Source organism: Bidens hawaiensis, unplaced genomic scaffold, assembly GCF_021521415.1.
Source record: "Bidens hawaiensis isolate Kalapana, Puna unplaced genomic scaffold, B.hawaiensis_p1.1 tig00006968_1, whole genome shotgun sequence".
NCBI classification, from domain to species: domain Eukaryota; kingdom Viridiplantae; phylum Streptophyta; class Magnoliopsida; order Asterales; family Asteraceae; genus Bidens; species Bidens hawaiensis.
In genome coordinates, this window is record NW_027491478.1 from 1,278,151 (window position 1) to 1,350,239 (window position 72,089).

Genomic DNA, 72,089 nt, shown 5'->3' on the forward strand with positions numbered 1-72,089 from the left:
GATTATCCCTTTCTCATCTCTCTTACATTTAATAACCCACTTTGTACCAATAGCATTTACATTCTTTGGTTTTTCAACTAATTTCCATACTTCCATCTTCTCGAACTGTGCTAACTCTTCTTGCATGGCTTCGAACCACGAACTATCCTTTAGAGCCTTTTGATAATTCTTCGGTTTAATCTGGCTGATGAAGCAGGTGTAAAAGCATTCATTTATGATACCCGTGTATTTAATGCTTGCGTAAACACATGTGTGTTCATCCAAACTTCTTCTTGTTTGAACACCGTCAGACAAATTACCTATCACGTTCTCCAAAGGGTGATTTTTGTGAATTGCAGTAGTCTGAACCGGACCGACTTCCAGATTGTTTTCTAAATTCGAAGAGAGTTCATCAGTGGGTGATTGATGTTGAGAGTGAAATGGGTTGTAGAATTCTTCTTCAGTAGAGGCAGCAGGAGTATCAACGGCACTTGACGAGGAAGGTTGACTTTCATCGTATCGCAGACGTTGCACAAAATTTTCTTCCTCGTCATACAGAATCTGTGAAGCAATTTTCTCATCAACTTTTGCAAAATCCAAGTAAGGCATATCAAAAGATTTGAACAGCTTATCATAGTCTAAAGCTTCAGCGGGTCCTATGCTAGGCTTTGGTGATTTGTAACTCGTAATGTCAGTGTTACATACCACCTCAACCTTGCTGTTCGATAATTTAAAGACTCTTCTGTTGGGTGTCCCAACAACATATCCGACTAAAATACCTTCGTCGGCTTTCTCACCAAATTTTGAGTTTGTCTTTTATATCGTACATGGGAACCCGAAAGGTTCGAGACCATTCAAGTTTGGCTTTCTACCATGCATGAGTTTATAACAAGTTTTATTTAATCTTTCAACAGTTAAAACACGATTAAGGATATAACAGGCTGTGGCAACAGCTTCAGCCCAAAACACCACGGGAAGTTTAGCATCAGCTAGCATGGTTCTGGCTCCTTCAATTAGCGTTCTATTCTTCCTCTCAGCCACCCCATTTTGTTGCGGAGTATACGGGGCGCTGTACTGATGGTCTATCCCTTTTTGTAAGCAGAACATCTCCATCTGGTAGTTCTTGAACTCTGTACCATTATCACTCCTGATGTACTTAACCTTTCTCCCAACAATATTTTCAACCTTGGTAATCAAGTTAATTACCAACTGAACTGTCTCATCTTTTGCTTTCAGAAAGTATACCCAAGAGTATCGAGAGTAATCATCGGTTACTACCAAGAAGTATGATGTTCCACCTAGACTCTTTACATTCACGGGACCAAAGATATCCATGTGAAGTAGGTCTAGGGTACTGAAAATTGAGTTAACCTTCTTGGAGTGATGAGGTTTTTTGTGTTGCTTTCCCTTCTTGCATGACAAGCATTGATCTTCAAAGTTAAAATTCTTCAAGGGAACACCAAGCACCAGCCCATTCTTGACAATGTAATTCATTTTGCGAAGATGTATATGTCCCATTCTTCGATGCCATAACTCGGACTCAGACTCAGTTGCCTTTGACAGAAGACATGACTCTTCTGTTGTCATTTCAGTTGACCTCATATCCATTACATACGTGTTCTTTTCTCTTGGAGATTTCATCACCACCCATGCCTCTGGTATCTTGAAACCAGGATAAAGGACGATTGCCTCGTTTTTAGTAAAATGCACCGTGTATTCTTTGTCACAAATCTGAGATACACTCAACAAGTTATGCTTCAATTCTTCCACAAAATTCACTTTCTCTAACTTCATTCTTCCATTTGTCACAGTTCCAATACAAGTGATTCTACCTCCACTCTCTCCAGCGAAACTAACCCTTCCTCCTTGAACAGATTTCCAGTCACGTAACAAATTCTTGTTACCAGTCATGTGCCAGGAACAGCCACTGTTAACTACCCACAGATTGTTTACAGCTCTGTTCGACTGTTCCTGCACAATTAACGAAAAAGATTAAAATGTTAAATCTGTTGACGGGCATCCAGTACTTTGGTTGCCCAAAGTCAGTTTGAGGATGGTTTCTGTAAGTTCTAAAAGGAAACCTTCTCGAGGATTGATTATGAGGCCATCCAAACCTTAGTGAATTAACTGAATTATAATTGTTGGTTTGGTAGTTAACTGGGGAAAAATGAGACCGATTTCTTTGAAATCTTGGATTAGTCCAGTGTCTGAAATTTGGTGAGTTAGCATTCTTACCAGCATCATAATTAATATTCCTTTTATTCTCAGTTTTCGGAGGCCTCATACCTCTAAATTTTCTGTGGTTTAGAGGACAATCAGCGATAAGGTGTCCTACTCGATTGCATTTGAAACAACTTCTGTTTTCAACTTTCGTTTCAACAGTTGTTGCAGATGTCGAGGTTGCATTACTACCCGTTCGTCTAACATATGGTGGGACGAACGGGTTTAGGGAAGAATTCTTTTCATTGGGCTTATATTCCTCCCCACGTTTTGGTAATACTACCTCTTCTTTTATCTCACCCGATTCAGATGACTTGTCCGAATTTGATGAGATAGAGCTAGGAACAGGAATCTCAACATTAGAAATTGGCTTACTCGTTTTGCTCTTACTAACTTCAGGTTCTTTAGTCGAAATTTTGACTGGAACTGTCTGACTAATCTCAACATCAGCAGATTTCTGATTACTAGGATTATAGGTATAATTATGGTTTTACGGTGGTGGAACTTCAGAAAATCCAATTCCCCCTTTTTTAACTGGGGAACGTTGAACACTTATTATGTGATCTACCATTGCTGAAGAATTTCTAAATTGTTCAATTTTTCTGTTTAGTTTCACCACTTTTACCTGGTAATCAGCTATCTGTTTATCTCTTTCAGCAATTAGTTTGGTTTTTTCTTCTAACACTTCATAACTAAGATCAATTACTTGTATTTTTTCAGCTATACTGGCTTTAAGACTTCTGATATCCTTTTCACTAGCTTTTATTTTTACCGAGTAACTGTTTTCTCTAGTTTTAGTGTAGTGATGATCTTCTTTTAACGTTTGAAATTGTGCGTCCAAACTAACAAACTGATCAGTTATTGTTTTCAATTGTTCAGATAGATTTTCACATTGTATACAATGAAGTTTAGAACTTACCTCTGAGAGCTGATCGTTCACTTCTGCCATATATGCTTGATTTTCTCCCGTCTCCCTCTCACTTCCTCCAGTCTCGATGTTTACCAAATTTGTCTGTTCGAACACTTCCTCAACTTGTATATTCCAGTTGTATCCACCATTCTGTCTAGATACCATAGCCCTATTCTCACTACCAACCCCATTCTGTTGTGCAAGCCTGTTCTGACTTCGTTCGACTCTCTCATTAGTACATTCCTTAGCAAAATGACCATTTTGTTGGCAGTTGTAACATCGAACCTTTGATTTATCAAACCCTGGTCTTTCCCCAACGAACTTTCTACCCGTTTTCTTCATGAATCTTTTTACCCTTCTTACTATCATAGCCATCTGCCACTGAAGGTCCATCTATTCCAAATCATCAGCATCGATCTGATCATAGTCTTCATCCAATGTTGCAGGGTCGACTATTTTACCTTTGATGTAGTTCTCATAAGATGCAATGAAGGATGCATAGAGAGCAAAATGCTGTTCAGCTGATTTAACACTCATGGGCATCTGTGAGTAGTTGTAGCTCGGAACATTTGACGAGGAATTACCAGTTGTGGCTTGAGGTTTTGAAGGATTATTACCTCCAGCTACGAAACATACGTCGCCATCCATATTGAGAGTCACATGACCATCACGAGTTGAGTTTGATTCTCCCTTTGAGTAGTAGGCATTGGATTCTAATCTTGAACTTGAACTTGGAGTGACTTTCGCACCATACATTCCCGGATCCTGAACCTGATTAGTTGGTGTCTCCTTCCGAACCATGTTAAGTTCAAAATTTCGTAACTTATTGACTGCAGTTTTCAAATAAATATTGGCAAAATCTTTATCTTCTCTCATCAAAACAGTGTACATTTCCCATTTCGGTGGAAGAGCATCAAGAAGTTTCTCTACTATCTCTTCTTCTTTGTAGTCAATGGAGTAATTGCTAAGTTCGGTCATCAGGTGATAATATCTTGTGATGATATCGTCAAGTGATTCATTTTTCAAATACTTGAATACAGAGAATTGGGTTTTTAGTAGCTTTGTCTTGGAAGCACGTATCCCCACATTACCTTCATATCGATTTTCTAGTACTTCCCATAGCTCTCTAGCAGTTTTGTACTTCTTGAAGGTATGAAGAATCTCTTGTGAAAGAGCCATTGTTATTGTTGCATGAGCTTTACTTTTTGCCTCATACATTTTCTTTTCTTCCTCTTCCATCTTATTGTACTTTTTAATTTGTTCACGACCTTCAAACAAGGATGTTGGTGGAATGTATCCATCTTGAATGCAAACCCACATCTTAGCGTCTTGATACTTCACATACTGTTCAAACCGATCTTTCCATGGAACGAAATCGGTACCCTTAAGCATTTTTGGAGCCTTAGTTGCTGAACCGGCTTCAACCTCCATTTTTACCAGTTCTGTAATGTTTATTGAAGTCATAGTTGAAAGAAACACGACTCGAAATAACAAGAAAGTATTTAATATTTAAACAGTGACCAGACAGCGAAGTTATGACAACTTCGCTTGTTAACTTCGCTGTGATGATAACTTCGCCTGACCCTAACTACGCTTGTACTCAACTTCGCTTATATTCAACTTCGCTTAAATTCCTAACTTCGCTGCTGACAACTTCGCCTTCTCTATAACTTCGCTTTAACCTTATAAGTTCGCTTAAACCTTACAAACAGTGACGACAACTTCGCCTGATGAACACAAGGTTTTTGCAGGTTTTAATTGGACGTATTGCGAGGTATGCGAGGGTGTAATGGGTTATATTTGATGGTGGGAGATGGGTAAGACACAAAAACTAGGTATTTCAACGTAAACTCGTTCTCGAATAGTCAAACGGAACGATCTTAACACCCGTGTGATAATCCCGAACCACACAATCACGAGCAAAAGCTCTGATACCAATTGTAGGTTCCCAGCCGGAGCTACACAGGAGTATCTCGTAACACGAGGGTGCAGAATTCCCACTTAATACGATACGAGCGTAAGATATATAATACGTTGAGACGATACACAAACACACGTTACAATACTAATAAACACGTTGTATTGCAACTCTTCAACACGTGATCTCAAATATCACTTACACGTTCTACCAAAAAACTCTAACAAACAAAGCCAAAGTTGAGAAATAATCCTCGACAACTTCGCCTAACACACTAGGCGAAGTTGTCACAACTTCGCTTGTCTACAAGTTCGCCTACATCCCAGGCGAACTTGTGTGACACAATATCTAAAACCAAAACAAACAATCTAACACGATTACAGACACATACAAAACACTAGATACTGAACTACTGGCATTATGCACCAACATTATTTGATGAACAAGACCGGCTCGTTTAAGGGTTGAATGAAAGGCTAGACTTGGTAAAGTGTAAAATATTTTGCTGGTGCGTCAGTTGTGGATTGTGAATATGTTTTTGAGTGGAATAATCTTAGGGTCCTACTAGAGACACCCAAGAAAAAATTAAAAACACTCATCCAATCCGCCACTGATAGGGCAATTCGCCACAGATCACTTTTTCTTGTCTTATTATGTATGTACCCTATCCGCCACTGATCTCGTACACATCAACCTCAGACTATCAAATCAGTCTAACATCGTACCCAATCCGCCATGGATTGGGCGATCCGCCCCGGATTAATTCAATAATTGAATTTTAAGGCTCCCGTCTATATATTATGCATGTCTTCAAGGCATATTTCTTAAAATTAAGAAACAAATGTGTTACAAAATATTTGTTAAAATACACAAAGAAAATGTCGTTGTATGATATTTTGTTTGGTGACGGGAACGAAGAGCAGTCAGGCTACGCATATAACGATCAGCTGGAGCACTCGGGCTTGCTATATTTGAATGAACTTCCAGACTCGAACCATGAGCCGAGCTATGCATATATCGAGCAGTACGACTTACCAAATCATGACCAGGTTATTTAGTATATTTATATAGTAAAGTAGTGAGCTGGTAATTTTTAAATAGTATACGTTGCCATTATATTTTATTTAGTATATTTATATTTTTTGAGATGCTTGCTTACGAGGAGACACTGCAACCTATTTCGTGCGTTCAGCAACTACTTCGCCATTTACTGGCATAAACAGGGCCGTGGGTCTTTGGTCGGTGGAACACACGTTACGCGGGTTGCGATGAATTTGGGCTACATGGGCCGAATTCCTACCATACCCATTCAGGCGCCGATTCTCTCGCGAGAGCTGGGCCGTGCACGAGTACAGTACATGCGCATCATCGGGAAGATTAACGGTCGGTTTCACCTGGTCACTGATCCACATGCTCCCCCATATGTCGTGGTCCCACTTGACGAGCCTCCGCCAATCGAGGAGCTGGAGGTGCATATTCAGGACGTCGAGGTTGACAATTCGGACGGTGAGGGCGAGGACGGTGATCACGGTGATTAGGTACGTTCTATTTTATCGTTTAAATTCTTTTTGTTTCTTTGTGTTATTAACGTTAATTTATCGTGTTCATAACAGCCACCGCATCAGGTGCCGTAGCACGTTCCGCGTACATATCGAGTCGTGCGTTTGAATGCGGCCACTGACTCCCGGCTATGGAGACTAGAGCATGGAGTGTCACAGCTCCGAAGTCAGATGACCTGGGTGGTTGGATTTATGTCTGCCCAGTAGCATGGTGACCGGTACACAACACCATCGCCACGTTTCGACGAGGAGGGCAGCACGTCAGGCGATGACGACGCGAGTGGTGCTGCATTTTAGATTTGTTTTTGTATGTTGTTTCTTTTTTCCGAACTCGTGTCCCACTTTTCGAACTCGTCATGTATTAATTATTAATTATTATATAAATCTTGTTCTGTTTATTTTGTTCGTTTTCAATTTTAAAATTGTTGTTTCGCTGTAACTTTAAAACTGATAAGAAAATGGTTATACTTGACTAACAAAAAACAAAACAAACAGAAATCGTTATGTAATTATTATTATTATTATATAAATCTCGTTATGTTTATTTTGTTCGTTTTCAATTTTAAAATTGTTGTTTCATTATAACTTTAAAACCGATCAGAAAATGGTTCACTCGACTAACAAATAAACAAAACAAACAAAATGAAGAAATAAAAATAAAAAACAAAAGAAAAGACAACAAAAGACAAAAAAAAAAACAAAAACAAAAAACACATTTTTCAAAAACACCCCACCAATCTGCCACTGATTGCCCAATATGTGACGGATTGGGTGGGTGTTTTAGAAACACCATATGGTGTATGTAATAAACCCGAAATATTATGCCTAAGAAGGTGGGTATATTAGTGTGGCGAGCGGATATAAGGCGCATTCCCTCTTTATTATGTTGGCTAAAAGGAATATTCTGGTTCCATCAGCCGTGCGTCTAAATTGCGAAGACGAGCTAGAAACAGCAGACCATATATTTCTATCATGTCAATTTGTCCAATAGGTGTGAAGTATCATTGCTTATTGTTGTAAGGTCCCGCTAATTTATGCCTTTTCGACTCCTGATTTGTTGGAACTTTATAAGTATTCATCTTTGCTATCCCAAGAAGCCAAGGCATTTCACACGGTTTGTCTCACGGCAATTTGGTGCCTTTTGAAGTGAGAAATTCTCTGGTGTTCGAAAGAAAGCCCATACAGTTGAGTCATATAATAAGTGAGATTAAAACATTAAACTTCTTATGGGTTAAGAGTAGATCCAAGAACACGACCCTAACGTGAGAGAATTGGTGTAGGATTAATCATAATGAATCTTTAAAACTCAAAATCAAAATCATAGGACTATCTCTGAAAATCCTCAAAAATTCAAGAACTCGGGTAAAGAATGAGCCTCTAAATTATAAATTCATTAACTCATATATAAAAAATAAATAATACGACAATAAATAAAACAAAAGCATAGTAGCAAAATAATTTAAATTTAAATATTTAAAGGAATCGTGAAGCTATCCTATCCTTTTTGATTTCAAAAAGTCTTTTTCTTTAAATATATAAAAGAAAATGAGATAACTATTTACACGAGTTCTAATAAAAATTAAACTCATGCGGTATATTCTATAAATAAAAATTATGAAAATGAAAAAAGTAATGGGCATTTATCAATTTTAGTTTATATTTAATATTGAACCTAAAATTTATTGTGGTCTAGACTTACCTTACACAAATAGAAACCAAAAGAATTAAAGAAAATAAAATATGGATGACATATTTGAACATGTGCTAGATTTTTTTCAGCGTTAAACTTTTGGACCCGGATGAGTCAAGTCAAGTAAGTTAGATTGATAAAATTTAATATTATTATCATAAAAAAAAGCAAATCATCAACATTTAATAAATAAACAAAGTTATATTGAATAAAAAAGATATTATATATTACAATTGCTCTCTACGTGCTTTCATGTTTTTGAAAACGATTCATAACGTCTTCAATCACAACTTGAAAAAACTCCTTTTCAATCGCGACTTTTATTTAATTTTTATTTAGAAATCATGTTTAAAAATGTTAACGGGTTATTATTGGTCCATTTATGAATAATTTTGGGTTTTTTTTAATATATATATATATGAGTTATTGTTGGTTCATTTATAATGTTTATTAGTAATTTTATAGTTAGAGTGAACAGTGGTTTTCGTCGTTGTGGTTTTGTCCAAATCTACGGTTTTAGTTAAATAGTTTTAAATTTGTGATTTTCGTCCATGTGGTTTCATTTCGCTTGCAATTAAATCCGAATTCACTAATCTCCTTAAGTCTGGTCATTAAACTCATTAGCGTGTCCTTCACGTGAGGGACAATTTTGTCCTCCCCACCCCCCACCAAGTTACACCCCAACCCTTCACATGAAGGGCTTGTGAATTAGGACTGTGGTTTATTTGGGAAGAAAAGGGACAAAGTTGTCTCTCACGTGAAGGGCACACTGATGAGTTTAACGACCAAACTTAACGGAGTTAGTGAATTCGGATTTATTGCAGGGGAAATGAAACCACATGGACGAAAAACACAAATTTGAAACTATTGAACTAAAACCACAGATTTGGACAAACCACATGGACAAAACCGCAGTTTACTCTTATAGTTATTTTAAAACTTTATATTTTATAAAAAAAATAGAGATTACTTATTGTTTTTCCATAATTAATGGGTTTGAATATCCTTTTAAGATGATACTACGTTCACTCGTTAATTCGATATAATAGGTTATATATATAATTAAAAAGACGGGGTTTGGCCGAACCCGGTGGGCACTATGTGGCTCACCCAAGGCCGGCCAAAGGGTGTGGCAGGGTAGTCGACGACCGACACCCCGCTAGGCCCGAATTTTTTTTTAAATTAAATGTATTTTTATGAAAAAAATATGTATAATCAATGTTTCAACACAATTATATAACCACAAGCTTAGTCTAGTGGCAAAGAGGTATGTCATCTAACCAAGAGGTTGTGAGTTCTAGTTTTATTTGAGACATTTTTAAGTTTATTTTTATATAAAAAATTTTTACACAACTTAAGTTCATAACCAAGTAAGCCCACTTAAAATTAAATTATTTAAACCCAACAAAATGCTCCTTTTACTTAAGGTTAAAAAATGACCTAAAAAATATTTTTAGCCTTTGCTCAAAAAAAAATTTCTCCTACTCGAAGCCAGCCCCGACTCCACTAGTGACTACACTAACAATTAAGCAAACTACCTACAATATAAAGGGGTCCCTTAAACCACGTGAAAAAAAATTCTTTATACAAATCAATCAATATCCGCTTTCCTAATAATCTTGACTTTCCTGAATCTACATGGCCAACTTGCAACACTTGATACATCACTTTAAAGCTTTTTAGCATAGCAAACTAAGAACAACCAGAACCAGCCAGATTATGTCGGTCTATGAACAACAGTATATTAGGAATACAATTATACAAAGCAAATGACAGCCAAAGATTCACTTTTTGATTATGATTTCAGAAGAACGTACATAACTAGAGAGCAATCACGCCTCTTAAATAGAAATACCAAATGGAAAGAGTAAAGGTGCAAACGGCTAATTCCTTTATACAACAATAACAAATATGCCAACGGCATTTATTCAAAATCATACTACTAAAAAATAGGAACTGAATCTGATGCATGGCAAGCGAATCACGTGAGCGACATGGAGTTTGAATCATGTTTCGACGGATTATTCATTGGTGTGGTCAGGTAACATAATTTCCTCATTATGACTTTCTAAATTTCCAGATTCGCAAATCTGGATATTTAGAGAGTCATAATCAGAAAGACTACTGTAGTCCACCATATCATCAGAATTAGCCTCTGAATTCAACTGGAACAATAAGACAGAAATTAAAAAGGGGATTAGAGAATGTCATAAGCTAACGTTTCGTTTATATTAATGCATTTAAATTAGGAATTAAACTGTGATAAAGAAAAACTTGAAGCTTACAATACTTTAAAACATGGACTTACTTGAACAGATAACGCTTTCTCAAGTTCAGCAACAATATAGCCTATATCTGGGCGGCGTTCTGGCTCCTCCTTTACGCAAGAATATGCTACATTTGAGTATATGCGAAGGGATTGTGTGGATACTTGATCTTTTAGATCAGGAAGGACTATACTATCAAGCCATCCCTTTTCATAATAATATTTGGCCAACTGAATATATCAATCAATCATGCCCAGTAAAATCCCACCGACAGCAAAGCTATAAGTAGGGTCTGGGGAGGGTGGGATGTAGGCACACCGTACCTCCATCCAAAGGAATGAAGAGGTGGCTTCCAGAGAGACCCTCGGCTCTAAGTACATGTGTATGAAGCAAAATAAAGGAAATCAAAGTTTAACAGTTATATACAAACTACTACTAATATAATAATATTAATAATAAGATCACAGTTTAACAGCTATATAAAAGCTAATAATAATTATAATAATAATAATATATGTAAGGGAAATACCATTATGGTATGCGACCTAAATAAGTTAAGTCTAAGCCCTAAGGTATTCAAACAAAACAACACCGAATGAGTAGATGTCTGACTTGTGGGTCACACCTCCTGTCTTAGTATATTTGGCCAACTGAGTTTGAAATAAAGACCCGGTCTTAGTATATGCTACCCGCCCGCTCAGTATTTCAAACAAAACAACACCGAATGAGTAGATGTCTGACTTGTGGGTCACACCTCCTGTCTTTCCAACTGACGGGTCCATATACCACGTAGACCCTATAGGTTCGCAAAAGCGGACCTGGTCCTTATAATATTGTTTGATGGAATATTCAAAATAGGATAACTTGGCTTCCCAGTTCTCGTCTAATAAGACTGTGGAGCTGTTGATGGAACGATGTATAAAATAATAATCACGTCCCTCATTGTCTCGGAGGTAACTTAAAGCACGAGCCACGCCTACGGATATCCTCAATCTCTGCACCCATGTGAGGCTCGGGTTGTTTAGATACATGCCAAGACTTCCGTTGACCGCTTGTGTGGCAATGATGACCTTCTCGTCTTCTTGATCGCAAAACCCAATAATAGAGACTAGATTTGCATGCTTGAGATCAGAAAGCACCGTAACTTCAGTCCAGAACTCCAAGTCTCCTAGGCCATGTTGACGGTCTAACCTCCGTGCAGTAATATTGATCAAGTTCCCAGACCGCAAGAGTCGTCCTTTGTATATTGGTCCGAATGCATCATGTCCGATGATGTTATCATGATGAAAGTTGCTGGTGGCATTTACAACGTCTTCAAGAGGGATTTGTAAGGGGGCACACTTAGGGATTGTTGATTCTATGTTCTGTTACACACAATAGAGTTTAATACACCAAGAGTATTTATTATGTTATTATTAATTTTTTTTTATAAATAGTCAAAACTTGACAATAAAACCAACAGTATTGTCATAATATATATATATATATATATATATATATATATATATAATTAAAACAGTACACTAAAACATCTAGAAGACTAGAAGGTATTAAAAAAGTTACCACTAATAATTTAATTATTATGTCAGTAAATGAAAACAAAGAAGTTAGAGTTCTGGTTGTACAATATGATAATTACTTACTAGAAATTCCAGTGCAATTTTAAGTTCTCTTAAAACTTTTTTTTGCTGTGGGTCGTTTTTCTCTTTCATGACATAGGCATTGGTAGGCAATCCTTTGAAATGTAGTTAGCGATTTCGGCCCAATATGTTCCCTTATTTGCTCGAACACCACGTCCTCAAGTTTTCCTTCTTTAAATTTGGTTTCAACAAAGTCTGCTAGATGGTGACCCTCACGTTTTTTGATTGCAAAAGTAGATTTCCCGCGCAAAATCTCAAATAAAACCACACCAAATGAATATATATCAGATTCTCTGGTTAGAAATCTTAAATTCAAGTTAACCGGGTCAACGTATCCTGGTGTGCCACAAGCACGATTGATGACGTAGTCTGATTCCTCAGTTATTGAACTTATTAGGGAAAGCCCAAAATCAGCAAGTTTTGCTTGCCATTCATCAGTTAGTAGAATATTTTCACTTTTGATGTCCCTATGTAATTTGCTTGTTTCCCAACTCCTCCATGAAAAAAATTCCAAATCACTTGCAACGTCAATGCATATATTAAGTCGTTGCACCCACGTAAGATCAGAATTACTTAAATACCTATCAAGACTCCCTCGGGGTGCATACTCATAAACAATGATTTTTTCATCTTGTTCATCGCAATAGCCTATAAGACCAATGACATGTTCGTGCTTATACTCTAAAAGAATTAGGATCTCATTTAAGAATTGTGGTTCCCCTTGATCAGAACTCTTATCCAATCGCTTTGCAACAATGGTTTTAAATCCATCACCATATTTAAGGTTTCCTTTGTAGGCATTCCCAAACCCTCCTCCGCCAATGCAATCACTGAAGTTATTTGTGGCTACTTCTATATCTTTAAGTGAAATTGTGGGATTGTTCTTGCTGTTTATCTGTCAGTCATGAGAAAGATAAAAGTAAATTGTTGATTAATAAAATGGTCTTATATAAATTGGTGCATGGTAATGGAAAACAATAAATTGTTAAATACCGTATTGAAAGACTACACATTATTGAAAAATTGCGATTCAATAATCTAAAACATTGACTTACTTGAAGAGATAATGCTTCTCAAGTTCCTGGAGAACGACTTTCATTGATGGGCGCTGGTCTTGTTTTTCTTTTAGACATTCATATGCAATGTTAAAAAATGTGTATAATGAATTCTTATTGGGTCCTCTAATTAGAACAAAGTTGTTTTCACTAGTTTCCGTCTTTATTATAGGATCTATCATGTTCTCTAGCGTTCGTGTCTTGTAACCTTGTATTGCAACATGTGCCAACCCTTCGACATTCTTCTTAAGGTAAACCGCATCATTGGCTGCCCTCCCACATAGAATTTAAAACAGAAGCACTCCAAAACTATAAACATCAGATTCTCTTTTTAACCTACCCCACGTCACATATTCTGGATCGATGAAGTACTTTAAGCCAATAGCTTTATCTAGATAGTGAGCTTCATCTGGTAGATTTCGAGGAAGGTATACAGAGAACCCAAACTCAATAATCTTTGGCTCCAAATTCGTGTCCAGCCCAATGTGGTGGCTACTTACATAACGGTTTATTATCATCTTCTTGTCGTTCATCTCAGAGTGAAGATAATTCAACGCATGTGCAATATCAATGCAGATTTTCAAACGTTTTTCCCAAGTCAAAACACGCTTGTACTGATTGGCTTCTTTCAAACAATCTACAATGGGACCGTTAGAAAGGTCGTCAATGAGAGAGATCATCTCAGAATCTTCAACACAAAATCCAAGTAGTGTGACTATGTTGGGATGCTTCACGCTCGTAAGCACTTCAATTTCTTTATAAAAATTTTCTTCTATGTACGTGTGTTGTTCAGGATGGATGCGTTTTATAGTTCCATAGATGGGATATTCTATATCAAAATGGTCGAGTTGAACACGATACAAAGAAAAGTAACCGCCATATGCAATCTTGGATGTCTCTGAAAAATTACTGGTTGCATGTTTAATGTCGTCGAGGTGAATCCTCAAGTGTTCGTTCTCTCCCTGTGACAAGGTTGAAAATAGAAGAAAAATGAAAACAAATATAAAAATAATTTGCTTCAATTGTATTCTTAGAAAACTGGGTATGTGATCTAATTAAAATCATGGGGTTTATGTTAATACCAGCATCTAAGGGCAAGAGTGGTACCGCTCGCTCAAGGTACCACCTTTCCCAATCAATCCCATAATGCCATGTTATTTCATCATAAACTATCCTAAAACCACTTAAACAAAAGTGATCACTCCACTCAAGCATCCTAAGTCTCTCTCTCTCTCCTCTCCACACACACAAACTCACATCCCATCTCTCTTTTCCTCAAAATAATGGGGTACTAGTACATGAAAAGGGTTCCCGAATTGGGCATTAGGTACTTAACAGCGATGGTAATATTGACTATCGATATTGGTACCCGATTTACCGTTACCGACTACACCCCCTTCCCCTAACACTTCACGGTTGGTCCTTGCCAAATTGGCTTGCCTAAGCCAATAAACCTTTTATAGTTAACAGAAGCTCAAAACACCTAAAAACTAAATTAGGTAAACTAGACACTTCTGAGTTAGAGGTCAATACGGTTTTTGTCATGTGGTTTGATCAAATTTTCAATTTTAACACAAACAATTTTTTTTCTTAGCTTTTTTGGTACAATAGTTACATTTTGGTATTAATTGTACCTGACAGACCAATAAAGTTTTTTTCATGAGGGGCGCACATTTTTTAGAGTCATTTGGCTATCGCTATATAATCAGTTTTTCGATCGGGTTCGAGCCGGGTCATACTTAAAAAAAGGATAATCAAACTAAATTTCATATAAATTAACAAAATTAAGTTGAACATCACTACAAATGAATAACCACTCTGATAGAACAATAAACTTTTTATCAAAGGATTGTAATGTATATTTTGTTATGGTTCACTATGTAATAATAAATCTTTTAGCGATACAAAATAACAATTGTTTAGGTTATAGAGTATCTATATATATTTCTTAATATGTAAACGGCATTTATCAGTTTAAAAAAAATAAAGTAAAATAGTAATCAAATTTAAAAATCTGAATATTTTTTAAATTAAATAAACTAAAAAACTAGTAAAATAGAAGCACTAGTTTCAATTATTATTACTGACTTGATAAGATTACCTTGGTGACACAGACCTATAGACTTGTATTGAGTATGTTTAACTAAACAACATATCCTTATCTACAATGATGGATTCATGAATTTTTGTTAGGATGGACACAACATGAATCGGTAAAAAAATAGGTCGGGTCAACCAACCATTTTGCATGCCAATAAAAATACATAAAAGTGTATACTGATTTCTTACACACCACCCTTTAAAATTTAATATACATAATATAAATAACAAATAAAACTTTAATATATCAACAAAATATGAAAAACGAAATATAAGGAAAAATATTAGAGGACGATTACATACCACTGTCACGTTTTTCGCTGGAAAGAAATAAAATATGTCCAATTAATTATGGATGAACTAAAATGGTATATGCTTTGCTAATAATCTATCAAACAAAATAAAAGAAATCTTAGATTTTTTAACAAATTGATAAAGTAAAGTCAATATACTAGTACCAAAAATAATAATTGAGTAAAGCAGTAGCAACTCAATAAGGAAAGGACCAATCTACTTATACTATTGAAAGAATTTAGTTTAAGTTCACATGACATCTTTTTATGGGTCATTTTTAATTCATTTCATTTATATAAACAACTTCTCTATTTTTCTTCATCTATATATATATTAAAAGAATAGACTTTGTGTCCACATGCCCTTTTTCTATTGGTCTATTCCTAATCTTTTCATTTATATCAACCACTTCTTTCTTTTTCTTGACAATAAAATAATTCTAAAATAAAATAAAATATTAAACAACTCATTTTATTAATTTCTATTAATTATATTATTGGATTTTCCATAAATAACTTGTAATTTTAAAATTTCTTACTATTAAAATAATTCTATATTAAATTAAAAAAGACATCTTATTGAATGCACCCCTTTATTATGTCTTATAATTCATGACTCATTTAATCCGAATATTTTATGACCCGTTTGTTAGTTATATGAGATAATTGATAAAATTGATAATTGATTATTCATGTTCTTATTGTATGATTTTATAAATGGTGACATTCGTCAATTTTTAAAACCGAAACCTTACCCGTTCCGATTTTTTAAAAACCTAAAATTTTATGTTTTTATACGTGTATTTAGATAGTAAAATGCTTTTTCAAATTTTGTAAACATAATTTTTTTATAAAGGCTATTTAAGCATGTGCTTATGACGTAATAATAGCATGTTAGTTGTCAATAACGGTTTAAATTATTGTCCTTTCAATATCCTAATAAATGGTTAAATAAGCTAATAATTCGAAAATATGATTTTCAGTTAAATAATTCAAAAATAAATTAAAATGGTAGTTATTTTAAAATGAAAATCATTAACTTCATACTTATGATCATTGTTCAACGATTTATTAATTTACATTGAATTCTACGTTCTATAGGAAATAATGGTTGAATTTGTATTATATTTTGACTCCCTTATAAATTTTGGCTCATTCCTTTTCGGTTTCTTAATCAAGAGAGAAATCATTATTTGAATTAAATTACTTTAAACTGTTTAAAAATATATGGATTCTTACAAATGGTTTTAAATACGGTTTAAGCCTTTGTGTTATCTACATGTCATCCTCCTAGACTATCCATATATGCATCCATGTCATTCACTTTCATACTTATAATTTCCATATATTCAGAAAAAATTTTAAATTAATGATACTGACTTTTATATTTTTGTAACTTATTAATGTATTTAAATTATAAATCAATGATATTGACTTTTATATTTTTGTAGTTATTAATGTAATTATGATATTAATTATCTATTATTATTATACTTCAAAAACTTACTAAATTATCTCATCTTACTATACTATTAAAACAAATGAGATTGCCTCCACATGCCCCTTCTCTATTGGTACATTACCTTTGTTTCCAAATATATCTTGTACTTCTCTAATTTTCTTAACAATTAAATAAATCAAAAAGAAATTAAATTACTAATAATTAATGTAAGCATTTAACTAAAAAGAAATTAATGTAAGAAATCAAAAAGAATGGTCAAAGAATGAAGGACTTGTTGTCCATAGGGGCCGGCCTGTTGACTCTCAAAAGTTCGGTGTTGAATTGGCCCGCATGGAAGTTCGAACCTTTATCGTTACTTTTGGTTACTATAGAAATTTGGTCGGTTTGGATCTTTCACTTAAATAATATGGTTAGTTTAGTTAATGGAACATTTAGATTTAAAACATAATTTGTTAGAGATGAAAGATTTTTATCTATTTCATAATAAAGTTGATAGGGATGTTTGAACTTTGAGAGATAGTAATTGATATGGTTGTTTTTTTAACTAAATAATTATAACCTGATTAATTTTTTTTAATCTTTGCATATTTTGTTAAAAATGTTAATGCAGGGGTTGATAGGTTGTTTTAATATAGTTACGATCCAAAATAGTGTAACATCCCAAAATTTCAATAAATAATATTTTTATATTATTATCTCCTATGATGGACAAGTTTACTTAAGATGGTAAATAAAATAATATTAATTGGGGGAAAGATAAGTAGGCTAGATTAAATGGAAATAATCATGGACTAAAAAGGAAAGATGGGCCTTAGGTCCATGGGCTTAAGGGAGTATAAATACCCCTTAAACCCTAATCCTTTCCATTTCCATCCATATTTTCCATCTTATTCTCCCTACACCTCCATAACACACACAACACTTTCCTTTTTGGCCGCAAGAGAGAAGTGTGATCCAATAATCAAACGAGCCAAGGTCTTCGATCCATCGTCTATATTCAAGCAAGCTACAAGATCCAAGCTTGTAACCAAACTAGCCGTAGCCTAGAAATCGACATAAGGTATGTTCTTGAGCTTAAAGGTTACGTTTTTATGAACGGTTAGCCATGAAAATTGAACATAGACTAGATTTGTTCTAGATACATCATAAAAATGCAAACTTGATGATTAAAACGGAGTTAATAGACATATGGTTATATACGGTTCATAAAGGAACCCTAGATCTAGCCTAGAACGTTTTAAATGTATAAAGGTCCAAGCTTTATGCCCAAAACGGGATAGATCTAGATGATAGTATATTGACGGGGGTGCAACGATTATGAATGATGATGATAGGAGGTTAAAAGTTCATGATTTGAACCTTAGATCAATAACTGAGCAAAGTAAAATTCATAAAAGTGGAATGAGGAGCTGGTCTGAGGGTTTTCGGCCATGGTGTTCTCGGTCTACATGGTTCTCGACCATGTGGTTTTCGGCCATGGCGTTCTCAACCGAAAACATGGGTTTTCGGTCAAACCAAGGTTTTCGGTCAAACCAAGGTTCTCGGTCAACCCAGCGTTCTCGGCCAAGAGTTCTCTGCCAAAGAGTTCTCGGTCAGATCTCTGTTTGGTTTGGTGGGCCCAGATGAACAGTTGGACTGATTAATTAAGCCCATAAAATGCTAGCCCAACTTAGAAATAAATTAAAATCTTAATGAAAAATGTGTTAAGATGGTTAATGGAGATAAAATTTTTCCAAGCTGACCTGGCAGCTCGACCCCAGCCAGGGGCTCTGCCCCTTGGACCCTTCTAGGGGCTGCCGCCCCTAGAACCCCGCTGCCAGGGGCGCTGCCCCAGGACCCCCGTTCGTTGTCCGTTATATAAAGATAGAAATACGTTATGAGTAGTAATAGTTAAATGATACATGTAAATATTATACAGTTAGCCGTGCACAACTCAAGAAAGGGATTACTATTAACGGTGAACGTAACCGCAATCAGGTGAGTTTCTAGCCCCATTTACGTGTTATGTTTTCGGGGCTGTGTGCATACTCGATGTGATTGTTAATACAGTTATTCTAAGTGATAAGTGTATGTCTTATGTGATTATGTGAAAGGTATGAATGATGGCTTGTCGGTACGTGAACGATCTTTGGATATTGCACGTGCTGTCAAGATATAATGTTATGTATAAGCTATGAATGATATGCATGTATGTTATGACTGAATGTAAGAGATATAAAGGTAGAAAATGGACTGGACCCTAATAATATCCAAGGCAGAAAAGGGACCGATCCCTTTAATAACCTCGAGGCAGAAAAAGGGACCGGACCCTGATAACTTCCGAGGCAAAAAAAGGGACTGGACCCTAATAATATCCAAGGCAGAAAAAGGGACCGGACCCTATCCGAGGCAGAATAGAATAGAGTAAAGTAGAATTTGGTTTATGAAAGTATGAATGGAAGTATGTATGGATGTATGTAGACTATGCTATGTTATTAACTAGAACTCACTCAGCGTAGCTGACTTTTAGTATGCACGCAGGTGAGTAGAATGAGACAGCTCGCTTGAGGGGAGCACGTGGCATTGAATAAGTGGCTGGCATCAGAAGGCGTTTATGTTTAATATTATGTTATTTTGAAGGACAATGTGTTTATTCTAAGACAAGTTATGGATTAATATAATGTTTACGAAAGTTTTTATATTCCGCGTTTGTTTTTATTAACTCTGATGATTTGAACTATGTTGATGAGTAAATCCAACATCTAAATGTGAGGCACCGGTAACAAGGCCTTACAAGTTGGTATCAGAGCAAAGTTCGAGAGATTTAAGCATCCTACATGCTTAAACTCGAACAGAGAATGGGGTTTAAGTAAGAAAAGAAAGAAGATGCCAGTTCAAGAATGCCATGTGTCGCTCAAGCAAGCTCAGCAAAGGTAAGATGCATGATTAAATGATGTATGTTAACTAATAAAGAAAGGATATGTGAATGATAGGGATAGGATTAATTGATTGCTTTGATTGACTAACTGTTTAAGGTAGAATCAGCACAAATAGACTCATAAAGGGAAATGTATAGGACACGGAAAGTAACGTGATCAGCTAATCACAGCTGGCCACTGTTATTACCTGTTAGCCTTACTATCCTTGTACTAAATAGTTCCTTGAGTGATGACGTTTGTGTTTCCCCTTTTAGAATACGATGGCTGGAACGGGAGGCGATGCAGGAGCTGGAGTGATTGCGAGAACTGAGGGCCCCACCAGACGTCGTGGCAGGCCTCGTCGTGCCCTACAACCTTCGGTTGAGACCGCTTCCAACATCGGAGATGAAGGAAGCGCAGCTAGAAGAGACCCGAACAACAACGAAGGGTTTCAACTGGATCCTACAATTCAAGCAGCTATTGTTCAAGCTGTAGCCACTGCTGTAAAGAATATTACCCCTGAAGGGTCTGCTGGAAGCCGTGAAAGAACTGCTGGAGGGGCAGGAGGTGAGGGTAGGAGAGATGAGGAAGAAGAGAGGGAGGCCTCGAGTGGGGTTAAATCTGGGAAAGCCGGTGACAGGAAGAGAGGCCGAGGTGGGTGCAACTATAAGTCCTTCAAGGGATGTGACCCGCCGAAGCTGACTGGTTTGGGAGACGCAATCGCTACTCTTCAGTGGATTACCACCATGGATAAAATTATCCGCATTAGCGAGTGTTATCCCGATCAAGATGTCGGTTATGCCACCCAATCATTTGAAGAAGAAGCTATGTATTGGTGGGAAAGTGTGGAACAGAGGAAGACCCGGGATGAGATTAAGGCCATGAAATGGAAGGATCTGAAGAAGTTAGTGATGAAGAAGTTCTGTGTTGACACCGAGGTTGAGAGGGCAGAGATGAAGTTTCTGAACCTGAAAGCCGGGACGATGACACATCGTGAGTATACCACCGAGTTCAACCGAATGTCTAGGTTGGTACCCGATATGGTTAACACTGAGGCTAAAAGGATCAAGTGTTATGTGAGGGGATTGCCACAGAAAGTTTGCATGCTAGTCAGGACAAGTAAACCTGCTACCTTTGACTCTACTGTCGAACTCGCAGAGATGGTTTATGCAGACCTGGCTGCGGATGATGTAATGGTGGAAGACGAGAAGAAAGAGAAGAAATGGGTCGCTCCTGTTAAACGACCCGGTACCCAAATGTGGAACCCTAAGAACAAGCAGACTAGAGTTTGGGGGAACAAGTCGTGCAAGACATGTGGCAAAGCACATAGTGGTGAGTGCAGGTGGGGTTAAGGGTTCGGATGTTTGTTATAAGTATGGAAAGAGTCATGCTGGTGAATGCAATTTTGGTACGAATGCCTACTACAAGTGCGAAAAAGTGGGGAATTACGCTCCCGATTGTACCGCCAAGTCCGCATGTTATAAGTGCGGTAAGACGGACCATTTTGCTAGAGAATGCACAGAGGGTGAAACTGGAGGTGGTGGGAAGAAGGATGCCGATCAAGCTAGGCCAAAAACTAGAGCCTACATGCTGACTCAGGAGCAAGCCAAGCAGATTCCGGATGTCGTCACTGGTACGTTTTTAGTAAACGGTATTTCCTCTTCAGTATTATTTGATTCAGGTGCAAATAGGAGTTTCATAGCTACAACATTTAGTAAATTAGCTAAAATGAAATGTTGCCGAGTGTCTGAAACTTTTATAGTAGAAACTGCTAGTGACACCTCGGTTAAAATAATGAAAATGGTTAAGGACTGTAAGATAAAGTTAGAGGGACATGAGTTCCCTGTTACCTTGTACGTTATGACCTTAGGAGGGTTCGATGTAGTTTTGGGGATGGATTGGCTGTCGAAGTACGAAGCTCAGATAGTATGTAAGAGTAGGATAATAAGGTTAAAGTCTTTGGATGGTAGTGAGGTGACGGTTCATGGTGATAAGGAAATTTCTGGGCTTAATGTCATTTCGATGATAAAAGCCGAGGGTTTGTTAAGGCGAGGGTGTGGTGCCTACCTGGCGTATGTAGTCAACGCTACGGCCGAGACAAAATGAATGAAAGATGTTCCTATTGTGCGCGACTACCCAGAAGTATTCCCAGAGGATCTTCCGGGGTTGCTACCGGAGCGAGAAATAGAATTCCAGATAGATATAGTACCAGGAGCCCAAACCGTCGGGAAAGCACCTTACCGACTAGCACCGTCCGATATGAAAGAACTGATGTCCCAACTGCAAGAACTCCTCGATAAAGGTTTTATTAGACCAAGTGTTTCTCCGTGGGGCGCACCGGTGTTGTTCGTGAAGAAGAAGGATGGAAGTATGAGAATGTGCATAGACTATCGTGAGTTGAATAAGCTTACGGTAAAGAATAGATATCCTTTGCCAAGAATTGATGATCTGTTCGACCAACTGCAAGGTTCAAGTTGGTTCTCACGAATAGATCTCAGATCAGGCTATCATCAGCTGAAGGTGAAGGAGGTAGACATCCCTAAGACAACGTTCCGAACATGGTACGGACACTACGAGTTCCTCGTAATGTCACTCGGTCTAACAAATGCTCCCGCAGCATTTATGGACATGATGAATAGGGTGTGTCAGCCAATGTTGGATAAGTCAGTTATTGTCTTCATCGACGATATATTGATTTATTCAAAGAGCGAGTCTGATCATGCTGAGCATCTGAAAGAGGTATTGGAGATTCTGAAGAAAGAGAAGTTGTATGCTAAGTTTTAGAAATGCGCGTTCTGGTTGCGAGAAGTTCAATTTCTAGGTCACGTGATTAACCCTAAAGGGATTACCGTGGACCCAGCTAAGATTGAAGCGATAACTAATTGGAAGACTCCACAGAATCCAACTGATATACGAAGCTTCTTAGGGTTAGCTGGCTACTATAGGAGATTCATCGAAGGTTTCTCCAAGCTAGCCGCACCGTTGACCGGTATGACCCGAAAGTCGGTAGTATTCAGTTGGGGAAAGTTTCAAGAAGACGCGTTTGAAGAGTTAAAGAAGAGACTCACGCAAGCTCCAATCCTTGCTTTACTCGATGGTGACGAGGATTTGGTTTTTTGTGTAGATGCCTCGCATCAAGGGTTAGGTTGCGTGTTGATGCAACGAGGAAAAGTAATAGCTTATGCGTCTAGACAGTTGAAATTTCATGAAAGTATTATCCGACGCATGATTTAGAACTAGCAACTGTAGTACACGCTCTTAAGATATGGAGGCATTATCTCTACAGTACGAAGTGTACCATCTACACAGATCAGAAGAGCTTAAAGTACTTCTTCGAACAGAAGGAATTGAACATGAGACATAGAAGATGGTTGGAGTTGAATACGGATTATGACTGCGACATTAAATACTATCCCGGTAAAGCTAATGTGGTCGCTGACACGCTAAGTCGTAAGAATGAGGAAGTCCTTGCAACAGTAAAGTCATAACAGCTGATTATGAACTCAAGTATTTTTGAAGAAATCATCAAGGTACTGTCATAGGTGTCAGAAGATGAAGGGTTAGTAAAGAAAGAGAGAATTTATGGCCAGCAAGATGAGTTGATGGAAAACACTCATGGAGTTAAGACTAGGTTTGACCGTATGTGGATCCCACGCCATGGAGATCTCAGAGGTCGAATCTTAGATGAAGCTCATAAGTCAAGATACTCGATTCATCCAGGAGCTACAAAGATGTACCAAGACTTGAAGAGGGATTACTGGTGGCCACAAATGAAGAATGATGTAGTAGATTACGTTAGTAAGTGCTTAACCTGTTTACAAGTCAAAGCCGAACATCAAAAGCCTTATGGAAAGATGCAGCAGCTAGAGATACCTGAATGGAAATGGGAACACATCACCATGGATTTCATAACTAAGCTTCCTCGTACAGCTAAGCATCATGATACCATCTGGGTGATTGAGGACCGTTTGACCAAGAGTGCTCACTTTCTGCCCATACGAGAGGCTATCTCGTCAGAAACGTTAGCAAACTTGTTCATTAAAGAGGTTGTAACCAAGCACGATGTACCGTTATCGATTGTGTCTGATAGAGATACAGGGTTTACTTCGAGGTTTTGGAAGAAGTTCCATGAAGCTATGGGAACGAGGTTAAACATTAGTACGGCATATCATCTTCAAACCGATGGACAGTCCGAGAGGACGATCCAAACCCTTGAGGATATGCTACGTGCTTGTGTTTTAGACTTTGGTGGAAGTTGGGATGATCATCTGCATCTGGCAGAGTTCTCCTATAAAAACAGCTACCATTCAAGTACTGGTATGCCCCCGTTTGAGATGCTCTATGGTAGACGATGTAGAACTCCCGTATGTTGGGGAAAGATTGGTCAGAAAGAAATGGAAAGCCTAGAGGTTGTTCAAGAAACGTCTTCAAAGTTCGATCAGATTAAGGCTAGAATGAAAGCTGCTCAAGACAGACATAAGTCATATGCTGACAAGCGACGACGACCGATCGAGTTTAACGTTGGTGACAATGTGATGCTCAAGGTCTCGCTCTGGAAAGGGATCATTCGCTTTAGAAAGAGGGGGAAGTTGAGTCCAAGGTACATTGGACCATTTAAGATTTTAGATCGTGTGGGTGAAGTGGCTTATAAGCTGGATTTACCCGATGAGCTAGAAGGAATTCATTCAACCTTCCATGTCTCTCATATGAGAAAGTGCCTAGCAGATGACACGTCTCACGTGCCACTAATGGACCTTGAGGTTGATGAACAGCTGAACTACGTTGAGCAACCGATAGAGATTGTTGATCGTAAGGAAAAACTACTTCGTCACAAGGTTATACCCTTGGTGAAAGTGATTTGGAAGCATCGTAAGGGATCAGATGCTACTTGGGGAGCTGAGGATGAGATGCGCAAGTTTTACCCTAATCTGTTTATGTAATAGTTAGGTTTCGGGGACGAAACCTCTTTAAGGAGTGAAGACTTGTAACATCCCAAAATTTCAATAAATAATATTTTTATATTATTATCTCTTATGATGGACAAGTTTACTTAAGATGGTAAATAAAATAATATTAATAGGGGGAAAGATAAGTAGGCTAGATTAAATGGAATTAATCATGGACTAAAAAGGAAAGATGGGCCTTAGGTCCATGGGCTTAAGGGAGTATAAATACCCCTTAAACCCTAATCCTTTCCATTTCCATCCATATTTTCCATCTTATTCTCCCTACACCTCCATAACACACACAACCCTTTCCTTTTTGGCCGCAAGAGAGAAGTGTGATCCAAGAATCAAACGAGCCAAGATCTTCGATCCATCCTCTATATTCAAGCAAGCTACAAGATCCAAGCTTGTAACCAAACTAGCCGTAGCCTAGCAATCGACATAAGGTATGTTCTTGAGTTTAAAGGTTACGTTTTTATGAACGGTTAGCCATGAAAATTGAACATAGACTAGATTTGGTCTAGATACATCATAAAAATGTAAACTTGATGATTAAAATGGACTTAATAGACATTTGGTTATGAGAGAAGAACGATGTAGTAGATTACGTTAGTAAGTGCTTAACCTATTTACAAGTCAAAGCCGAACATCAAAAGCCTTATGGAAAGATGCAACCGCTAGAGATACCTGAATGGAAATGGGAACACATCACCATGGATTTCATAACTAATCTTCCTCGTACAGCTAAGCATCATGATACCATCTGGGTGAATGTGGACCGTTTGACCAAGAGTGCTCACTTTCTGCCCATAAGAGAGGCTATCTCGTCAGAAACGTTAGCAAGCTTGTTCATTAAAGAGGTTGTAACCAAGCACAATGTACCGTTATCGATTGTGTCTGATAGAGATACAGGGTTTACTTCGAGGTTTTGGAAGAAGTTCCATGAAGCTCTGGGAACGAGGTTAAACATTAGTACGGCATATCATCTTCAAACCGATGGACAGTCCGAGAGGACGATCCAAACCCTTGAGGATATGCTACGTGATTGTGTTTTAGACTTTGGTGGAAGTTGGGATGATCATCTGCATCTGGCAGAGTTCTCCTATAAAAACAGCTACCATTCAAGTACTTGTATGCCCCCGTTTGAGATGCTCTACGGTAGACGATGTAGAACTCCCGTATGTTGGGGAGAGATTGGTCAGAAAGAAATGGAAAGCCTAGAGGTTGTTCAAGAAACGTCTTCAAAGTTCGATCAGATTAAGGCTAGAATGAAAGCTGCTCAAGACAGACATAAGTCATATGCTGACAAGCGACGATAAGCGATCGAGTTTAACGTTGGTGACAATGTGATGCTCAAGGTCTCGCTCTGGAAAGGGATCATTCGCTTTAGAAAGAGGGGGAAGTTGAGTCCAAGGTACGTTGGACCATTTAAGATTTTAGATCGTGTGGGTGAAGTGGCTTATAAGCTGGATTTACCCGATGAGCTAGAAGGAATTCATTCAACCTTCCATGTCTCTCATATGAGAAAGTGCCTAGCAGATGACACGTCTCACGTGCCACTAATGGACATTGAGGTTGATGAACAGCTGAACTACGTTGAGCAACAGATAGAGATTGTTGATCGTAAGGAAAAACAACTTCGTCACAAGGTTATACCCTTGGTGAAAGTGATTTGGAAGCATCGTAAGGGATCAGATGCTACTTGGGGAGCTGAGGATGAGATGCGCAAGTTTTACCCTAATCTGTTTATGTAATAGTTAGGTTTCGGGGACGAAACCTCTTTAAGGAGTGAAGACTTGTAACATCCCAAAATTTCAATAAATAATATTTTTATATTATTATCTCTTATGATGGACAAGTTTACTTAAGATGGTAAATAAAATAATATTAATAGGGGGAAAGATAAGTAGGCTAGATTAAATGGAATTAATCATGGACTAAAAAGGAAAGATGGGCCTTAAGTCCATGGGCTTAAGGGAGTATAAATACCCCTTAAACCCTAATCCTTTCCATTTCCATCCATATTTTCCATCTTATTCTCCCTACACCTCCATAACACACACAACCCTTTCCTTTTCGGCCGCAAGAGAGAAGTGTGATCCAAGAATCAAACGAGCCAAGGTCTTCGATCCATCCTCTATATTCAAGCAAGCTAAAAGATCCAAGCTTGTAACCAAACTAGCCGTAGCCTAGAAATCGACATAAGGTATGTTCTTGAGCTTAAAAGTTACGTTTTTATGAACGGTTAGCCATGAAAATTGAACATAGACTAGATTTGGTCTAGATACATCATAAAAATGCAAACTTGATGATTAAAACGGACTTAATAGACATATGGTTATATACGGTTCATATAGGAACCCTAGATCTAGCCTAGAACGTTTTAAATGTATAAAGGTCCAAGCTTTATGCCTAAAACGGGATAGATCTAGATGATAGTATATTGGCGGGGGTGCAACGATTATGAATGATGATGATAGGAGGTTAAAAGTTCATGATTTGAACCTTAGATCAATAACTGAGCAAAGTAAAAATCATAAAAGTGGAATGAGGATCTGGGCTGAGGGTTTTCTGCCAACATGTGGTTTTCGGCCATGGTGTTCTCGATCTACATGGTTCTCGGCCATGTGTGTAAGTACCGAATCTGGATCACTACAATATGATATCAACCAAACGAGTATTGGTGCGGAATACCAATGCTCGGTTATTCAAGAACACAAGAAATAACAAGTAAACGAACACAAAGTTGCTTCAAAACACACGTATATATATTGAATACGTCGGGTGCTTAAGCACTTACAATACTTGATAATAATGAGAATGAACCACCCTCTAGTTCTGCTCTTCTCTGCTAATGTGAACAACCCTAAACCTTATACACGTATTCTCTATATATAGGGAAGCTAACAACCAAGCCCAAGTAGAGCCCAAAGCCCACCGAAATCCTTTATGGATTTCGGTTTACATATAACACATACAACCAAAACCAATTAACTAGAACTAAGTACAAACCACCAAATATTGACCCAACAATCTCCCCATTGGTTTGTAGCTTCGTTCTTGTTTATTTCACTTCAAACTAGCCTAACCGAAATCCATAGGGATTTCGGTATTACACCAATGTAATTCTTCAACTCGTCTTCGTTTACATCATTTTAGTCTTGATCATGTTGTGGCCTTTTGATATGCGTCAGTTTAACCTAATTATGACCCAACAATCTTGCCCTTAAACTGATGCTTTCAAGATCTTCAGAATCTTTACTAGAACATAATCAGCAACTTCAGTGATCAGCCACTTCAGCATCTGCATCCAATAATCTATCATCTCCCCTTTTTGACAGCATCAATTTGAATCTCAGATACTTCATATGCTTCCGTTGCAAGAAATCAGTCTTGAAAGAACAATCAACTTTGATAGAAAGATCAACCAAAATATATTTTTTTAAAACAATTAAATAAAACAAAATAAAACAGACATATTTTTGTAATTTTTATTTTTCTGTATTTTTTTAGTTTTCTTGAAAAGACTTGAAATGAGATCATACCAGCTAAACCAACTGTAACACAATAACTGATATCAGATTTCATGAGCTGAAAACTTCAAATCGATTTCTTAACATTTGTTTCGACAAGAGTAATCAAGAAGTAAAGAATTAAATAAATGAACTAAAATAAAAATAAAAACAACAAACAAAACAACTTTAATCACTCGGTCTTCTTGTAATTTAGCAAAAATTTGGAATCAAATTTCAGTTTTTGATAAAACTGCCGCCTTTATGAAAAGATCCGAACATGGAATCATATTATTTAAGGTGCTTTCACAAAGATTCATGTTCAGCATTATTATGCCATTAAGAGACAGATTGATAGCGTGTATCCCATACTTAGCATGATTTTTCATCGCATCAGTGATATAAATTAGGTTCGGTTCGACATAAAGCTTAGATGGACATCACTCATGGACCTGTGATGCCTCCTATATCTTCTCAAAGCGTATTTGGATTTCCCCAGATCACCCCAATTTGACTCCAACCCCTTGGATTTGGTTTAAAAACTTTTAATGATAGAACTTATATATTTTATTTTTCTTTTAAAATTTGCAAACATATTTGAGGTTGAACGTTGGACTTACAGTTTAATTAACAGGCCTTTCATTCGGGATGTTAAAGGACTTATATTATTGCCTCCACCCCTGTAGTTCTGTTATTAACCCTCATGTTTGTGTTTTTCTTAAAAACTTGTGAACATTTATCAACTTTTGGTTGATTATATATTTACAGTAATTTTGTTCACATTTGTTCTTTGTCATTCTCAATAAGATACATCATTTTGGGGACCAAATACCAACGGGCTCGTGTATGACTGGGTAATTGCTTTTCTGCCTATCATTCGGAGAGATGTATATGGAGACATGCACATGTCTTCAAAATGACTCTCCACAGTAAGTTTAACATATTTAGTTTATATCACTTCAACTTTTACGCATCATGGAAATCTACCATACAGATCAATGACTGTTCTAGAGCCCTTTAAGCTTAATAACTTCACCCGTTATGCACACATAAACAATTTATCTATCACTTTCCAAAGGTTGGATCAATTTTCATTTGAAAATATTTTGAAGCTTCTAAAAAGCTGTTAACTGAATAGTAATATCACTTCCCATGAAATTACAGACGACACACATGTTAAGAACTCAGTCACCCCGGTCACTCTTCAGTTTTTAGGTAAATGGCTATCGCGTATGACCACTAGTGGTTAACAGGACCAAAACACATATGAAAATACGTGTCCCTCCGACTTGGAATTACCGACATAACTTTAAGTGAAATAATTCAAAACACAAAAACACATCACAATCACCCCGGATGCTTTCAGTCTTTAGACAAATGGCTATCCTGTGAATCTACAAGTAGATCACCGGACCAAACATATACAAGTATATGTTCTTCAAACTTGAGCAACCGACATAATTTTAAGCGAGAGTGAAGTTTGAAAGACATAGACTTTTTTATTATTAGACGCACACACACTCTTTTTGAATTTTTTAAATTCCCCCCCCCCCCCCTAAATTTGTGCAAAAACTTTTTTGTACAAATTTAACCTCAAAAAGACTCAATCGTCGAAACGAAGTATTTAATAAAAATGAAGTGTGATATCAGCCAACTGATGTACTATCATTTCTCATGCACGTTCAAGTCATTTTCATATTTTGAACTAAAACAAAATAAAAACTATACTTGAAAAACTAAACGTGAACATATTTTTGTATCTTTATAAAAAATTAAAATTTTAAAATCTTTTTGACTGATCAATATTTCATACCAAAGTGATACGGTTACCTTTTATCTTCAAGAAATCATCTTTCCCATTTGTGAGAATCTCCCCCTAGGAATGAGCTTGTTTTGAGATTCTGCATCTTCGCGAGTTGAATGTCTGGAACAAGCCTTTTAATATGCAATGTATTCCCTGATTTTTTCCTACACACTTAGAGAGCAGATTAAAAATGTTCTATCACCCTAAAATCCCGTCCAGGCCAATAATCCATTTCATGGTTTAAAGATTTAAAAACAATGGATATTTGCCCTGTCATGTGCCTGGAATAACCCATTTAATAAACAATGAATTTGTGGTTGTTCCTACACGCATAGCGGGATCAGTTGGACATAGGAACCCAAGTCATAAATGTCTTGGGGTTCCCTTGAGCCTCAACATATGTGACCTCTTTCCAACTCATATCTTTCCCATATTTAACAGAATCATTTGTTATTACAGATTCTGTTTGCTGAGTTTTAAGTTTCCAAGTCTCTCTTGGTTTAGTGAAATTTGATAGAATAGACTTTGGAGTTGAACAATTCAAATCTGAATTCTTAGAACTTTCAACACTCTTTGATTTCTGAAAATTTAATTTACTTTTAGCAGTTTCTAAATCATTTGAGTGTAAACCTGACATATTAACTTTGGATCCTTGAGTATCTGTGACCCGTTGTACAGATACACGTGGTTTTCTAAAATAAGCATTTTTTTAACCACTGGATTCGGTTGAAACCTGTTACCTTTCACCTGAGAAGCTTGTCTATTAACAGCACGGTAGTGACACTCCTTTGCCAAATGCCCGTCTTTCCCGTAGACGAAACACGCCTTCATCTTTCTTCTAATGTGAACTTAAGCACCAGCCTCATGTTGGAATTCCTTCTTATGAAAGGTTTTTCCATTCTTCTTTCCCTTTGGCGCAACCTTCTGATTTTGCTTGTAATAGGGAACATATAGACGATGAACACAATTTCTGGCTATATGTCCTGGCGTGCCACAATGGTAACATGTTTGCCTCTTAATATAAATATCACCTACTGATTTATCAGCACATGGAGATCCGGAGGATCTATGAGGACGAGATTGTCCTTGTTGTGCTGATTTCTTATGTGCCTTCCTTCTGTTGCCACAACTCTGTGTATTATTATTAATACAATTTTGAGTTGTGGTGTCATCTGAGTTTGATGACACGTTAGAATTAGATTCATTTGCAGTAGCCTGAACCCCTTTATTATCAGAAGCAACATCATTTACTATATCTGCACATGAAGTAGAAGCATCAAAATTGTTCACATTTTTAAAAACAGGCTTGATTTTCTCTAGGGATCCTGATCCAACAGTTTCAGATTGAACCTGTTTACCATACTGCATGTCTTTTATCTTTTCCTCCTGTTCTTTGGTGACAGGAGTAGGGACATAATTGTGGTTGTAAGGTGGGGGAACTTGACTGTATCCTATTCCCTCACCTTCATTTTCCTTTTACCACAATTGGTTTTCAATCATTGAGTTAACTACTTTACTGGAACCATCGAATTTTTTAAAATCAAGTTTAGCCTTTTCAAACTTGCTAGTTAGATTCAAGATTTCTAACTTGGAGGCTTCCAGTTTAGCAGTTAACTCAGAAATTTCTTGTTTAGCATCATGATGATGACAACTCTTTATACTAAAATCAGACTTAAGTTTTTTAATGTCTTTGTTAAGCGATTCTATCTTGTCTAGAAAACCCTTTTCATTTTTCTTAAGTTTAAAATTCTCTGATTTTATTCTTTCCATATCTCTGCTTAGACTGTCATTATGAAGTTTATACATTTCTATTTTCTTACCACAATTTAAAGAACATGGTTGAAAAACAAGTTGTGAAAAATCCATTGAGTAATAAATCAGATTAAATTGATTTTCTCGCCAAAATTTCTCGAGAAAATATGTTCGCCAAATCTCTCAATAAAGATGTCCCGCTCAAAAGAGGCGTCCAGGAAAAATTTCGTTCAAGACAAAATTTTTTCGAATTTCCCGCCAAAAATTCGCCAAAAATCACCCGAAAAAAAAATATTTTTGCCAAAAGTTTCCAAAATGAATTTTTACTTAGAAGGAGTATTCTGGAAAAATTTCGTTCAAGAAAATTTTTCCCGCCAAAAAACTCTTTTTTTTTTTGCTTCAATACTTCTTGACCGAGAACGGCTTTGACCGAGAACAATTGATCTTGACCGAGAACCTTTTAAATTGACCGAAAACTATGATTATTTGATTAGCTTCAATATTGGCCGAAAACAGGGGTTGACCGAAAACCCAAGATGACCGAAAACCAACAAAGTTGACCGAGAACCACAAGAGTTGACCGAAAACTATAGTTGTTAACCGAAAACTCTTATTCTGGCCGAGAACCAATAGCTTAAACCGAGAACCCTTGTTATGCACTAAGATTTGGCCGAAAACTAGGAAATACATCTGAGAACATTCAAATATTGACCGAGATCACTTGATTTTGGCCTAAATCTCTTAAAATGGACAAAGAACTATGTTTGATGTCCGAAAACTAGAGACCACAGCCGAGAACTCCCAAAAACAGCTTTGACCAAGTAAATTTGGTAATAGAATAATACCGAAATCTCTGGGATTTGAATTTAATCCAAAATTAAAGCTAATCTTTACCCAAAAACAGTTCAGTCTTCTTCTCCGATCAACTATTCGCCGGAAAAATCACCAACACCACCAAACCTTAATACCTTGAATCCGTTGATATCACACTAACGAGCCTAAATTCGTCAAAGGCTCTAATACCAATTGTATGTCCCGAATCTGGATCACTACAATATGATATCAACCCGAACACGATGTTAGTGCGGATTCCTAACAAAGTGGTGATTCAAGAACAATATGATACGAAATATATAAATATGATGAACACGATGTAATACTCCAAATGCACACGATTATATTATTAAACCGTCAGGTACATGAGATTACACAGAACGTATTGCTCTCTAGAATATGCTCACTCTCTACTAATGTGAACCACCTAAAACCCTATACAAGATGTTCTATATATAGGGAACCAAAAAAGCTGGCCCAAACAACCAAAAGCCCATCGAGAACTCAAGGAGTTCTCGGTTTATATACGCAGCCCAAGCCCATACTACATACTCAACCCAACAAACATAGAACTAAGTACAAACCACCAAATATTGACCCAACAATGTGGTTTTCGGCCATGGCATTCTCGACTGAAAACATGGGTTTTCGGTCAAACCAAGGTTCTCGGTAAAACCAAGGTTCTCGGTCAACCCAACGTTCTCGGCCGAGAGTTCTCTGCCAAAGAGTTCTCAGCCAGATCTTTGTTTGGTTTGGGCCTAGACCCAGTTGGGCCCAGATGAACAGTTGTTAAGATGGTTAAGATGGTTAATGGAAATAAAATAAAATCTTAATGAAAAATGTGTTAAGATGGTTAATGGAAATAAAAATTTTCCAAGCTGACTTGGCAGCTCGACCCCAGCCCGGGGCTCTGCCCCTTGGACCCTTCTAGGGGCTGCCGCCCCTAGAACCCTGCTGCCAGGGGCGCTGCCCCCGGACCCCCGTTCTTTATGGGTTATATAACGATAGATATACGTTATGAGTAGTAATAGTTAAATGATACATGTAAATATTATACAGTTAGCCGTGCACAACTCAAGAAAGGGATTACTATTAACGGTGAAAGTAACCGCATTCAGGTGAGTTTCTAGCCCCATTTACGTGTTATGTTTTCAGGGCTGTGTGCATACTCGATGTGATTGTTAATAAGTTATCCTAAGTGATAAGTGTATGTCTTATGTGATTATGTGAAAGGTAAGAATGATGGCTTGTCGGTACGTGAACGATCTTCGGATATTGCACGTGCTGTCAAGATATAATGTTATGTATAAGCTATGAATGATATGTATTATGTTATGACTGAATATAAGAGATATAAAGGTAGAAAATGGACTGGACCCTAATAATATCCAAGGCAGAAATGGGACCGAGCCCTTTAATAACCTCGAGGCAGAAAAAGGGACCGGACCCTGATAACTTTCGAGGCAGAAAAAGGAACTGGACCCTAATAATATCCAAGGCAGAAAAAGGGACCGGACCCTAATAATATCCGAGGCAGAATAGAATAGAGTAAAGTAGAATTTGATTTATGAAAGTATGAATGGAAGTATGTATGGATGTATGTAGAGTATGTTATGTTATTAACTAGAACTCACTCAGCGTAGCTGACTTTTAATATGCACGCAGGTGAGTAGAATGAGACAGCTCGCTTGAGGGGAGCACGTGGCATTGAATAAGAGGCTGGCATCGGAAGACGTTTATGTTTAATATTATGTTATTTTGAAGGACAAGGTGTTTATTCTAAGACAAGTTATGAATTAATGTAATGTTTACGAAAGTTTTTATATTCCGCGTATGTTTTTATTAACTCTGATGATTTGAACTATGTTGATGAGTAAATCCAACATCCAAATGTGAGGCACCGGTAACGAGGCCTTACAAATAGGCTGAGTAACTATCCAAATACAGGTACATTTTGGCACGGGTTGGATTGACCTATAATGGTTTTTGTCCAACTCTTAATAAAACTTTTTATGCACTTAGCGTAATTTATGTCCACATAAGTTAAATGATATAATATCGATTTCACATAGATACATCGGTTTAGTTTGGACAACCGAGAAGTACAAAAGGTGAATTGAATTATGGGCCTCGAAGATAAAGCTTAGAGTTAAAATTAAATGGTTGGTTTATGTATTCAGTGTTATGTGCCGATTTGAATTAGTAATAAAAGAGTTGAATTATATTATTTTATATCCGCGTGTTTTGATGTATTTTTGGTTTAATCCAATTTGTTATTCGAATAGAAATCATATCATTAATTTATATACTTTTTTTACCTTTTTGTTGGGTCAATAAAATTGATAAGAAAAGGCTGGAATCTTCTCAACCTCCTCAATAATAGCTAAGTTGGAACTTGAGTAAATTCACGCACTTCAAGCAAAGTTTTCACTATCTTGAGCAAAATATATTATGTTGAGTAAGGTTATCTTCTTGGAGTTTTCTAAATGTCAAGCTTCGAGCAAGCTACACTTCGTCAAGCAAGGTTGTTATTCTATTGAGTACAGTTTTTACACAAGCAAACACTTGATTGTCTGAGCATAAACCAAGTTTACAAGCAAGCTTGATGGGTCGAGCAAAGATAAAATAAATGAGGATCTCAAGTTTGCCTGTGAGAAGTAAGTGGATTTATTCTAAGTATTTCTCCAAGCAAAGATCAATCTCGAGCAAGTTATAGTACCAGAGTATACTTTGTTTGCTTCAATAACCCTTAGTGAATATTGAAGAGATCAAGAAGAACAAGTTAAACAGGAGACATTTTCACGTTATAGTTTGTTTTGAAATTCCGATTAACAAAAATAAAAGCCAGTCTCCCACAAGATTGAGATATACTTGAGAGACCCGGTTTTTACACATGGTCAACTGTATGTAGCTTGATCAAGAGTGAAGAGTAAATACGATGTTAAAATGATTATTTTAGACAACAAGGTATAGCTACAAACAAAACAACAAATATGTTTTATAAGAAAAATTTTAATATTTTATGAACTTTATGTTTTTAAGCATCATACTATAAAACTTACTTTTTCGTAAATTTATGTTTTTAATAGCTTTGTTTCCATATGAATATGAATTGCAATTATAAATTATATTGCTATCTCAAAAAGCATATTCACAAATATGTTTTCCTTTCAATTTGTATATGTGTACTTCAAAATTTCTATATATTCACCAGTGTCGTACAGGGGTCAATAACCTAGTAATAAAATAATTATAAAACAATTTTTTCAAAACCATTCAATGCATTGTATAACCTCCGAACCCGTTTACCATTCCTGTTTTAAGAATATGGATTCATTGGAAATATTTAAATTTATCATTAAATATGGATTTGTAACTTACCATTTTGGTCAAATTTTAAATAATATTAACTCATTCAACCATTTAATAAATTAAAGAGTGGATTGTGTTAGTGGGTCTAAATTATTGATATCTTATTAGACGTTTATTTTATATGTGTAAATGTTTAATAAAGTTGTTGAACCATATTCTGTTAACGTATAAAACGTATAATTTACGTAACGGTTAATTAACGCGTCTAAATTAAAGTTAGAATACATATAGATATATTAATTCTATATTAGAGTCCCTTCAAAATTAAATTCATTTCATTTTTCCATTTTTGAACATGTACAAAAATAAAAAAGTTAGATTTGACTTTCAAATTATGGCAATACGACCCAATCGGTGTTTAATTTGTGATTTTTTTAATCACTTAAGATCACTTTAATATTATGTTAATTTGGTAAAACAAATTACTCCTTAAATTATGCCATATAGTCTTTATGTACAAGAAAGACATAATTTTTGACGAAAAAATAACTTAGTCATTCTCTAACATATGTAAACTTAAACACTATATATTCAATACATTTTCTTGAGTTATATTTGACACACTATATATTAAAACACAATACGTCAATGTTCATACTTGATTGCTTATGAAGTTTGAGATGCAAGATTATGAAGTTCTTCATGTCGTTTTAAGTTAACCAATATTATAAATTTGTAGTAGACAAAGGTATGTATGTTTATTTTTTTTGAAGTTAAATCCTTTGTTAAATAAATATAATCATGCGCCATCCTATATACGTTTTTATTGTCAACATGTTTAGTGTTTCCTATTTGTTGGTATGAAAACCTTATTATATTTTATTTTAGATGTCTTCAAGATCCATGAAACGTAGTGTTTATGAGTCATCCTCTTTCAATAAGAGAAATAATATAAACGGTTAGTCATTTTAATATTATTTGTTTACTGAGTAAATGTTATATTATATTTTATTATTTGAAAACGTGCAGTGTAAACAGAAAAGAGAACATTGAGTATCATATCCAATGGTAATATTCTAAAATGACTATTCATCAATACATTTTCATATATTTATATTTTATTTATTATTTTGTTGGATTCAATTATACTATTTACACTAAATTATGAGATATACTATAAATATTAATCTTAAGTAAATATATTTTTTGCTGTGCGCTATGTATTTTACAAAATTGAACATACACCCAAAAATGTAGATACTCATTTTAACATATTACTATGTTAAAAACGTATACTTATATTAACAACAAAAAATTATGTCAAAATGATTACAAATTGGAATGATAAGAAACAAGATTGTTTTTGTATATTTCCATTTTTTATATGTTTTCTTTTTAACAACCAAATACCTTTATAATTACATTAAAATATAACATAACCATTTTTTTAATATTTTACAAAATCTAACATACGTTAGTATAGACAATACTTTGTTTTTAAAATATGTTAAGTGTAATAAACTTTTTGCTTATTATATTCAAATAACAATTAAATTTGCAGTTACTTGTCCAATCACATCATTTAATGTTAGTCGATTAGACATTGGAGAAGAAAATGAATCGTCAACTACTAAACAAGGTTCTATATGTACGAACTCAAATAAAACATGTTACTTTTTTCTATTCATTTACTTTTTGGATAAAGTACATGTATTCACACTTTTTTTCACAAGTTATACCAAATATTTTTATAACCATTCTTCTGTTTTTATATTTAATAGTTGTTACGATAAATACCAACGAAGCAATTTAATAGGAAATTTCACGAGGGAAGAGTAGAGACGGTGTTAAAATGCTTATATTAGACAAAGATGGTAAAGTTACAAACAAAACTACAAATGTGGTTTATAAGGAACTATTTAGTAGTTAAAAATTTTTCATTTTGAACTTTAGATTATCTATCGAATAATTGTATAAAGGATGTTAATTTCGTTGAAAGTTATGTTTGATAATCAATTTATTTTACCAGTATTATTAACAACTAAATATCATGTACCAATCCCAACCATATGACAACCTATTTTATAGTTTTATATTAAACTGTGGTTTTTACATGATTTATAAATTTCCACCCGTGTCGTACACGGGTCAATAGTCTAGTAATAAAATATTTGGTTTTCATTCCCAATACAATCACTTTCTTCATTTGCTTACTCCTCCCAACCTAATATTCTAAACATCTACCTGGACCCGAAAAAAATCCATATAAACAATTAAAACACTTTCTTAACTCTCTTATCTTCATCTTAACTATTCTATCTTTCAATTACCCACGGTAGGCACTAGCTAAACAGTTGCGAAGCTTGGACTAAGATACCGGGGGGGACTCAAAATGTATAAAGAATTTCAAAAACGAAGGGGGGCGGGCTCAAATTTTCAATCAAAAACAGATAAATTTACACTACGTATAAAAAATTTCGAACGAAAAAAGGTAAATTTACACATTACGCAAAAAAAAACCGGGGCCCCCGCACTAACGTTCGCCCCTACTTGCTGAGTATTGACTTATTATACAATAACACATACCCACAAACATGTTACTCCGGCAGGCGGACGGTGGGCATCGACCCCCCTATCCAAGCCTTAAATCCGCCCCAGCTTATCTACCTACCATCCATGGTCGTCTCCGAAAATTTATAAAATTTTTGGGCTGAAGGCAAAATAAAATTTTAGGCCTTAAGTAAAAGAGTTTTTTTTGTTAGGTTTTAACAATTTAATTTTTAAATAGACTTATTTGGTTATGATTTGAGTTGTGTAAAAAAACTTTTTGTTGAAAAATAGGCTTAAAACATGTCTCAAATGAAACTAGAATCCTTTTGGTTGGGAGCCAAACCTCTTTGTCACTAGACCAAACTAATGATTGTGTAAATGAGTTTAAACATTGAATTTACATATTGTTTTCATAAAAATTTAAAAAGAAATTTTAAAAAATATTCGAGCCTAGCAGAATATCGGGTTGGGGTCTGTCGACCACTCTATCCTCTTTGAGAGCTAGCTAGGTTACCATCTTCTTCACATAACTCTCCAACTCTCTATTTCTACTACTATGACTCTTCCTATACGGATAAAAAAATGGACGATACTTATTTTCCTTTTTCTCAATAGTTTCAAAAGTTAAGGGGATGATACCAAAATTTTAGGAGACAATCAGGATTTTCACATAGATATAATACTAGAAAAAAAGATTAAGGTGGGCAGCGGTCCCATAGGGACCATAGCAGGTCAACCCATGAATTGTAGTTTAATCCATTAAATCTGTTAGATAAATATAACATTTTCTCTTGGCAAACTCGATTTTAATTAACATATACCCTTTTCTTGACTAAGCTCTATTATTTCATCTACCCGACGGCCACCACCAAAGACTAATGGCCAGTTTGGGTCTGAATGGAGCCATTCAGACTAAAATCTGATTCACTCAGATTTAGAGTGTTTGGTTTGTTTAAACACTTCCTCTTTTTCTATCTGAATAGTTCAGCAGACACAAATACCCTTAACCCTAATATACACCCTCGTTAACAAATTCCCCCTCCCTTTACCGATCTTCACCATAGATTCACCTCTCCACCGTCGACGACCACTGAACCTCCACCACCGTTGCAATCAATAACAGTCCTATATGTCTTGATCAATAACAGGTATGCTTTTAATTTCTCTCACAATCACTCTAATTTTCTGTTTTTGCTTCGAGAAGACCTTCATCGCCATGTATGATTCAAGGATCTATCTCGAAAATATGCTTAATTTTACATATAAATTCTGTTTTAGGCTATGTGTTTTGAGTAGAACATATGAGCCCTAATTTTGGAACGGTAATTGAGTTGGCAGTTAACTGAATTGACTCCAATTCTGAAATCTCAAATGAATTATAAAACAATTCGATTTCCATTTTCAAGTTTTGCCTAATTTGTATTCAATTTCAAGTTTTGCATAATTATATATATATATATATATATATATATATAGGTATTGGATCATTTCAGAAGTTATTTTACAGTGAGAAGTGCGAGAAGTGAATGTGTAACTCCATTAATCCCTAATTTCACTTCATTTCTTATGTGTAGGTGCGTTGTGTAAGTGCATATGTATGTGTGTAGGTACGTATGTTTGTAAATGTGTACATATGTTTGTATATGTGTATGTATGTTTGTATGTGTGTTGGTACATAAGTTTGAATGAGTAATTAAGACATAAATACAATCAACCTACATATATGTATGTAACATCATATGAAAGGAAGTGAAATTAGGGATTAACGGAGTTATACCTTCACTTCTCGCACTTCTCGTTGTAATATCACTTCTCGCAGGATCCATCCCTATATATATATATATATATATATATATATATATATATATATATATATAGGTTTAAGTTCAAGAAAGAAATCAAATTATTGCAAGAAATGAGAGAAATGAATATGCGCCACTAATTTTATTTTAGGGTTTAAATCTTTAAAAATAAATAAAAAAGATGTAAATGCAACAATAAATATAAATTGGTTGTGGATCAATGGTAGAGCACTCACTTTACTAGTGAGAGGTAGGGGGTTCAAACCTCACCACCACCAATTTATATGGGAGATATGAGGCCAGGGTTCGAGTCCTTATCTCACCCGGTTTTACCGGCTCCTCGCTGTTGTGCCGTTTGGCGGGCGTGGGGGTCGGGTTTTATCCGGTGAATCCCTCAATAGGTGGACCGCTAGGGGCTCCGTCTGTCCGGACTAGTGGCCGGCTCGGGCTACCTTTAGCCATTGGGGGCCGCGTATGGAGTACACGGCGTTACTTAGTTGGCCGTTCAAAAAAAATGCAATAATAAATGCACTCTCTCTCTCCCTCTCTTCAATTAATACAACTAATATAACCATAATAAATCTCTCTCTAATTAATATATCTAACTAATTTAACTATAATAATTAAAAAGATAAGAACACTAATTTAGTTTTATTTTTTATTTATACATTCTTCATTTTGTTCAATAAATACAATTTATTCATATAATACTATTCTTTATATTAAAAAACTAATTTCCACTCAATTTATTAGCATGTTTTTTAACATTAAATATCAAAACATAATGTATATATTTTTACAATTGGTATGTCTATAAAAATTATTGTCATAAATAATTATAAAAAAATATCTTACAAATGTGTACATTAAATGTAAACAATAAATATACAACCTACACAAAGTTATATAACATACACTTGTTTTGAGCGATAAAACATACAACATACATTTAGCATACAACTTACACTTGTAATTTGGCATCAACAATTATATAAACTACACAAAGATACACATATCCTACAGATGCGTAGGTTATATATTTTTTATATATAGGTTATATGTTTTTTCATTCTTTTTCATTCTTAGAACAAGTGTAAGTTATATGTTTTTGTGTAGGTTGTATATTTTTTATTGACCTTTAATGCAAACATGTGTAAGATAGTTTTTTGTTTTATTCATCACAATGTAACTACGTGTTGATGGATATTGATATGTTGAGTTTGAAGAAATTGGTTTTGAATAAAAAGAAATTAATGTATGAATAAATTGTATTTGTGTAAGATAAAATTTTCGTGTGTGGGTTATATGTTTTTCGTGTGTAGGTTATATGTTTTCGTATGCATGCGTATTTTATTGATGATGAATTTTGTGTGTAGGTTATATGTTTTTCGTGTGTAGGTTATATGTTGTCTTATTCTTAGAACAAGTGTAGATTATACGTTTTTGTGTAGATTGTATGTTTTTTTGTTGATTTTTAACGCAAACACATGTAAAATAGTTTTTTGGTATTATTCATTGTAATGTAAGTATGTTTTGATGGATATTAACATATTGAGTCGGAAGAAATTAGTTTTGGATAGAAAGAAATTTTATTGTATGAATAAATTATACTTGTGTAGGATAAAAATTTAAGACACAAAAAATAAGTTATAAAAATAAATGAGTTCTTAATATTTTTCAATTATAATAATTTAACTAGTTATATTAATTGAAGAAAGAGAATGATTACTATTTTCTTTATTTAGCTTTAAGCATTTAAAACTTAAAACAAAACTAGTGGCTCATATTCATTTTTTGTATTTCTTGCAATAATATTATTTCTCTCTTGAACCATCCCATATATATATATATATATATATATATATATATATATATATATATATATATATATATATATTAGGTCAATTGATTCTTGAGTTTTGGTTAATTGTATAGTTCTTGATGACGTCTTTGAAGTGGACAAATTCAAGTGAAAAATTAAATGATATTAAAAATGATTGCAAACTGGTGAGGTTTTATTTCATCGAATTTGTGTTAATTTGAATAGATTTTTTGTTCCTTATTGTTTACCTCCTGTTTTTCTTTGTTTAGGTTTTCCTGAGGAGGTGTGTTATATTGCTTCTCCCCTATTAAGATGTAATACTAATAAAGTTTGTAAGGATAATGAGTGTGGTTCAAGACGTAACATGGCAATTTTGGGCCCTGCTAGTGTTTTGCTCGAGGAGTCGAAGGTACTCATTGTTAATGGAGAATATTTAATGCCTTCATTTTTTTCATGTGATGAGTTTTTGAAGCATCATATGATTTGCATTAGAAAATTGAGGGGGTGTTTGGGTTTTCTATTTTTTCCTTCTTATAATTTATTCACTTTTATAGATTAAAATAGTGTTTGGGTAATATAACTTATTAAACATTGTAAAGAAGAAAAAAGAAGTTTTTATAAGTTAAGATTTTGTAACTTATGAAAAACTCTTTATATAATGTATAAGGAGGTGTAAATAAGGAATCCCAAACATGCCTTGAGTAACTCTTAAAACATTCTAAAGCATCTTCACTACATTAGATGTTTGTTGTCATGTATTGTATTGCCAATTTTTTTGGGTTCTTTTTTTTTTAATATTTTTTTAGTTCTTGATGTCAATAACTCTTGATGATGGGAGCTTTTTATGATGCATTTTAGTTGGTTATAATGAAAGTTGGTTGTAAATTGTGAGATGTATTTTGGTTGGTTATAATGAAAGTTTGTTTTGAGATGTATTTTGGTCGATTATTATGAGCTTGACTAAACATATATATTTCATTCACCACAAAATAGTTTGAAGGGGTAAAATAGTTATTCATAGGTCCAACCAAACAACACTTATGGGTTCAACACTTACTGGTTCAGGACCTCTTAATCATTCAAACCTCTTATTAATTCAGTACTTAATGGCTCAGCATTTGTTAAACAGCCCCTAAATTAAAGCGTTTATGGAAAAGGTGATGGTGGTCGGTGAATACAAATGGTCATTATACGTGTACTTCAAAAAAAAGAAAAAAGTAAAACCCATAATTTTTATTTTTAGAACTCAGGCTTTTTTGTTTAGTCATTGTACGTGTACTTCAAATAAAAAGACTAATATAGTCTTTCTATTTAACATAAGTATTTATAAGCGTTAATAGACGAGTCTAAAATAGATAAGAAACGGAAGCTATTAGGTTAAAAATGTCAAAAGAGAAAATTATTTTGGACTAAAATTGATAATTTATCAAACCCTAGAAAGTAAAACCATATTTAACTTCTAACATATTTATAACTAGATCGCCTCTTAAGCTAATTACATTAAATTAATGTGTAAGAGCTATGGCAACAAAAAAAAGGAGATGGTCTTACAGAAATTTCATGCGTCAAGTTAACTTGCGACGCCTTCTCAAGTTTGTTTGCATTTTGGCTCGTATTTGCGTGTTCTACTCGCTCTTCCTGTAAGCAATAATATGAAGAAGAAAAAAATTAGTTCTAAAATTATGAAGTAATGGCTTGAAATTGCTTAGATCATTCACATCTCATATGGTAATTTTTAGCTTATCTTTGTGTTTTATGATGAAGTTAAAACACCATTCTTTATCATTCACAAGAGGCACGACTTATTTACACCCCTATTTAATTATTTATCTACTGATCATGGATGGAGCTTGATCCCTCTGTGATTGAGCTTAGGCTGATGTCAAGCTCGGCTAAACTTGTTTACACTCCTAAATTGGTTAATTTATTTACTTATAATGTAATAATATCAAATAGAAAAAGTAAATAACTTAGTTAAAGAATTGAAAATAAAATTAAAAAAGTTATAAAAAATAAATTTTAAAAAACAAATAAGTTATTTATTTGGTTAAGAAAATGTTAAAAATAAAAAGAATACAAAAAGAAATAAAAAAAAGTAGTAAAGTAAAACATTGTAAAAACACGTATTTGTCCTTTAGGTATGTAAAAGGTTAAATAATCATTTTTGTAGAAAGTTAATTAAAAGGGTTTTAACATAAGTGGATTGACGTAATTTGTTAAAACTTTCAAATGTATCATGTATTTTTTTGTGTATATTTTTTAAAATACAAACCGCAAGCTGGTAAATGCAACTTGAATGTTAAAAGGTGTTTCCTCCCTAAAGGTCTGTTAAAGTCGAGCAGTCAACTGTGAACTATATAACTAGAAGTAGATTAGATGGTGCGAGTTTGTTTATAAAAAGGAACTAAAATGTTTATTTAGTATACAAATTCTGTTTCATTTCCGATTCAATTCTTAGATTCTATTTTGTCTAAACACTTTGTCATGAAAGGAAAAACAAATAAGGATCTTACTGGAATAGTTTCATGAGTCAACTGAACTTGCAACGTACTCTCAAGTTTATTGACAACTTGGTTAGAATCCGGGAGCTGTACTCTATCCTTCTTTAAGCAATAATATCAACGAGAAATTAGTGATAAAAATTTTTAAAATTGGGAAACTAAAATTAAAAACAGAGACATTACCCGACTTACTTGAAAGGATAATGCCTTCTTAAGTTCCTTGACCACAACTTCCATTGTTGGACGTTTGTTTTGAGTTTGTTCCACACACCGATTTGCAATATTAATAAAGGTTTCCAACGAATCCTTGTTTGGTCCTCGATATTGAATAAAATTGTTTTCAAATGTCTCTTCCATTATTAAAAGATCTATCATGTCCTTTAGTGTTTCTGTCGAGATGCATTGCCTTGCCAAAGGGGCTAACCCTCTATTATTTTCCTTAAGGTAAAGTGGGTCATTAGCCTTCCTTCCACATAGAATTTCAACAATATTACACCAAAACTATAAACTTCTGATTTCCTTTTAAACTTCATTGTGTCCGCCCATACTGGGTCCGTATAACATCTTTGGAAATGATAAGTTTTCATATGAATTCCTTCATCAACTTGATTTGAAGACAGAAATACAGAAAGCCCAAACTCAACTATCTTTGCTCCCCAATTTTCATCCAACCCAATGATGTCGCTATTTAGATTGTGGTTTATTATAACTTTTTTGTTTTCCATCTCGTAATTAAGATAATTTAATGCGTTTGCAACATCAATGCATATTTTCAAACGTTTCTCCCAACTCATTGTACGACGTCTCTCATAATACACATCCCCCAAATAATAACCAAGGTATCCATAAGAAACATTGTCAGTGACAAGGATCATCTCATCACTTTCAGCACAAAATCCAAGTAGAGTGGCTATGTTGCGATGCTTAACACTTATAAGCATTTCAATTTCGGTATATAAAAATTTTTCACCATCTGCATAACTCATGTGTTTTATAACTATGGTGTTGTCTCTCTTGGACGATTCGGTTGTATTCTTACCTTCTACGGTTGAAGAATTTTCATTATCAAAATGGTTGAGTTGGGCTCTGTACAAGATACAATATCCCAAATGTCTAATCGTGTATGTGTTTGAAAAATTATCCATGGCTAGTTTTATATCATCAAGGGGAATTTCCAAGTGTTTCAACTTGTTAACCTGCAAAATGTGACAAGGGCAAAACGAGTTACAAAAATTGAGAAAAAAAAAGTTAAAAGCGAGATTCAAACTATCTCCCTTTTAGCTAGTATTACTACTATGTCTGCTTGTTATTACAGTGTTCATTCAAATTTTGCATCGACTTTCTTGTTCGTCTTGTTCGTAGAAATTTTTTATAAATATTTCTTGCTCTCAACGTTTCATGTACGGTTACTTTTGTTAAAAGTATAAATTCTAATTGTGTTTATTTATAATAATATTATGTGCTTATTATGTTTATCCTCATATTTCAGGTATTAAAGTGCAGTAGTTAGTTGAAGTGATGATTTGGGCTACTAAAGAGAAGGATATGTGCACGGGAAATGCTTTAGCCTTTTAGTTTCATCTCATCCACTTTGTTCATTCACCATGTTCATGATCAAGAGAGTTTTAAAAAGATTGATGGCGGGTGGCACACCCGAACACAAGACCGGTCATAAATGGGCAACACAGGGATAGGTAGCCAATGACATTTCATGCATTGTAACTAGAATTATATCCCTTATATGGCTCGGATAGATGGAAATTCGAACCACATTATTCATCCGTCGATAAGAAACAAACATATGGACTGGACCTACGTGATACGACTGACTAACTGACAGACACGACAGTACGGTAAGGCATATAATATTAGATGCTATAATGGAGATCTTCATGAAATAGTTTAGATGCTATAACCACCAAGCTTCACTTAAGGCAAATCCTACACAAGTTGGTCACCTATGGAATCCTTGTACGGGTGTAAACAGCCAACCGTGATACCACAACTTTGCTAATTATATCACCACCTGCGGTTTTTGTAGCACTAGTAGCGACACATCACTGTGTGTTTATCACCAAGTCACACCCATATGGCATATCTTCTATTGTACTTAGACGACATTATTTTGACAACCTTCAATCCCACTCTTTTACGAAAGATCATTGACTCTTTGTCTCATGAGTTGTGATGTCAGATTTTAGCCCACTTTATCATTTTCTCGGCATTCAAGTTACCTGTAAACGTGATAGTATTTTTTTAGCGCAAGCATCCTATACCACTTCAATGGATCCCCATTGCCAGTTCCTAAAACGAATATTCTGTCATATCAAAGGCACCATAGACCACATATTTCAGAAAACCCCATTTTAATCAACTAAACTCATGGCATACTCTAGTGGTGTATGTGTTTCCTTTGCTGATAATCTGATTTCGTGGCCATAAAAAATGGCAGCAACGGTCTCTCCATTGTTCAGTGAGGAAAAATACCAGGGATGGCCAATAAAGTTGCCAAAACAAGTTGCATAGAAACCGAATGCCTTAACTTGATGTGCCCATGGCAACGATATTCCACTGTGATAATATCTTTGCGGTTTACTTTCCTAAAATACATAGAAAAATCATAGAACTAAATATTTGACATTGATATCCGCTTTGTTTAAAGAAGGTTCACATCGGCATTATTCGAGTATTACACGTTCCGAACGACTACCAATGTAACTATATTTTCACCAAAGCTCTCAAGGCATTTGATTTTTCAAACCCCCTTATTATTGCAAGAAAAAAACAATTAGGAAACTAAACTAACTTGACCAACTTGTCAACTTAGGTCCTTTCATATTTACCAACTTGTGAATTCAGTCCGGAGTTACCAACAAGCTCTGCCTCGATAGTTGATCACGCATTTCAGATCCAATCTTTGCGCTCGATAGTCTTCTACTTTGACTATATATAGAGGAATATTAGACGAGATATATTTTGTAAGTGGATAGATATTTAACTTTTGTTATTAACTTATTATTATCTCTAGGTCAATTTGGGTTAGGGCCTCTTATTTAAATACCTCTTTATGTTTAATGAGAAAGATAGATAACCCCATCCACTAACAAATTAACTCACCCGATAAACATGCAAAATCAGCCGCCACAATTTGTCGCTGCCTTTGCCTTTTATTTTCACTTATGTTTAATGATATTTGATTCCTTATACAAGTAGATCTCGTGTCAACCAAGAAAACCTACTTTTCTCCTCTATGCTAACCATCCTTCCCTCGTTTATGACTTTGTCAATTCTATTTGTAGGTGTCATGTGTGTTTATAAGTTAATATGTACGATTCCTGATTAAATCCCTTCCATTTGATGCGTGTTTTTTTTAACAATTTAAGATGTTGGTTACGTTTACATTTTACATCAACGAGTGTGAAGAAACACGGATCTACTCCCCTTGACGGGTCCTAGATCCAATGAGTCTACAGGGTAGGATACGGATAACAACTAGTACGATACAAGCCCAATTCCCTGAAGTCCAGTGACCGGATTCTGCAAAACAGACACCGTGAGCTCGTTACGGGAAGGACAAGAGGGGGGAGGGGGTCTTCCCGTAACCACCCTCCGGCGTGAGAATAAGTACAGTTCCGACGAAGATAAAGTACTTAAGTGAAATAGTAAGAGTACAGTAGGAGTGAATATGAATACCTCATGATAATTGAGAGAGTATTTATAGCTGAAGGGTGTGAGATGATGATTGGGCTAGCTGTCCTTTTTAGAAGATGCTCTTGTAACCACCTGAATACGTGTCCTAGTATGATAGGTTCAATTATACGTTGCATGTGCATGTATAACAACTTGGACACGTGTCCTCATAGGATAGGATGATAGACAACCCTGGCCATGTGCACGGTTATAACGGCTTTGCCAAGTGTCTTTTACTAATTGGCCGAGAGATCATGTATTGCCCAAGAAAGCATCTTAATAAATATTCTAGAAAGTAGTTAGTTAATGACAGCTGTCCTGAGGCATTGCCTTCTGGTCATTCTGTGCGGACGAGTACATCGTCCGGCGGATGACTTTTGAGGGTGCAAGGATGCTTCCGCATGCGTCATGTGGGTGTTTCTTCCTTAGACGATTAAGTGGGTGATCCGTATGTCTCGTGGGTGCCTTGTGAGGGGCCCTCAGCTGACCCGCGGGTAGTATTTAAGAGTATTTCGGTCTTTTTGGTACCCTACCTCTATAAGTCTCCCCAGTCCAGTCTTTCTTCCGCGTGAAGTACTTTACGCAGGTGAAATTTTGGACTTAATGCGTATTTGGGGATTTTTTTTCTGCAAGTTGATAAGAAATATCTTTTGTTGCTGTGGATAATCATGAAAAATGACAAGTTGGCCACTCGCAGGCGCGTGGGCAGGTGACAAGACGTGTATGCCGACTGTCACTGTACTCGACTGTACAACCTTTTCTCTTTTTCGAATTTCCCGCGTGATGTGGCGACTGTCTATTAGGCGATTTTTTCTCTCTCCACTGTTCATATCCCATTGCATTAATTGCAATGAGTATAAATAGAGGAAGTTAACTTTCTTTCGAAGTTTTATCGCCTTTGATTTCTGATTATCATCTTGCTTTCTCTGTTTGAGCCTTTGACTTAACCACTCGATTTTTCTTATAACCGATTGCTGCTTCACCAGATCTTGTAATGACGACCATTCAATCTGAGATTGACGAAGTGGAAGTTCAATGGGATCAATCTGATTACCAGAAGTTTATTGATACTTATGGTATTCTACCGAAGTGGGAACCGGAGTTTCCCTCTCCTGGTTCTATAGCTAGCCTGCCACCGCCTGGCAAAATGGCTGTGTATTCTGACTTTTTTGTCTATGGGAATTTTCGTTTTCCCATGAAGAAATTCTTCATGAAGGTACCGAATGCATATGGGATCCATTTATCGCAGTTGCATCCCCGTGTCGTCATGCGAATTCGTCATTATGAATTCGTATGTACTGCTCATGGAATGTTACCCCGTGTTGATCGACTCCCTGTGTTCTATCGCTTTGCCAACCGTGATGGTTGGTTTATGTGTCAGGGATTGGCTGATAGGAGTATCGGCTATGAAGTCGAGAAAGGCTCCAAGGACTGGTAGAGCAAATTTTTCTGGATATCTGAGGATGTAGTGCCCAAAACTATGGTCCAACGCCCCGTCACCGAAGCACTTCCGGAGATCGTCACGGCTTCACATGAGGGTCAAGAATGGTTCCGCATCCTCGTGTCTGAGCCGACACCAATTTAGGCATTACCTGAGGAAGCCCTTGTGTGGGCGGGCATGAGTCGTTTATGGCTATCTCCGTATATGGAGTCTGTTTTTATTGGTTTGGATGATCGTAAGTTGGTTTTATTTATTTATTTATATATATCCTTTGCTTGGAGCTTTATGATTGACTTTTATGTCTCCTCTACAGGTCCGGGACCCATTTTGAACGCTATGTTTGACGATAGGGGCTGCACACGGAAGTGTATCCGCGATGCAGGTGACAAGCCCGTTCTTGAAAAGTCAAAGGGCAACTTCCTATTTCTAGTGAAGGTGCGTGCTGAACCGATTATTTCAGACGCGACCTTTCAAACAGGTGCGTATGTTTTAAATCCTCCTCCACTTAACATGCTTATTTCTGACGGGGTAATCGTCATTCTATCGCCGAGTGACGATTCCTCGACCCAAGAGGAAGAAAGCTTAGATGATTCTTCTGAAATTTCATCTGTCTCGCACCTGTTGGCAGAGTTGGCACTAAAAAGATCCTTTGGGTCTTCCCAAGCCAGTGATGTGGGCACTAAGGATGAGCCGGCGACTAAGAAACAGCGGACTCGTCGTCCTAAGAAACCGCAGTCCAGCCTTGCGGAATGCATGAAGACGGTGACTGGTACGTGCGTCATTTTATAATTTTTACTGCTTTGAGACGTCATTTAACGTGATTTTCTTGTGCAGATCCATCAATTGTTGGGGATGACACGTCGGAGAAATTACCATCACCAACCCCGACATTCGAGAAACAGCCATCTCCTCCTCCAGAGAAGGAGAAGGAAGATAAAGCCTTCTACCCCTCCCACTGAAGCGAATGTAGAGGGGTCCAACCTTCAGTCTGGATCTAACGACTCATTAGACTATATTTTCCAGTCGGGGAACGTTGCCGGTTCCCAGAATGATAACCCTGAGGTCAACGAAGAGGGTCTCAGGATTAATAAATCCCCATCTCGATCTCCTCCACAATTTTTTTCTACTTCCTCGCCTTTGACCACGGGTGCAGGAGGAAGTTTCCAATTTGGACCATCTGTCCATGATATTGGAGGAGAATCGACGCATAGTACTCCTCAACAGTCCTCGATCCCTGTTCGTCTTGAAGCTTCAAGTTCACGTTATTACGTGGGGGGGGAATCTAGGGGATGCCTACGATCTGTTCGTCCCGCCTTGGGACATTATCAATGGGTTTCGGTTTTCCGACCCCGGGACTTGTATGAGTTTCGTTAAACATTGTGTGCCGCCTGCAAAAATGGCGCACCAACGTGAACGTTCCCGCCACGATCTTCATATCGACTTATCTTTTTTCCTTGGCTAACACTTTGGCCTGTAGCCAGGAAATCTTACACGAATAGCGTACAATGGGAGGGAAATTAGATGAAGCCTCTCGAGCTGTCGAGACTGCGAATAAAGAAGCTGAGGATCATCACTTGGCAGCAAGTGCAGCTAAGTGGAAACAGACGGATGCGGAGATCGCCCTTAGGGGTGAACAGGATCGAAATGCCGCTGCTACCCGTCAATGGAAGGAGGCTTGCGAGAGACAGAATGCTGTGCTTGAGTCTGCTCGCGCTAAGGCTCAAAAGAAGAAGGATGACTTGGCGGGGGCCCTCGAAGCCAATTCAGCTTTGGAAAGCCAAGTAACCTACCAGGGTAGCCGGATCCAGGAGCTTGAGGCGGAATTGAAGCTTCAGAAAGAACAATCTGAGCTTAAGGATAAAAGCGCTGCTGAAATATAAGCTGCTTATGATTCCTTGTTGCAATCTCGCGCGGAAGCCGAGACTCGTGCCTCTGAAGCTTCTAACGACAAACAAAGAGTGGCTAATGAGTTGCAGCAGCTTCGGAGTAGAGAGGAACATGCCGAGTAAGATCGACAATGGTTCCTCACCCGAGGGCTTGATTCTGTGAGTCTTCCTCCTATGTTATGCATTATATATTCAGTGTTTGTGATGCTAACAAATTACTTTTATCCGTTTGTCAGGTCATCCGGCATATTAAGGGAAGCACTGAGCTCACTGACTGCTTTGCAAATTTGATGACTGCTTCCTCACAGGCCGGCCGTGTGAAAGGCTTTAATGAAGGGATGAAGTATGTTCAATCCGGTCTTACCTTTCAGAATCATCTGCTTCATGGCCTCGATGTGAAACAAGAATACAATATGCGGATTAAAGAGTATGATAGCCTTGTCTTTTCTCTTCAAAATATGCTTCCAGAGTTTGCCTCCGCCGATAATGGCGTGCAACAATTGAGGAACTATTTGGATGATGAGTCTGAGGAAGCCTCGCTTGAGGACACTTCCCCGAAAGCTCCGGAGGACATACCAGCTTCTGACCCATAGAATAGGTTTAAACTTTTAAGACTTTGGAATTGTTTATCCATATTTTTGTAACCGTCTTTTAATTATTTAATGGTAAGAAACTTTTTTTCTTTTGAATATTACATTGTTTGTGAGATAATATCTTTGCAAGATATTTTTAAAATTTGAATTTTTGCAAGTTGGATGATTTTAGTGACGTGGCGGAAAGAGGAACTTTACGGGACAACTGACAGGACGTGTATGACGCCTGTTGACAGCCTGTTTATGCTTTCTTGAATCTCCCGCCTGACGTGTCGATCATCTAATGGCCGGCTTTTTCTCTCTCTTCTGTTAGTCAAACGGTCACATTTATTGCGATGAGTATAAATAAGTCATTCGTGGCCTCCAATTTGTTCTTATCGCTTTCCAACTTTTTCTTTCAAAAACAACAGTTCTGAGTCTTACATATTCCGTTTTTCGATTTCTTTGCTTTAGTTATATTCAGATGGCAGGCGATAAGAAGAATAATCCTACTATTCATGAGGTTAGATGTAACATCAAAGAGAAGGACTTTTACGATGTAAAAAATGTGTACGGTCTAGCACGGCATGGGAGGCTGAACTCCCGGCCGATGGTGCGATTGCCACTTCTCCGCCGGCGAAGAAGATGGCCGTATATTTGGACCATTTCACGACGGGGAACTTCCGGTTGCCTGTGACAAGGTTTTTCCAATCCGTCTTGACAACATATGGGATCCATATATCCCAGATTCATCCTTTTGGGATGTTAAGAATTCGACATTTCGAATTCTGTTGTCAAGCCCATAATTTCGAACCATCTGTTGGCATGTTTGCCGTATTTTACAAGATGACTTTTCGCGATGGTTGGTATGGTTTTGCCACCACCGGGAAGGGACCTATCGGCTTCGAATGGACCTGCAGCATATACAGATGGAAATCAAAGTTCTTTTGGATCTGGGAGGATGTTATTCCGTTTACGATGGCTCGTCGTAAACCGGAAGATGCGCCACCGGAAGTCCCCGCCATCGAATACGAGGATCATCCTTGGTTTATTACTCTGACCAAGACACCGACACCTATGCATCCCATACACGAGGGGCGATGGTGAGTGCTAAGATGAGTCGGTTATGGTCGTTCCCTGAGTTAGAGTCTTATTATGAGAAATCAGACAAACGTAAGTATGCTATTAGCTTCATTCTCGATTTCCCCCTCACTCTTAAGTTTTATTCTTTCTCATATAGGAGAGGGTTCAGTCTTCACTACACATTTGGACCATGAGGAGGGGCTGATGGTACGTCGTCCGATTGACCAAAAGGACGCGCCCATCTTGGAGCGTACACGCAATAACTTCCTTTTCTCCACCACACTTAGCCCGGAACCTGTGGTTTACGAGGCAATGTATGCTAAAGGTGAGGAGTTCGTCTTAAAAGGTGAGGGCATTTTACAACCCCGACCCATTACTGTTGATACTTCCAGCAGAGTGATAGTACTTCTTTCGTCCAGTGAGGAGTCATCACTCTGCGAAGGAGGGTTAACAGTTGGTACTACTAATCCGCCACGTTCAACTGTAGGTCTAACCCGTAAGCATGATTCAAAGGCCACCACCAATCCATCGACGGGTGATGAGGGTGATCACCAGACGATTGGTGATGCTAATTTTGAGGAGGAGCCTCAAGCTGTTGGTGCGGGTGCTTCGAAGGCCGCTGGAAAGCGTAAAGTTCGACACACCAAGGCTGCTCCCTCAAAGAAGTCGAAAAAGGCAAAACTTGTCAATTTGGAATCACGCCTTCACCAAATTGATTCAGAAGACGTTTCCTTAGGTGAGTTTGACACTTTTATAAATTTGTCCATTATCATTAATCAACCACGTGTCTGATGTATGATTATCATTTTACAGTAGGCTTGAAAGACTTTTCTGAGGATGTTTCAGGTTTGAAGAGTTTGACAGCACCACCGCCTCCACCATCTCCACCATCTAACACCGCCGAAGATCCGATCCTTGTAGCGGATGACTCTCCTTTGAAGAATAAGGAAGTTGGTGATATTGATGTCTTCAATATGTCACCTTCCTTCAATGTTCATCGCTTCAGAGATCAAGGAGGTGTTAGTACGTTCGCCTATGGGCGTCAGACCCCTCCGTCTCCTCATGAGGAAGATACTTCCCCACATCATCCGTGTTAGTCTTTACGCCGAAATTCGACGCTAAACGATGTGGATGTATGTTTTGAATATCTGCAGGAAAGCCTTCCTCCCGTAGAAAGGGAGCGACAACGTCTCCGTATTCGCCAAGAGTTACTGCACTCAAACTCTTATCATTTGGCGAATACTATTTCCACTAACCAGAAGATATGCCGAGACTGGCTGGCGATGAACAAGGAGTGAGACTACCTGGAGATTAACTTGGCCGAAGCCAAGAAAGAAGCCCTCGGGGCGATGAATGAGGCTAAAGAGAGTCGTCATGCTTTGGAAGCTGAGAGGGCCAATCCTCTTGCTGCTAAGAAAGCCAAGAACGTCCTCCAAAAGCAGTTGGACGAACAAGCAGAGCTGATAAAAACTCTTCAAGCTGAATCAGCGGCGAAGGATAAGCGTTTGACTGACCTTGCCTCCAAAAGCCGAGACCAGGCCTTGGAGTGTGCCGGTCATAAAATGGAACTTGTCCGAGCCAAGGCGGACAAGAAGTGGTTGTTGGCGGAAGGAGTTCCCAAGGTCTTATGTTTTTGTAAATAATCAAATTGCTCATAATTATTTATGTTTAAGTATCTTAACAGGCTATCGCCGACGTCCGAGATAGTGACGAGCTTGGGATTGGTATCGCCATTCTTTTGAATGTGTCCAAACAGGCTGGCCGCCAGATAGGCTTCCAGGAAGGCTATAAATTTGCCTCAGAAGGCAAGCTTCCGGAAGAGTATATTTTGCACGGCCAGGATACTGCTTCTATACTCATCCAAAAGACAAAAACTTTTGATGCCTTAAAGTTATCTTTTGCAAAGCAAATATCCGAGCTTGTGGACAAGGAGGACAGCATAGAGAAGTTGAAGGATCTCCTTGGTCTTGATGAAGAGGGTGAAGAGAATCAAGATGGAGCAAATAATGATAATGTGGAAGGCAAAGATGCCACCCCATAGATGTAGATTTATCTTCCTTGTATTAATCTGTCTTTTTGTAATCTCTTTTAAGCAATAATAAGAAGTTTGTTTTGTCCAGTATACTTTGTTTTATGTATAATATAAGTGTCTAATCGGATCTTCGTTGTTGTCAATAAAGGATTACAAACTTTACAAAATAACAAAGGATTAACATAAAGTTTCATAGATTTGGCATAAGCCGAATTACAAAAAATGAAATTACATAACTTTGCTAATCTATTTTGGCACGCAGGCCGAAGTAAAGAAAACCTTCGTATTATATGTAATACCTTTTCAATTGAGCCCCATTCCAAGGTCTAGGGATCTCCGTCCCATCAAACTTTTCTAACTTATAGGCACCTTTAGATAATACTTTTTTATCTTTGTAAGGTCCCTCCCAAGTTGGGGCCAGAAGCCTCATTGTTGCGGAGACAAAGTCTCCCGCATCGAACTCACATTTTTGGACCCGCAAGTTGTAATACTTTTGCAACTGGCGTTTATAACTGTGCTCGGGGATCGATGTTAGTTTCCTTCTCTCCTCCAGGAGGTCAAGATTCATCCGGAGTTCGTGATCATCATCATCGATCATCAAAACTCTTGCGGATGGAATCCTAATTTCAGCTGGAATCATGGCTTCAGTGCCATAGGTTAGACTAAAAGGCGTTTAAGAATTGCTGGAATTCTTTTGGGTGCGGAAGGCCCAAAGTACATGGGGCAACTCGTCAACCCAACCTGTTCGTTTAGTTCCTAACCTTGCTTTGATTCTTGCCTTGATCGTTCAGTTGGTTCTCTCAACCTGACCGTTTGCTTGCAGATAGGCTACAGAAGTGAAATTTTGAACGACTTGGAGTTCTTTCAGCCATTCTTGTAGCCCGCTGTCCGCAAATTGGGTACCATTATCACTTACCAGTTCTTGCGGAAGGCCAAACCGGCAAATAATGAATTCCCATAGGAATTTCTTGACACTCGATGCCGTTATTGATGCGACCGGTTTTGCTTCGACCCACTTGGTGAAGTAATCAATGGCTACTATTAAAAATTTGACTCGTCCAGGGGCTTCTGGGAAAGGTCCCATAATGTCGATAGGCCATTTCTGGAACGGCCAAGCAGATGTTATCGGGATCAATTCGTTTTTTGGACGCAGAGTATTGGGGGCATGACGCTGGCGGAATCACATTTTCTGATTTCTTGCACAGCGTCTAGATGCATGCCAGGCCAGTAGTACCCCACGTTCATGATCTTTGCCACAGTCATCCTCGGTCGCGCATGTAAGCCACAAATGCCTTCGTGAACTTCTAAAATTAAGTAATTTGCGTCTTCCGCGTCTACACATCGCAGTAGTGGCCCAAAAAACGATTTTTGGTATAAAACACCATCATCCATCTGGTAATTCAAGGATTTGTGTTTTATCTTACGGGCCTCAGCTTTTTCTGCTGGAAGGACTCGGGATGATAAATAGGCCTTGATCGGTGTCATCCTTGATTCGACGCCCGTTTGTGTAAACAAAACTTGAGTTTGTGGAACGGACGGGTGGTCAAGGATTTCAACATGAATATCTTTAGTAAAGTGCTCGAAATTTGTCGAAGCTAATTTGCTAAGGGCATCCGCAGACTTGTTCTCACTCCTCTTGATGTGAAAAATGTTGAAAGAGGAAAATTGGCGAATTAAGTCCTTTGCTTGCGAGAGATAAGAAGCCATAACATCGTTTTTTGCTTCATAGCATCCATTAATATGTCCCGCAATCGGCATGGAGTCCACCTGTGCTTCCAAATGTTTTACCCCAAGCTTTTTAGCTATCCTCAAGCCTGCTAGGAAAGCCTCATATTTCGCCTCGTTATTAGTACTTTTGAAGTCTAAATTTATGGCGTATGTGAATTCATGGCCTTCGGGGATGACTAGCCTGAGGCCTGCGCCAAACCCCTCACTGCTTGAGGCTCCGTTCGTGAACAACGACCAGACTTGTCGTTGTTCCGGAGGTGCTTGGCGTTGTTGCTCAATCAAACATTCTTTCTCTTTGTGCCGCGAGACCTCGGTAACGAAGTCCGCAAGCACCTGCCCTATAATTGCTGGCCTGGGTTTATATTCGATTGCATGTTCACCCAATTCGATGGCCCACTTTGACAACCGTCCAGACAATTCAGGCTTGCTCAGCACATTCTTAAGTTTATATCCGGTTAAAACGTTTATGGGATGCCCTTGAAAGTACCTGCGGAGCCGTCGGGCTGCATAGACCAATGCTAGAACCAGTTTTTCTAACATTGAGTATCTAGTCTCTGGATCTGACAATGTCCTACTGACATAATAAATTGGAGTTTGGACATTTTTCTTGTCCGTCAGTAGTACGGCTCCCACAGCGATGTCAGATGCCGATAAGTACAATGTCAATGGTTCTCCTGCATAAGGAGCTGTCATCGTGGGCGATTCTATCAAACATTTCTTGACTTCTTGGAATGCTTGTTCAGCTTCTGCGGTCCATTTGAAATGTGCTTTCTTGAGACAATTCCTCAAGGTTGAAACGAATGGGTAAGATTTGGCCGCGTTGTTCGCCAGAAACCTATTCAATGCTACTAATCTTCTGTTGAGAGTCTGTACTTCTTTGAGGGATGAGGGAGAGGGCATGCGGTCCACTGCCTGGACGTTATTCTAGGGTTAGCTTTAAAGCCCGCACCCGTAACAATGAATCCGAGAAATTTTCCTTCCTCCTTCCCGAAGGAACATTTTGCCGGGTTCAACTTCATGTTGATACCTCTCAACGTCTCAAAAGTTTCTTCGAGATCTCTCAGCATCTGATCTTTTTAATCACCAGGTCATCCATGTAAACCTCTAGGTTCCAACCAATCTGATTCTTAAATGCTTGGTCCATCAACCGTTGATATGTGGCACCCGCGTTCTTTAGTCCGAAAGGCATCATTTTATAACAGAAAATGCCTTGATCGGTCCGGAGTGTTGTTTTATCCTCATCACCTGCCGCCATGCGGATTTGGTGATAGCCCTTGTAGGCATCGAGGAAGCATTTAAATTTAAACAGGGCCACAACATCTACCGTAAGATCAATCTCTGGCAATGGATAACAATCTTTCGGGCATGCTTTGTTTAAGTCCTTAAAATCAATGCACATCCACCAAGTTCCATTACTCTTTGGAACGATGACCAGATTAGCCACCCAAGTCTGGTATTTGATTTCCCGGATGATTCCGGCTTGAAGAAGATCTTGCACTTGCTTATTCATGGCTTTCGTTTGTTCTGGGACCATTTTACGTTTCTTCTGAACAATTGGCGTAAACACCAAGTTTACCCTCAACTTGTGTTCCGCAATGTTCCGCGGGACACCAGTCATGTCCGCAGGTTACCAAGCGAAAATATCCATATTCTTGGTCAACAGTTGCTTTAAGAAGGTTCTTACTATCTCAGAGATAACAAGTCCGATCACAACCGTCTGATCGGGGAATTTTTTATTCAATATCCACTTTTTCGGCTCGGTCCTCTGAGTCTGCTTTGGGACCTTGCTGGGTTTTGATCTCTCAGTTGCAAAGTAGTGTCGGTTGACATGAATGATTGCTACGTCGCTGCGAGTTGGAATCCCGACTGCACCGTGAGCTGTGGATGGGTGAGCATTGAAGTCTCCAATTGCTTCCCGCCCCAAGATAATGTCATGCTTGGATGTTGCTGGTAGAACTAAAAACTCGACTTCCTCGGTTCTTGAATGGGTCCCATCACTGAGAGCGACTGGGAAAGATATCACCCCTCGCGGGTGCATTATCTCTCCTCCAAAACCAGATACGGGAGCATGAATTGGTTTTAACCTTTCTTTGTCTTCCTCATCGAGCTGTTCGAAGCATTGTTCGTACATAATGTCAGAAGTACTACCAGTTTCGAAGAAGACGTATTGTGATCTATAATGACCAAAAAGAGCAGTGATAATCAAGGGATTCTTGTTACATGGTCCGCCTTTAACTCTTAGAAAGATCACAGGCTCGTTCTTCCACTCTTCATCTTCTAACTCTCTTCTTTTACCCCCAACTTAATACCCACTTTGAATCATATGAACATTTAATTCCTTGACTTGTTTTTTGAATGGGCCCTGGTTGTCTCGCACAAGAGCCTTACCAGTCCTAGGTTTTGCACCTTTGACTAAATGTTCAAGTTTGCCAAATTTCACAGCCACTTCGATTTCATTTTTTAAGGCCACACACTCGTTCGTGCTATGTCCGATGTCCTTGTGAAATGAACAATGCTTCTTGGCATCCAGGAAAGATCTCCTTGTAAGTGGTTGGGGTTTGCGGAAATTCATGTTTTTAGTTGTGAGGATTTCTGAGGGAGACTTTGATAATGGGGTCCAGCTGTTAGAGAATCGAGTTGATGCATTTTGTTTGTTTTTATTGCCAATCAAAGATCGTGCGTCAAATGGCTTTGGTGTCTCCGCATTCGGCTGGAGCCTGGACCAGATCGTTCCTTTGGCTTGTTTGTTTGGTTGTGGATTTTGAAATTCCACCTTCAATTTTTGTTTCGAATTATTATAACCCAAAGTTTTTTCAGTTCTGGCATATAACTTTTCCGCAGTCATAATATTATCCCATTCTTTTGGCATTCCATCTCTGCCAGTTAGTGTTTGGATCAATGCATCAAATCTGACATTCTTGCGGAAGGCTCCGCGAAGCATGTCCTCGCTAATCCCACCAATAGTCAGACTTTCATCGTTGAACCGGGTAATGAAGTCCTCCACAGATTCGTTATCTCGGCGGATAACGTCCAAAATTTTGGACTGGTCACGAGTATGTTTCTTTTGCTGACCGAATTGCTGGGAAACTTTTTTCACCAAATCATCCCAGCTGGAAATCTGACCATCCGGGAGTTTTTCAAACCATTCGCGCGTTGCCCCTATTAGTGTCAATGTGAACATGTGACACCAATAAGGGAGTGTCCATCCACTAACACCGCCAACTTCCACGAAGTTCTGGAGGTGATCACTTGGATCAGTCATTCCGTTGTATTTTCCCACCGATGTATGTATTTTGGCATTGACCGGGAAAGGTGCGGTTGCAATGCGGGATATGAACTTCTATTTTTCAGCGAACGTTGCTGGACGATAAGGTTAGCATCACTGTGATACTAAGTATGACGGACTAAGTCCCGCGAGCGGTTGCTCTCTTCCCGTGAGCGTAAACTGCTGTCACCAGTGTAAAAACTATGACTTCCCGGGTGATAAATCAAATTCGTCAATATAAGATGGCATCCGCATATCTATGCGAGAACGAGGACGTAACCTCCGTACCTCACCCAACTCTTGTTCCATTTGATTATAACGAATCTGACTTCCTCTTACCGTTGGTGGAGGGGAGAGAGATCTCCTGGGAGATTCGTCATAAGTTAACGTGCGGGCATGGAAACGTTCATTCGGCACTCTGCGTTCATACTCGGCTGCCATATTCTCTTGTTGAATAAGAAGCCATTCTTCTAGAGATAATGGTCCCCTAGATCTGGAATTATGGCGATGAGTTCTCACCGGATCTGAATCAGCAGAATCATCGTCTAGATCGAATTCTGACTGAGTTCGACGAGTCCCCCTCATAATTCGCCCGAGGTCACCCAAATTCTTTCCTTGTGCCGTGACCCGACCCAAATCAGTAGGACTCGGTCCAACTAGGGTTGTAACCCGCTCAAAAGTAAAACCTCTAGGTGTGACCTTAGTGTTGCGTGAAAAGGAGCGGTGGTACGTGCAAAAATACTCGAAGTAAGACCTTCAGGTATTTCTGTACCAGAAACACGTGAAGTAAGTGCAGGAGTTCCCGTCGGCCCTTCAGGATTTAAACTCATATCGTACAATCGAACCAAAAACACATAATTATAGCTATTCTAACACAAGCACGGATAGCGCCAATGAAGAAACACGGATCTACTCCCCTTGACGGGTCCTAGATCAAATGAGTCTATAGGGTAGGATACGGATAACAACTAGTACGATACAAGCCCAATTCCCTGAAGTCCAGTGACCGGAACCTGCAAAACAGACACCGTGAGCTCGTTACGGGAAGGACAACAGGGGGGTGGGGTCTTCCCGTAACCACCCTCCGACGTGAGAATAAGTACAGTTCCGACGAAGATAAAGTACTTAAGTGAAATAGTAAGAGTACAGTGGGAGTGAATATGAATACCTCATGATAATTGAGAGAGTATTTATAGCTGAAGGGTGTGAGATGATGATTGGGCTAGCTGTCCTTTTCAGAAGATGCTCTTGTAACCACCTGGATACGAGTCCCCATATGATAGGTTCAATTATACGTTGCATGTGCATGTATAACAACCTGAACACGTGTTAGTGCACGAAATGGTTATCCGTAGCATTCGAATAAGTTATACATAGTCTAGATTGTTTATTTATTGTAAATGGCCCATTCGCTATGGTTTGTATAGCGAATGAGGTCCATTCGTTAAATGCTTGGCTAATTCGTTAAGTTTATAAACCCATTCGTTATGTAATATAACGAATGGAGGCTGGTTCGTTAAGTTATCATCATTCGTTATGGAATCATAACGAATGGAGTCTAATTCGTTTATGAAGATATAACGAATTAGACATAAGTTAACGAACTGGTGCTTTGGCCTATAAATAGGCATATCCATGCTCATTTGTAGGTGTACATATTCTAAATATGTACACCTACAAATGAGCATGGATATGCCTATTTATAGGCCAAAGCACCAGTTCGTTAACTTATGTCTAATTCGTTATATCTTCATAAACGAATTAGACTCCATTCGTTATGATTCCATAACGAATGATGATAACTTAACGAACCAGCCTCCATTCGTTATATTACATAACGAATGGGTTTATAAACTTAACGAATTAGCCAAGCATTTAACGAATGGACCTCATTAGCTATACAAACCATAGCGAATGGGCCATTTACAATAAATAAACAATCTAGACTATGTATAACTTATTCGAATGCTACGGACAACCATTTCGTGCACTAACAGACACCCCCTTTTCCGTAGCTATCGAATACTTTAATCTTGAATACTTTAACTGCAAATCACCAGTCACAAACCGTGCACTAACAGAAGGCTATTTCGTTAAGTTTATAAACCCATTCGTTATGTAATATAACGAATGGAGGCTGGTTCGTTAAGTTATCGTCATTCGTTATGGAATCATAACGAATAGAGTCTAATTCGTTTATGAAGATATAACGAATTAGACATAAGTTAACGAACTGGTGCTTTGGCCTATAAATAGGCATATCCATGCTTATTTGTAGGTGTACATATTTAGAGAGAGATCTAGATCTAAATTATGCTCTGCATAAGTTATTTCCATCCACCATAATGTATTTATCACATATTTATCAATAAAGTAATAATTTAATGTTTAGATCTTGTATATAATCGTTGTATCGTATTAGCGGCTAGATCCGTAATGGGTTTCTACAACACGTGTCCTTATAGGATAGGATGATAGACAACCCTGGCCATGTGCACGGTTATAACGGCTTTGCCAGGTGTCTTTTACTAATTGGCCGAGAGATCACGTATTGCCCAAGAAAGCATCTTAGTAAATATTCTAGAAAGTAGTTAGTTAATGACAACTGTCCTGAGGCATTGCCTTCCGATCATTCTGTGCGGACTAGTACATCGTCTTGTGGATGACTTTTGAGGGTGACAGGATGTTTCCGCATGCGTTATGTGGTTGTTTCTTCCTTAGAAGATTAAGCGGGTGATCCGTATGTCCCGCGGGTGCCTTGTGAGGGGCCCTCAGCTGACCCGCGGGTAGTATTTAAGGGTATTTAGGTCTTTTTGGTACCCTACATCTATAGAGTGTATGTTTGTTTTTGTTAGAAGACATCGACATGTTTGGTATATGACCAAGTTTGTTGATGGTTTACTTGTGTTATGGTGTGGGCATGACAACCGCATGTACGCTTGATGACAAATCCATCATATTCAGTTAATCACGTACTAGTTGGTAATTTCAGATAGTATTTATATGTAGCTGAATATGAAATGACCAAAGTTGGCAAGTCCGTCATGTTAGTTTAGTTTTCTAATTGTACTATGATTATTATGGTTATGTCCTGGTAGCCAAGTAAGGGCTAGATTACAAATATAGGGTTTAGTTAGAGGCTTTAGATGTTTGATCAATAGAGAATTAATGTAATGTGTTGTTGATTCACTTTCCTTTTGCAAAAATAAAGTGTGATTGATCATGTCCCTTGAAGTGGTATTAGAGTTGGGTGTAATCGCGGACCAAGCACATGGTATCCGGGGTTGATATCCAAATCTAGCAGCCGCATGGAACCTTGTCGTCGTCGTGAAGAGATCTAGGGTCGATCATTTATGATAAGGAGAGATCTAGAGAGTGATATCTAGTGTTAATCGATTTAAGACACCATGGAAGATCTAGGGATTGTCAACCGATTGCTTCAAGAAGACGCGTTCGATCTTGTTTATTTATTATTGGAACCGCGGAAACAAAGCTGAGTCATACTTGTTGAGTTAGTGACAAAAAGACCGTTTGATTTTCTTGGTTAATCGATTTAGATTTTGATTTCAAGTTAGTTTCAAGTTAGAAATTAGATCTGATATGTGATCCGAAGGACTTGATCAGGAACTGAAGACGATCGATGGCTGATTGAGTTCCAGTTATGGTTCCGAAATTACGGGGGCGATGATTGTTGATAATTCCCGACCATATTCACAAGTCTGTGGATATAGAAGGACCTGACTTGACAAGTCGGTCAAGTTAGGCTAGTTTCCTAAAGAATTACAATATGATTATAATGGTAATGTCTTGGTCACAAAGTTATGGTTAAATTATAAATACATGACATGGCTAACGGCTTTAAATGTGTGATTAATATGGAATTATTGTAACAATTATTTAAGTCGGTATTATTTTGTAATAAGTGTTTGATTGATCACATACCTTAAATCACCAAGAACAAATTTATTTAAAAATAATAATAAAAATAAATAAATAAGAGTCTTTAATAAAAAATATATAAATATCAATATAAGCAACAAACATATACAATCAAAAATAAGTATTTCCTTCGTCCCATTAAAGGTGCCTACATTTTCTTTTTTATTTGTCCCATTATAATTGTTCACTTTTAAAATGTATTAGCCAATTTTTATGTTTACCCTTAAACACACACAAATAATATTAATAAACAATATTGATGAACTAAATTTTCAAGAACATTATTGTTATTTGGTAAGCAAAGAAAACAATAATATAATCTATTTTAAACTTTGTGTTTTTTAAACTATGACACTTTGACCGGGACGAAGGGAGTACTATATAGCAAACGTCGAAAAACTTGTTTACAAATTTAATATATATTTTAAATTGTAAATAAAAATAAATTCAAAGTTGTATCTAAAAACAATATTTTTAATGAGTAACACACTCTCTAAACTTATAACAATCAATCAAAATGGGAAATGACACTTTTATATACACCAATATATTAGTAAAACACACGTTCTTTAATAACAAAAGTTTACCTGTAAGTAAAGTTATAAATTTGTTAAAATCTATATGGTAATAATAAGGCTATATTTATTTTTTAAGTGTTACTTTTTTTTAAGTATACTACTTAACAATGAAAATAAAATAAAAAACATAAAAAAGAGAAGAACGTAATAAGATGCCTTACAATATTTTCACGCCGCGTCTGAGCTTTTAATGCTTTCTCAAGTTGAGTAATAATATAGCCCATATCTGGGCGTACTGACAAGTCGTCTTCTAAGCAAGAATATGCTACTTTTGAGTATACAAGGAGTGATTTCGGAGACATTTCTTTCCACAGATCAGGATGGACTATATTTTGCAACGTTTTGTTCTCATAATGATGTTTAGCCAACGGATCAAGAAACATGTTAGGCACGTTTTGAACATATGCTTTCCTTCCACACAATATTTCAAATAAAACAACACCAAATGAGTAGATGTCTGACTTGTAGGTCACACCTTTTGCCTTAATCATAGCGGGATCAAAATACCCCGTCGTGCCAACAAGATGATCAGAAGAAATGACCTGACCTTGTGATTGTTTGATGGAAATATCAAAACCGGATAACTTGACTTCCCAGTTTTCGTCTAATAAGACCGTGGAGCTGTTGACGAAACGATGTATAACACCATAACCATGTCCAAGACCAGAATGAAGGTAGCTCAACGCACGAGCCACACCTATACATATCCTCAATCGTTGCGTCCATGTGAGGTTTGAGCTGTCTAGATACCTCTCAAGGCTTCCGTTGGCCTCATATGTGGTTACGATGATTTGCTCGCCTTTCTCTTCACAAAATCCAATAATAGAGACTATATTTGTATGCTTGAGATTAAAAGCATTGAAACTTTGGTCAAGAACTCAAAGCCTCCTAGGCCATGCTTACGATCTAACCTCCGTGCAGTAATCTTCATCAACTCCCCAGATTGCAGGAGCTGTCCTATATATGCTGGTCCAAAATCACCGTGTCCGATTATGTTGTCGGATGAAAGTTGTTGGTGGCTTTTACTTCAATGGGATTTTTAAGCGAGGAAACATTTCAGATGCCATTATCAAGTAGAAATTAAGGGTACAAAAACACTGGGTTATATCTGAATTAGAAGTAAGCTGGTAATCAAGATCCAGATATATGCTGAGCAACCTTATACTTCATATAATATATACGATCTAGTAGCCTCCGTCCTTGACTTTCTTCTTTTAAAATAAGTCTACTCGATCTGAACAACTGGTTGATTATTTTATATGTTGGTCACACTGGCTAGGAATATTTAATAAAATGGTAACGTGAGATTACCAAGTTTTGCGCTAGAGATACTGATATTCCAACAACTACAAGTTAACTTCTTCATTTTATAATCCAAGTCTACCCTAAATTAATAAATAGTGAAACAACCACATAAAAAATTAAAAGTCATACAAATACAACTAATTTTAAGAGTAAATTTTAAGAGTATCTACAAAACAAAAATTTTGAACTTAAGGAGGGTATCCAAATACATAAAAGAAAAAAAAATGTATAACTAATAATCACACCAAGCTATTATTTGGTCTTCTCATCATAATTTTTAGTCTTCTCGTCTCTTTCAATTTCATTATCAGACGCTGCAGAGATAGGGTCGCAGACCCCACCCACAAGACACTGAGGAGTTACCAGAGGATAGCAGCTAAAGCTAACTAATGCGAAACATAAAAGGTCATCAGCAGGATGATCGATGAAATCACCAGCAGAGAGACCCTTATCAAATAATAACCCAACGTGTTATGCGTAGGCGGAAGACATGCTACACACAAGAGATAGAACAATGTATGGTGAATAACGTAATGCTAATCACATGCAGTCTAAGATTCCCTAAGGGCACAATGGTACATTAAACCAATCACAAAGTGCCAGCGTTGTACCGTCCAGTGTCACCTGTCTTCGTACGCCAGCTAGTACACCTATTCACAAACCTTAGACATGTTCAGTCACAGTAATTGAAACGTTCGATTGAGAATGACAACTAGAGCAATCCTTTTTGACTTCTAGGGATGGCAAAAATCCCCGAATCCGACGGGGAAACCCGAAAACCGGCTTATTTCGGGTCGGGTCGGGTTTTGTTTTTTTCGGTTTCGGGTCGGGTTTCGGAGATTGTTTCGGGGATTGTTTCGGGTTCGGGTTCGGGTTTGGGTTCAGGTACCCCCGCCCCGACCCGCCCCGATATAATAATAAATATAAATATAAATAATATTATATATATATATACTATTATATATATATATTAAAAACCAATAAACCCTAAAAAGACATCCAGTCCGCCCCCGTCCCCCCGATTCATATCTGCTTTTACTCTTCGGCAATCCAGCAATCCAGACTCCGGCAATCCAGACTCCGACAATCCAGCCCCTCCCCTGCTGCTGTTACTCTTCCGCCACCATCACCATCCACTCAATCGCCGTCTGCACCACCGGACCACCCTCCTCCTCCTCCTCCTCGTTTTGATCCCAGCCGAAGTATGTAATCTCACTCTTTAATCATTTGAAATTGAGTAATTGATACACCGTTCTCTATGTTTTCTCCCGTTTGTTTTGAGTCTCAATTAAACTATTCAGAGATCCAGATCTATAATTCGTTAAGATACAGATTGTTTTGAGTGAAAAAAGAGGACATGTCTTAAATGGTTATGCATTCAAAATCACACATCATGTTTTGACTACGAAGTGGCCTAGATAGCAGAACATGTGATATTGTTTTGTTTGGATATGTTGATGAGATTTAACAGATTTTTTCAAATTAGGCTAATATGTGACTATGTGTGTTTACAGTTTCTTGATCTTATCTGCATTAAACAAAATACTTTGATTTGATGTAATAATTTCTTAGATAATTTGTGGATATGATTGTATTATTTTATCGAGTTCACATATGTCATGCTTATTAATTTCTTAGATAATTTGTGGATATGATGTAATAATTTCTTAGATAATTTGACTGCATTTCTTGTGTCTATATGGGCTGCACTTAGACATGATTTTATGTTTATTTGACTCCTGAATTCTGAAATGTCATATTTCCTTTGGCACCTGTTAATAAACACACCCCTGCTTCAATATTCATACATTAATTTATCTTGATTCACATTAATTTATAGGTGGTGGTTCTAGTTCATCTTTATTCAGTTCGGGGTTGTCAGAGTGTTCTTCTGGTGGATTCCAAAAATTTCCTATCTGACATTAAATCCAAAGCTAAGGTGAATGATGACTTGAATGATATGGCGGAGTTAGATAACTACTTGAAAGAAAATCTTTTGCCTGATGAAGTAGAACTGGATTTGTTGCTTTGGTGGAAGACAAATGGAGGTAAGTATCCGGACACTTCAAAGGATGGCAAAAGATGTATTGGCAATTCCAGTTTCCACCGTTGCCTCTGAATCTGCGTTCAGTACAAGTGGAAGATTAATAAGTCCTCACCGAAGTCGACTTCACCCAAAAACTTTGGAGGCTTTAATGTGTGCTCAAAGTTGGTTGTTGAATGAGATTCGATGGTAACGCTATATTGAATATTACATTATTACTCATGTTATTTATCTTCATAATCATGAATATATGTTTATGTTATTACTATTAAATATAGGAAACTTGTTCGGAAGAGACCGAGGCATATTGCCGCACCATTGAATATGAAATGGATGTGGAAGAGGTAATAATATTTATAAAATTTACTATTTTGTAACATAGCTTTTATTCTTTTAACTTGGTTGATTTATTGATAAATATTCTTAATGTAGGTAGGTACTAAAGAAAGTGGCACGACGACTTTGGATGATTTGGTTTGATTTGGTATTTAGATTTGGTCGCAAGTTTGTAGTTTGTGTATTTGGCATGATTTTTCGGCCATGTAGACTTGGTTTTATTTCCTTTGTAACACATTGTTTCAGCTTTCATGTGTGTGATGCAGAAGTTTATTTCGATAAATGTTCAGTTATGTGATGAACCAATTTCGGGTCGGGTCGGTCGGTTTCGGGTTTTCGGGTTCGGGGACGGGGCGGGTTCGGGGGGGTACAAAAACCAAACGGGGAATCCCCGAATTAAACCCGACGGGTAATGGGGGCGGGTACGGGGATGGTTTTTGGTTTCGGGTTCGGGTTCGGGTTAAGCAAAACCCGCCCCAAACCCGCCCCGTTGCCATTCCTATTGACTTCTCCAGTGAAACCTCCTACTTTTGATAATAATAAATAAAAATTTCGTTTTACTTAATGGTGTATTATTATTTAGTTAAGTTAAATAAAGATAATAGAGTGTGAGCCTGGACAATAAAATATGGAATAAAGAATGGTGATAAGTCTTAGGTCCATCCGCTTTGGGTAATTTAAACACCCTAAACCTTCCAACACTCCCCTACAACCCGGATTTAGATATGGGCTAAAATAGAGGAAGATTTCGTGATTCAAGCATCATCAAACAACAAGAAATGTCACACCCCGACTTAGGGCCTAGGCGTTTGATCACAAGTTGGTACATGTTTTATAAATATATCAGAGTTTATGGGTTAATTTTAGCGGAAGACTTTAGGTTGAATATAATATTAATTTACATTGAAAATTTACTCGGGAAATAAATACCCAATATTGGTTTACAAGAGATATGTTTTCATATTACAAGGATTAAAACAGAGCCATCTTGTAAATGCTTCTATCTTCTTTAAGACTCCAATCCTTGTTAATGCTACTTATGCTTAATTACCTGCAATGGGTTGGAAAAATACGTCAGCTATATGCTGGTGAACACGTATGACTCAATAAAACATTTTGAATGACGATTATAATACAATTATAGTTTTCTGTACACTCAGCAGATGCACGGCCACATCTGGGATTTGTACCACTACCCTACACACACAATGTTCTCCCGAGCTCTGACGCCCCTGCAAGGAGAACTAGTCATGACCGTTAGCCCACGGCCACCTGGCCATTGACTGATTAGGCTGAACAGTTATGTTTGGATACAGACACATGTGTACTCGGTCTGAGTTGCTTTTATTTTCTATCTTGTATTATAATGTTTTAGAGATCAAATGATCTCATGTAGACATTGTTTGACTCGTAAGACGAACACCCGTTCATCTCATTGAGTATAAATATGTTTTAACTGATTAAAAAGGTTAACGTATTCACCTGTACTGTTGGTGTTGGAAAACCTTGACTGACTGATTGATTGATTGTGAATGATACTTAACCTATACATAAATAGGTTCGTATTAGTGTTTTCAATGATAATTAAGCTATGATTGTAAGCTTAACCTTGAAATCGTTTATCTTTGATTGTGAATGAAAATACTTGTTGTATGTGACGTTTGACATAGCATGCTTTGGCCTACTAGGTTCTATCACGTTGGTAAGTTTCTCCAGGTAAGTAAACGGGTCCCTCGGTTGATTTGGGATTTTATACGGATTACTTTTCCTTAGGCAAGAAACTTACTATTAGTGATATCCCCCCTTCCAGTTACTACATGCCGTCAAATATATATATCTTTTGTTTGACATTACTTCATCATGAAGTAACGTTTATGAAAACAAGATTGTGAATGATTTGTAAAATACGATGAAGGTTAAAGGCCATAGCCTTGATTGATAGTCTAAGCTATAATTCAAATAACTTAAACGTAAACCCTACCTTGACGCGGATACTTAGATGATAATAAGAAAAAGGCAGGATCTTGATCTACTCGCTTAAGTGATTGCTACTCGATTATAACTTCGTTTCTTGCATGAAATACAAGAAAACGACACATCAGCTTGTTACGGCAAAGGGGTACGCCTTACGAGGTTAAGTGTGTGTAAAGGAAGGTGTGTTTGGGATGAAATGAGCTCAAACCTGTCACCCCTCTTTATAGGTTGATTCTGGACCCCATCGCGGTACGCGATGGGCTTCTTGTGCCCCGTCGCATACCGCGGCGTCGCCTTTTTACGCCTCCTTATGCGGTGGTGACACGTGGTCTGTCATATGGGCTACGTGTTGACACAGTGTTAAACACGTGTCTGGTGACTCACCAAGCCCATCGCGCTACGCGATGGGTTATGTGCTACCCGTCGCGTACCGCGATGGGACAACATTTTCAGAATTTACACTTCCGGTGCCTATACTTTCTAAATTAGTACTTTTAAGCTTAAATTAAAAAGGGTAAAATACGCGGTGTTACATCCTCCCCACCTTTTGAATAATCTCGTCCTTGAGATTTATTGGAATAGATTGGGATACTTTTTCTTCATTTCTGACTCGAGCTCCCATGTATACTCGGTCCTCGTCTTGAATCCCACTTGACTTTTACGAGTTTAAGATGCTTATGTTTGAGGAACTTAATCATGCTATCTTCTATTTGAATCGGTTGTTCTACAAACTTAAGCTTTTCGTTGATCTTGACATCTTTTAATGGCATTGCAAGGGTTCATCGGCTAAACACTTGCGTAAATTGGATACGTGAAACACATCGTGAATACCCTTCATCTCCTCGGGTAACTCAAGCCGATAAGCAACTGGCCCAACTCTTTCGAGTATCTTGAATGGTCCAACGAATCGTGGACTCAGTTTTCCTTTCTTTCCGAACCTTACTACACCTTTCCAAGGTGACACTTTCAATAAACTTTATCGCCTTCTTTGAACTCTAATGGCTTGCGGCGAATATCCGCGTAGCTTTTCTGTCTATCCCTTGCTGCCTTCAGGCGTTCCCGAATTTGTATTTCTTGATCAGTGGTTCTCTGAACTATCTCGGGTCCTGACAACTGACTTACACCTGTTTCTGACCAACATACAGGTGTTCTACACTTACGTCCATACAATGCTTCAAATGGTGCTGCTTGGATACTCGTATGATAACTGTTGTTGTACGAGAATTCCATCAGCGCAATATGAGTGTCCCAACTTCCTCCTAAGTCAATGACACAAGCACGAAGCATATCTTCCAAAGTTTGAATTGTACGTTCACTTTAACCATCAGTTTGGGGATGGTATACAGTACTTAAGTTTAATCGAGTCCCCATAGCTTTTTTAAAACTTGACC

At 37.3% G+C, this 72,089-nt stretch overlaps 4 protein-coding genes across 4 annotated transcripts; all 4 read right to left on the bottom strand.

Moving 5' to 3' along the window:
• Positions 1 to 10,297: 10,297 nt before the first annotated feature.
• On the bottom strand, positions 10,298 to 45,811 carry LOC143634030 (uncharacterized). Its single transcript, XM_077102217.1, has 11 exons — positions 45,354 to 45,811; positions 45,018 to 45,291; positions 44,838 to 44,927; positions 43,876 to 43,962; positions 13,579 to 14,200; positions 13,239 to 13,506; positions 13,177 to 13,188; positions 12,335 to 13,070; positions 11,233 to 11,907; positions 10,585 to 10,773; positions 10,298 to 10,441 (listed from the first exon to the last, which is right to left on the bottom strand). Exons 1-11 carry the CDS (start codon positions 45,809 to 45,811, stop codon positions 10,298 to 10,300), a joined length of 3,555 nt encoding a protein of 1,184 aa, XP_076958332.1.
• A 10,849-nt stretch (positions 45,812 to 56,660) lies between these two features.
• On the bottom strand, positions 56,661 to 58,157 carry LOC143634031 (uncharacterized). The gene is made up of 2 exons (XM_077102218.1): positions 57,542 to 58,157; positions 56,661 to 57,445 (listed from the first exon to the last, which is right to left on the bottom strand). The coding sequence occupies exons 1-2, from the start codon at positions 58,155 to 58,157 to the stop codon at positions 56,661 to 56,663; spliced, it is 1,401 nt and encodes a 466-aa protein (XP_076958333.1).
• Positions 58,158 to 58,884: 727 nt separating this feature from the next.
• Positions 58,885 to 60,519, bottom strand: LOC143634032 (uncharacterized). Its single transcript, XM_077102219.1, has 2 exons — positions 59,646 to 60,519; positions 58,885 to 59,558 (listed from the first exon to the last, which is right to left on the bottom strand). Exons 1-2 carry the CDS (start codon positions 60,517 to 60,519, stop codon positions 58,885 to 58,887), a joined length of 1,548 nt encoding a protein of 515 aa, XP_076958334.1.
• A 4,511-nt stretch (positions 60,520 to 65,030) lies between these two features.
• On the bottom strand, positions 65,031 to 65,970 carry LOC143634033 (putative receptor-like protein kinase At1g30570). Its single transcript, XM_077102220.1, has 3 exons — positions 65,943 to 65,970; positions 65,201 to 65,844; positions 65,031 to 65,048 (listed from the first exon to the last, which is right to left on the bottom strand). The coding sequence occupies exons 1-3, from the start codon at positions 65,968 to 65,970 to the stop codon at positions 65,031 to 65,033; spliced, it is 690 nt and encodes a 229-aa protein (XP_076958335.1).
• Between the last annotated feature and the right edge of the window lie 6,119 nt (positions 65,971 to 72,089).

Excerpts from the sequence above, each read along its gene's own strand:
- LOC143634032 (XM_077102219.1), bottom strand. The coding sequence starts at position 60,519 with ATGACTGATCCAAGTGATCACCTCCAGAACTTCGTGGAAGTTGGCGGT. Across the intron at positions 59,559-59,645 it reads AGGTGCAAAACCTAGGACTG|TTGGGGGTAAAAGAAGAGAG; the intron begins GTAAGGCTCTTG and ends GTGGGTATTAAG.
- LOC143634033 (XM_077102220.1), bottom strand. The coding sequence starts at position 65,970 with ATGAAGATTACTGCACGGAGGTTAGATC. Across the intron at positions 65,845-65,942 it reads TACTGCACGGAGGTTAGATC|AGAAAGGCGAGCAAATCATC; the intron begins GTAAGCATGGCC and ends GATTTTGTGAAG.
- LOC143634030 (XM_077102217.1), bottom strand. The coding sequence starts at position 45,811 with ATGAGTTATGCAGATGGTGAAAAATTTTTATATACCGAAATTGAAATG. Across the intron at positions 11,908-12,334 it reads AAGGAAAACTTGAGGACGTG|AACATAGAATCAACAATCCC; the intron begins GTGTTCGAGCAA and ends TGTGTGTAACAG. Across the intron at positions 10,442-10,584 it reads AGAAAGCGTTATCTGTTCAA|TTGAATTCAGAGGCTAATTC; the intron begins GTAAGTCCATGT and ends TTATTGTTCCAG.
- LOC143634031 (XM_077102218.1), bottom strand. The coding sequence starts at position 58,157 with ATGCCCTCTCCCTCATCCCTCAAAGAAGTACAGACTCTCAACAGAAGA. Across the intron at positions 57,446-57,541 it reads GCGGCACAAAGAGAAAGAAT|GCCTCAGGCTAGTCATCCCC; the intron begins GTTTGATTGAGC and ends GGTTTGGCGCAG.